At 35.4% G+C, this 72,089-nt stretch overlaps 3 protein-coding genes across 4 annotated transcripts in view; all 3 read left to right on the top strand.

Annotated features, from left to right (window-relative positions):
* Positions 1-6,019: 6,019 nt before the first annotated feature.
* On the top strand, positions 6,020-46,470 carry LOC127933549 (cysteine-rich motor neuron 1 protein). The gene is made up of 14 exons (XM_052530593.1): positions 6,020-6,567; positions 14,725-14,886; positions 16,203-16,364; positions 28,520-28,699; positions 29,512-29,715; positions 31,762-31,890; positions 32,861-33,011; positions 37,219-37,340; positions 39,583-39,807; positions 40,734-40,949; positions 41,828-42,034; positions 43,417-43,506; positions 44,188-44,366; positions 45,486-46,470. The coding sequence occupies exons 1-14, from the start codon at positions 6,267-6,269 to the stop codon at positions 45,636-45,638; spliced, it is 2,481 nt and encodes an 826-aa protein (XP_052386553.1). The 5' UTR covers positions 6,020-6,266; the 3' UTR covers positions 45,639-46,470.
* A 17,734-nt stretch (positions 46,471-64,204) lies between these two features.
* actc1b (actin alpha cardiac muscle 1b) lies at positions 64,205-68,583 on the top strand. The gene is made up of 9 exons (XM_052530144.1): positions 64,205-64,359; positions 65,588-65,735; positions 65,815-65,943; positions 66,020-66,130; positions 66,209-66,293; positions 67,182-67,343; positions 67,425-67,616; positions 67,689-67,870; positions 68,347-68,583. Exons 2-9 carry the CDS (start codon positions 65,607-65,609, stop codon positions 68,488-68,490), a joined length of 1,134 nt encoding a protein of 377 aa, XP_052386104.1. The 5' UTR covers positions 64,205-64,359; positions 65,588-65,606; the 3' UTR covers positions 68,491-68,583.
* A 792-nt stretch (positions 68,584-69,375) lies between these two features.
* Positions 69,376-72,089, top strand: part of arhgap11a (Rho GTPase activating protein 11A) — an 8,979-nt gene continuing 6,265 nt past the window's right edge. For both annotated transcript variants that reach the window (XM_052530535.1, XM_052530536.1), the window contains exons 1-4: positions 69,376-69,849; positions 70,530-70,600; positions 71,636-71,732; positions 71,816-72,072. In XM_052530535.1, coding sequence (XP_052386495.1) covers positions 69,730-69,849; positions 70,530-70,600; positions 71,636-71,732; positions 71,816-72,072 — 545 coding nt within the window. In that variant the 5' untranslated portion in view covers positions 69,376-69,729. The remainder of the gene's footprint in view (positions 69,850-70,529; positions 70,601-71,635; positions 71,733-71,815; positions 72,073-72,089) is intronic.

Here is a 72,089-nt window from a genome sequence, read left to right on the forward strand (position 1 = left end):
AATAAAATAATATAAAATAAAATAAAATAAAAAAATAAAATTTAGAAATATTGACTTGGCAACTAACAGAAATAATAAAATAAAATAAAATAAAATTAGAAATGTTAACTTTGCAAATAACTGAAACAAAAAAATAATAATTAAAGTTATAAGTTAAAGTAAATGAAAATGAGAGATCTTGTCTTTGCAAAAGCTGTTTTTTTTTATTAAAAACTAAAATAAATTAAAAAAAGTTATAAGTGAAACTAAATAAAGATGAGAACATTTGTATGGGCAACTAGCTGAAATAAAACGAATTGAAATTGTGTGTGTGTTAATTAATTAAAATAATTAAAATAATAATAATTATAATAATAATATGTTTTACTTTTTTACGTCCCTTATACAGAGCAGTATACAATATCCATTAAGTTTTCTTCATTTTAAACTCATGTGAAATGCAGTCATGTCTGATTATTGTTATCTTTGTCACTTGAGCTGCATATGAAGCTATTTTGAAAAAAGGAGATCAGAAAGTGGAAATAAAACACTTGAGCACAAGATATTTACAAATCTGATCAAATTGAGAGTCATAATTCTCACGGGAGCTGCTGTTTTCGTGCGATTGGGCTTGTGTCTTCCTGTTGTGGTGAACCAGGACGGGTCATTTTCACAGCCGAGGCATCATGTGATGATATCTATCAGCCTCCGAAGCAAGATTAGACAACCCAGAGCCAGACGAGCCGCCCGCAGCCTGATAGACGGACGTCTAGACACTGAACCGGCTCTTTTTCCGAGCATTGTTTGCTGGCATTTAACAGGACTGAAAACAGGAAACCTGCCACACACACACACACACACACACACACACAATAATGCACGTGATGGAGAACCAGAGGGATTGTGTGAAAGTGTTTTCACAATAACTGACATATCTAGGTCAGATTTAACATTTGTTTGCACTGTTTTTAATTAATTTAATTTCCTATTGTGTCTTTGTTTTATTTTATTATTTACCTGTAATGCAGGCATTTATAAACTTTTGATGTTTTTATAAAACCTCTTCTTTCACCTTCAAGTAACCCCTTGAGATTTTACGGTAACATGTTAATAATTAAGTAGCATTTTCAAAAGTAATCTAAAATGTGTTATGGATAAATAACTAATTTATTTTATTAATAAGCAATTTGGAATCAGTGACAGACAGCACAATCTTCCAGCTCTGATCATCACACTTTATTAGATTCATAACAGTTTGGGATAAAAAATAAACGTGAGTGTGCTGCAATCTGTGCATAAAACATCCACGAACTTGAGTCAGGGATGTTTTTGATTGAAACACACTTGATGAGCACCAGGGGGCGACACAGACACACTTACTTTACAATCTGACCTTTACTATGCTAATTCTTCACACTGTGGGATCAGTTTCATGCTGTTTCTGGTAGTTTGCATTGATTTAATTACTAGTTTAAAGCTTCTTTTGCTAGTTTTATCTATAATTGGCTTTCCGTTCGTACAAAAACGTTTCTTAAAGGTCTACACATTTTATTTTAAGCACAAATTCGAATGTAATTCAAACTTAAAACGTATTGTCACGAGTATAAAGGTTGCAAAAAATATTTCAGATGTAAGGAGAATGAATATCAAAATGTAATCAGATTGTGAGAACGCTCCATAATCATTAGGATGTTTTAGTCCTAACATTTAGAAACGGTGAGAGAACGTTCCCAGTTCGGCCGCTGGTTTAAAAGGGTTTTAGGGAGTCTTACTCAATAGTTTTTCAGGTTGTTTGCACATAAAAGCATCCTAAATCTCATGCTTTTGAACCTGGCTTCATGAATGAAGTGAGTTTGGCGCAGGTTTATCTGCAGACGCGGGATCATCAGCTGGTAAAGTGCTGGGTTCACCTGAAGACACTAATTACAGAAGGTTTTCACTGTCCTCAAACGAGCCGGATGGCATTCCTGGAGCAGATGGGAGTTACCTGAGGCTGATTCCTGAGCTGATCCTCACACATTCCCTCATCTGTTCACAGCCTTGAGAGATGTTGAGATACTGAGAGCACCACTTAACGTTCCTCGAGTGTGAGGCCAAGGACGAGGACAGACGCTTCAAAACGTCAAACAGGCCGAGTTCAGGCAAAACATGAGGCTCAGTTTGATCTCTTACTTTCCTTCTACTGCGGTAAATCATGCAAAGAGTTCAATCTGAGCTCTACAGTCTGCAGTCGTGGATTTTTAACATTCAATGGCTCTGACTTTCCCACATTCCACTGCAAATGTTTATAAAGCTGCAAGAAAGCTGTATGTTGTGTGTGTTTATAGTAGAGCATCTACATTCTCATTCTCAGATACTAACATGTATTAAGAACGTTTCTTCTTGGTTATGTGGACGTTAAAGGAACGTTTCATTCTATCGTTTTGAAAACTTTCTGACAACGTTACATTTGAATGTTCTCTCAATGTTCCAAACACCCTTTTCTTTTTTCTTTTCTTTTTTTTCTTGTTTGTTGCGAACGTTAGAACATTCAATTTTTTAAATAAAAAAAAAACGTTACAAAATGTTTATTAAATGTACCTTTTTTAATGCATTAAGAATATTTCTTGTTGCTTATACAAAGTTAGAGGATCATTTTTGAAAATGTTATAAGAATGTTACATTTCAGCATTCTCTTAATGTTTAAAACACTTTTTAAATTACCTATTTAAATAACTTTTTTTTCCTTGGTTATGCAAACGTTAGCGAAACACTCCATTTTTACATTTTGAAACCGTCAAGAAAATATATATTTCTGAATGTTTTCGAAATGCATTCAAAATGTTCAATTTATTTTATTTTATTTATTTATTTATTTTTTTTATGCCTTAAGAAAGTTTCTTCTTGGTTAAATGAACTATTCTTCTGTTATTGTTCTATTATTCAAATCTAATGATTTTACTGAAAAACACTATTTATCATAGTTCTGATATCATACAAATTAAGGAAGATCTGAGAACATTGTGCTAAGAATTTAAAAGAATATACAGTATTTTTACAGTAATTTTTATCCAAAGCAGCTTATAAAAGAAGAGCATTTTTTTTAATATACAATGCCAGATTTATAAGACAAATAGATTAGGAAGCAAGATAAAGAAGATGCAAAGCGCAATTGTGTTGTTGTTTTGCATGCACTGCAAGTTTATTTGATTTCACCAGCATCTTTTTCCAGTTTTTGCAACTTCAAGACCAGTCAAGAGCTCTGATGCATCGTGGTCTCTGAGTCCCAGTGTGTGGATCAAATCTCTCTGAACTGTGAAGTGTTTATAGAGAAACCAGCAACAGATTGACTTCCATACAGCGACGTGAAGCAGCTCAGAGTCCCGCCGGAGACAGGAAAACAGCAGCACTCTTTCCCATGAAGAGAGTGATTGATGTGATGTTTGTCGTGTGAATGTTTAGCCTTCAGAGAGAGATTTTACAAGAGAAATGAAGATCACTATCAGGGTTCGGTCTACTCTTCAGCTGACTGAGTTCTTCACATAATCTTCCGTTCTCCTTCAGCCCCCGAAACACAAGAAGACGGCGGTTGTTTTTCTCGGAGTGAGAGCGGAGTTATTTCTGTGTTCAGGAGTTTTTCCGCTTGCACAATCTCCTGGCACACATGGCCCTGCGCTGGGGGTAAACGCCTGAGATTTATGGGTGAATGTTTCAATTAAAACTCTGCTTGACAATGAGAAACCACATCACTGCACGGCTTTCCTTCCCAGACCAAATAACAATAATTCACCTGAAGAAATCATGATAAATGGAGCTTGCATTGCATTTGGATTTGTTCACAATAGCACACAGCTGCCTATGTTTGAAGTATGAGTACAGTATGTGCAGAAGATAACAAGATGACTCCAAGTGTGCAATATAACATGCAATTAGTGACTTTTGCATTCGTCTTCTAAATGCATAAACGTAAATGTTAATAATCAGAGCTAACTGCATGGAATACTGTATCCCATCATGCAATGTCTATAAAGACAAGTCTCTGTTTTGTTAGTAATTTTTGCATATTTTTAGGCCTATTTAGTGCATGATAATATTAATAGATTTAAATTATAACATTTTGTTTACTGTAACATCATTGATGTCCTATTATGATTTTTGCTTATGGGTCTTATTTTTATATTTTCTATTTGTTTTCATTTTAATTTAGTTTATTGTTTGTTTCTTATTTTGTCTAAATAGTTTTTAATCCGTTTTAGTTTATTTTGTTTTCCATTTTTAGTAACAAGAATGAGAAATGTAGTTTAAAAAATAAAATTTGCATAAATAAAATAATGTAATGTAAATTGTATTCATTTTATGCTTTACATAAATAAATACAAAATAAATTTAACTTATTTTATACTAATTTTATTTCAGAGAAACATTTCTCATTTTTTAGCTTAAATAAAAAGTATATAAAATAAAATGTCAAATTTTCATTTTCATTTAAATTTTATTTATTTTATGCTGTACATAAATATCACTTATTCTCCAATCATTTTATTTCAGCTACATTGCTCATTTTTGCTGAACTCAGTGATGTCATCAGCTCAGATCAGTTATAGTACTTTTGCAATCATTTGCAATCAAGTCGACAATTTCGGTGGATATTAAGTGTCCCTAACTAATCAAGCCAGAGGAACCAAACTCCATCGGTGACAGAATGGAGAAAAAAACCTTGGGAGAAACCAGGCTCAGGGGTCAGGGGTCAGGGGTCAGGGGTCAGTTCTCCTCTGACCAGACGAAACCAGCAGTTGCTGCAGCAAAGTCAGATTGTGCAGAGGACTCAACTGAGAAGACATTGTCCTCTGTTATTCCTCCACAACAGGCTCCTGTGCTCTCTGACCCCATGACCTCTGACACAGAGATGGAAACTTGACCCTTGTCATCATCAGCGCAGAGGTCAGAGGTTGTTTGTGTGTGTGAGACGGATGTCTCTATCTGTGCCCTAACACGCTTGATAACCGGCCGTCTGTCAGGAGCAGGTGATGTGTCCGTGAGACGAGCTGATGGACGCTGGGACAGTGTGTGTGCGAGTGTGTGTGTGTGTGTGTGTGTGTGTGCAGAAGCGTCTCCTCTCGATGTGAAGTGCTGTTGGACTCGCACTCAAATAGCTCACATCCTCAACTTATCTCAGTACAAGAGCTACAAAACTTCTGATGGAAACTCTAGGTTAAAAATTCTCTTCCTCTAGATCAGGTGATATGTACACCTGATCGTTACGTATATATAATAAATGTTTCTTGAGCAGTAAATCATCATATTATTCTGATTTCTGAAGATCATGTGACACTGAAGACTGGAGGAATGATGCTGAAAATACAGCGGAGCATCACAGAAATACATTACACAGATTCACAACAGCTATTTCAAATAGTAAAGATACTTCACAATATGACTGCGTTATTTTTCTGATCTTATCTGATTGATCTGAGCTCATGCACCTCAGTTTTTAAGTGATTAAGACATTATGTGTGGATAATTTTAGCAATGATCACTCAAAAACTGAGACTTCAAAGATGCCTATGATCAATCAGTTTCTAAAAGCAAGCTGCAATTTCAGAGCAACAAAAAAAGCATTGTGTGACGAGGACAAGACCTGAAAACCTGTCATGATCAGACAGATCCTACAGGAATGAATGAACACACGAGTGAATGTCCAAGTGTGCGCTTCAGGGAATCTGACCTGAACTTCTTCTGAAAAAAAAAAAGTTTAGAAAACCCACTTCATGATGTTCATGTCATCATTCATCACTGCTGATGTTCACACCTAAACCAGAGACTCTCTGAGAACGCTCCAAAGTGACTTAAAAGTGATTTAAATAACAAAGATAATTAAAAAAAAAAAAAGAATAAATCCAACACGGTGTTTCTGAAGATAAAGGAAATGAAAAACAATTATCTACTGATAAAGAGACATATATTTCTGCTGCGCTTTCGCTGCTTGTGATTGGCCGAGCTCCGCGTCAATCATCGGCGGGGGGCGTGGCTCTGACGTCTCTCTCCCTGTAACGCGTGTTTGAGACTCAGTTTGAGTGTCAGTGATTCAGAGCCACGGACAGAGTCATCACAGTCACTGTAACAGCTTCACGAGCGCATTTCGCTCACTGGAATCCTGTGTCATTCCCAGCGAGGACCGTACAACTGAAAGTCTGTGGGAAGTTTGTTGAACACTGTATTTTTCAAGAGTCTCGTTTTGGATTTATTTGGATTTGCGCGTCCGCACCTTTACGTTTGAGACTCTGTGAACTTCATCAAAGCGCGTCACAATGTGTCACCAGAGTTTGTTGTGGCTCTTCAGTGTGTTGGGCTTCTGCGCTCGGGCGCTCTTGGCTCGTGAGTGCGCACCGTGCGCGCTGCGCTCGTGCCCGGTCGTCAGCGCGCTCGAGTGTGGTTCGGCCCGGGTTCTGGCCCGTGACCCGTGCGGCTGCTGCGAGCAGTGCTCTCGGCTGGAGCTCGAGCTGTGCGGCGGACCGGACTGGACCCTGGGCTCCTGCGGATCCGGACTCACCTGCGCGGCGCTCAGCGGGACCGGACCGGCGCGCGCACCTGAGGCAGGTGTCTGCAGAGGTCAGTGACTCCATGACACTGAATGCATGTTTCCAAAGCATATACGACCACCCGTGACGATGAGGATGGTCGTGGGTCTTTTGCAGTGTTTGGAAATATTTCTAAAGTTTGACTTCTAGTTGGCGCATCGCCTCGTGATTGAGTGATGTGGTCAGATGATTCTGGACGGAGTTGGTCACTGGGACAGCACCATGGTTGAGCATAATGTACCATCATATTGATTGATATGTACTATAGCAAATCATACTACAAGAATGCAAGGCTAAAACCTTGGCATTCCCTTAATCACGTGTCCAAAATACTTTTGTTTTCCCATTGTATAGGTCCAAAAAATAAAAGCAAGTTATTTGCCATAGTATATATTCGAAATGCTATAATATTCCAATGGTACATGTCCCAAAAAACATGCTATTTGCTATAGTATGTCCAAAATGCAATGGTGCATGTCTAAAAACATGATATTGCCATAATTCATTGTTCAAAATACTAAAGGTGCATGTCCAGAAAACTTGGTATTTTCCATCGTATGTCTAAAACACTATAGTAGTGCCATAATATATGTCGGAAAACATGGTATTGCCATAGTTACTTTTCCAAAATACAAAAAAAATAAAATAATAATTAGTGGCATTGCCATATCCAGAAAATAATACCACGGTACTTTTGGTACTTTTTAGTTATTTTACATTCATTTTGATTCCCTTTTTTTTTTTACCATGAGGTTTGTAATCGAGAATCATCCAGTTTCTGATCTGATTAGCTCAGTTAATGTGAATCTAGGTTTAGCATTCGAGTCTAAACTCAGTGATTTAGTAATGATGCTGATGTAACTGCACGAGATGATTTGGCTCACGACTGACCGCAGTGTCCTGTGATTTGATCTCTGATGTGATGTTAGGCTCCGGTCCAAGAGTTTAGTCAGGAGAAGGTCATAACGGCAGGCTGGAGCTGGACTTTCTCCAGGTCTAAACACTTGGATTGAGAGAAAACAGAAGTCGGTCTGTGGGAAGGTTCCGGAGCTCAATTAGCCCTCGTCTTCATCTTCCTCTTCCTCCTGTGGGGTCTGTGATTCATCCTTGATTGGCTTTTATTTACTGTGCAGTGTTGGGGTTAATTCCTGCACAAATGATCCAGCTTAATGGATGCTGTGATTGAGTTTGTCTACGGGTGAACATGCCTCGATCCTGAAATCAAGATCTGAGAGACAGAAATATAAAGTGATTTTATTGCTGGTGCTTTTCAGACTGTGGTAAATTTTCAGAGCGTGATCTTGGGAAATAATTGCAGATGTCGTTTGAGCATCTCCAAAAATCTGAAGTTAAGTAATGATTGTCATGTTCCACTGATTAACCAGCATCTCTTTAGCATAGTAATACATAATTCATGATTGTCATCACGTTAATTACCTCTCCCCACCATTAGCAAAGAAATAAATGAGGCTATTTATATTCAGGCATGGCTGAAGGCAACTGGAAGACAAAATGAAAAGAGCTTGTTGAATATTGTATATCGGTCTTTTTTGGGGTACATCCATTTGTCATATGCTCTTGAAAATAGTTCTGGTCACTTATGGTTGCGTGAAGAACCTTTAACATCCATACAACGTTTCCACTGCAAAAGCCGTTCATTACATTATTAAAATGTTCTTTAAACAGTTCTTCAACACTCTTAAAAATAAAGGTCCCATTTGAGGTTTTCACAATAATGCCATAGAACAACCATCTTTTGTGAAAGAGGTTTTCTTATTAAAAACATTTTAATAATATATATATATATATATATATATATATATATATATATATATATATATATATATATATATATATATATATATATATATATATATTCATAATATATATAATAAGTTTTTTTTCAACTAAAAATAACCTTTTTTTATTTCATTTTATTTTAGAATAGAAAGGTTCTATGGATGTTATTTTTGCCTTTTTTTTTAAGAGAGTTGATTTTATTGGTATACTGTCAATATTTTTGGATTTGTTGGACAAAAAAATAATTATAATTTTCTGCAGTTTATTCTGTTTTATAAACAAAGCCTTTAAATATGCTAATTAACTATCTCTACATCACCAATACTGCGTATTTAAAGCCACAGTGTGTTATTTCAACACGACTGGAGTCTCCAAACAGAATAATGACTGTTCACGAACAGGTTTCCCAAACACTGGTCCAGTGTGAATGCATCTTAACAGTTCAATCACTGTCAAACCAAACTCCGTTTAGTCTTCCTGACTTCTAGACGTCTCAGAGACTTCCTCTGAGCTCAGTCCCTGATGTCAGGACGCCAAGAAAAACTGTCTCTGTTTGCCTTTTTATACAGATAAAATATCAGCTTCCCACATTTGACCTGTAACTAGCAAAAGAGAAACCAAACTAGTCCGAAGGATGCTAAATGTTTACCATCAAGCCCCCTGAAAGTGATTAAACTAGTTATCTTTGGTTGACTTTAGATAGCGACACCAGACCAGACTGTTTTTATTACAGACTAATCTGCATTCAACAAGTACGTTTCTGGGGGAAATCATAGTACTGGCATAGTACCATGTCCAGAAGACCTTTGATAATACCATGGTACTTTTTTATTAGTGAAAAAACCTTGACACTTATTTGGATTCTCATTTTGTTATTTTAATTTCCATTTTGTATAAAAAAAAAAAAACTTTTTCAAAATACTCTTGTATTGCCCTCAAAAATACTCCTGTGTTGTCATGGTACAACTCCAAAAAAGATGGTATCGCCCCCAAAATACTATAGTGTTGCCATGGTGCATGTCCAAAAACATGGTATATGTCCCAAAAATATGTATATATGTATATAGTATATGTTTGGTAAACCTGTGCAGATAAACACAAACCATCAGTAGGCGTCGTGAACAGATGTGTCTCGTGGACGCCAGTGTTCAGGGTCGTGTGAAAATATGAAAATATCCTCGCAGGAAGTATTCAAATGGAAAAGACGTTGGCTGAGCGGATCATTCTGAGGTGACAGGAAATAATAGGGAAAGTTTTGGCAGGGTGTCCAACGGCTGGTTTGAAAAGCCTGTTTGTGATGGAGCTGTCTGTGTGAGAAGAACCGCGACACGGGCTTCCCCAAACGGGACGTTTCTGTGCCAAGTGCACCAATATTTGGCTGCTTTGGTTTCAGTGCTCAGTCATGTCTAAGAATGAGGTTACTGTACTTGCCGTTTTGGGCCTCATAATAAATAAAAAATTGTTATACCTCAATTGACAGTGAGCTCAGTCGACGACAGTGAGATCAATAGGAAAGTTGATTTCCACATCTACTCTCTCTGTAGGTCTGTTTTTATTTCTCCTCAATACTAGATAGAAATCTCTACCCCAAAATACTATAGTGTCTCCACGGTGCATGTCCAAAAGCATGGCATTGCCCCCAAAATACTATAGCGTCTCCACGGTGCATGTCCAAAAGCATTGCATTGCCCCCAAAATACTATAGCGTCGTCACGGTGCATGTCCGAAAGCATCGCATTGCCCCCAAAATACTATAGCGTCGCCACGGTGCATGTCCAAAAGCATCGCATTGCCCCCAAAATACTATAGCGTCGCCACGGTGCATGTCCAAAAGCATCGCATTGCCCCCAAAATACTATAGCGTCGCCACGGTGCATGTCCAAAAGCATCGCATTGCCCCCAAAATACTATAGCGTCTCCACGGTGCATGTCCAAAAGCATGGCATTGCCCCCAAAATACTATAGTGTCTCCACGGTGCATGTCCAAAAGCATGGCATTGACCCCAAAATACTATAGCGTCTCCACGGTGCATGTCCAAAAGCATGGCATTGCCCCCAAAATACTATAGTGTCTCCACGGTGCATGTCCAAAAGCATGGCATTGCCCCCAAAATACTATAGCGTCTTCACGGTGCATGTCCAAAAGCATCGCATTGCCCCCAAAATACTATAGCGTCTTCACGGTGCATGTCCAAAAGCATGGCATTGCCCCCAAAATACTATAGCGTCGCCACGGTGCATGTCCAAAAGCATGGCATTGCCCCCAAAATACTATAGCGTCGTCATGGTGCATGTCCAAAAGCATGGCATTGACCCCAAAATACTATAGCGTCTCCACGGTGCATGTCCAAAAGCATCGCATTGCCCCCAAAATACTATAGCGTCTCCACGGTGCATGTCCAAAAGCATGGCATTGCCCCCAGAATACTATAGCGTCTCCACGGTGCATGTCCGAAAGCATCGCATTGCCCCCAAAATACTATAGCGTCGTCATGGTGCATGTCTGAAAGCATGGCATTGCCCCCAAAATACTATAGCGTCGTCATGGTGCATGTCCAAAAGCATGGCATTGACCCCAAAATACTATAGCGTCTCCACGGTGCATGTCCAAAAGCATCGCATTGCCCCCAAAATACTATAGCGTCTCCACGGTGCATGTCCAAAAGCATGGCATTGCCCCCAGAATACTATAGCGTCTCCACGGTGCATGTCCAAAAGCATGGCATTGCCCCCAAAATACTATAGCGTCGTCATGGTGCATGTCCAAAAGCATGGCATTGCCCCCAAAATACTATAGCGTCGCCACGGTGCATGTCCAAAAGCATGGCATTGCCCCCAAAATACTATAGCGTCGTCATGGTGCATGTCCAAAAGCATGGCATTGACCCCAAAATACTATAGCGTCTCCACGGTGCATGTCCAAAAGCATCTCATTGCCCCCAAAATACTATAGCGTCTCCACGGTGCATGTCCAAAAGCATGGCATTGCCCCCAGAATACTATAGCGTCTCCACGGTGCATGTCCGAAAGCATCGCATTGCCCCCAAAATACTATAGCGTCTCCACGGTGCATGTCCGAAAGCATCGCATTGCCCCCAAAATACTATAGCGTCGTCATGGTGCATGTCTGAAAGCATCGCATTGCCCCCAAAATACTATAGCGTCGCCACGGTGCATGTCCAAAAGCATGGCATTGCCCCCAAAATACTATAGCGTCTTCACGGTGCATGTCCAAAAGCATGGCATTGCCCCCAAAATACTATAGCGTCGCCACGGTGCATGTCCAAAAGCATGGCATTGCCCCCAAAATACTATAGCGTCGTCATGGTGCATGTCCAAAAGCATGGCATTGCCCCCAAAATACTATAGCGTCTCCACGGTGCATGTCCAAAAGCATCGCATTGCCCCCAAAATACTATAGCGTCTCCACGGTGCATGTCCAAAAGCATCGCATTGCCCCCAGAATACTATAGCGTCTCCACGGTGCATGTCCAAAAGCATGGCATTGCCCCCAAAATACTATAGCGTCGCCACGGTGCATGTCCGAAAGCATCGCATTGCCCCCAAAATACTATAGCGTCGTCATGGTGCATGTCTGAAAGCATCGCATTGCCCCCAAAATACTATAGCGTCGCCACGGTGCATGTCCAAAAGCATGGCATTGCCCCCAAAATACTATAGCGTCGTCATGGTGCATGTCCAAAAGCATGGCATTGCCCCCAAAATACTATAGCGTCTCCACGGTGCATGTCCAAAAGCATCGCATTGCCCCCAAAATACTATAGCGTCGTCACGGTGCATGTCCAAAAGCATCGCATTGCCCCCAAAATACTATAGCGTCTCCACGGTGCATGTCCAAAAGCATCGCATTGCCCCCAAAATACTATAGCGTCGCCACGGTGCATGTCCAAAAGCATCGCATTGCCCCCAAAATACTATAGCGTCGTCATGGTGCATGTCCAAAAGCATCGCATTGCCCCCAAAATACTATAGCGTCGCCACGGTGCATGTCCAAAAGCATGGCATTGCCCCCAAAATACTATAGCGTCTCCACGGTGCATGTCCAAAAGCATCGCATTGCCCCCAAAATACTATAGCGTCTCCACGGTGCATGTCCAAAAGCATGGCATTGCCCCCAAAATACTATAGCGTCGCCACGGTGCATGTCCAAAAGCATCGCATTGCCCCCAAAATACTATAGCGTCTCCACGGTGCATGTCCAAAAGCATCACATTGCCCCCAAAATACTATAGCGTCGCCACGGTGCATGTCCAAAAGCATGGCATTGCCCCCAAAATACTATAGTATTGCTGTGGTACATGTCCAAAAAAACATGGTATTCCTATAGTACCTTGTTCGAAAATTCTTATTTTGTTACAGTGAGGTTTATAATGTCCAAATTGTCAAACAATCCCAAATTATACTTTCGATAGCAGTACAGTTTCATTAGAGACTAAGAATGTCTAAGACTGTGGTTACTGTACTAACCAGAACAGTTGAGTTTGGGTCTCATAATAAAAAATAGAAATAAACATATTACACCTCAATTGTTTCTCTTAGACTACAGTGAGGTCAGTGGGAGAGTTGAGTTAATTTCCACATCTACTCTCACTGTAGGTCTGTTTTTATTTCGCCTCAGGACTTTTTGAGTAAAAACACATCTCTATTGCATTTCCTGAACCGTTTTCTTCTGGTTCGTGATCGTTTCTGAGCCAAGCCCCAGGAGAGCATCATGGGGGACCATAGGAGCTCCTGAAGCTGCTTTGTCTTTGTTTATTCACATGTGGCCGGCTGGGGGGTCTACAGCCAGAACCTGCAGGAGCCGGAGGGGTTCTGTGTCTGACGTGGATACTCTAGACTTATTTAACACACATGCGAATGGCAGAGGGAAAACACAGAGATTCATGTGAAGGACATGGAGAACTCCAGGAGAGCTCCCGAGAAACCTGAGACAGTGAAAGTGAGAAAGACTGGAGCTGTTTCTAGTGTAGGACAGTTCGGTTACTCTGAGGTTTCTCTTTACGGCCTTGTTTACGTTTCAAGAGTCCGTTTTGTCTCAGATGTTCTCAATGGGATTTTTTTCTCATTGGGGTTTTATCGTCAGAATAGATTATTTTACAAAACGTGGTTATTATGATAAACGGTTACTTGAAACAAAATAATTATTAACAATTTTTTACCTATTTTACCACAACTTTTTTTATTTTGTTTAACTTGAAGTACTAAAATAACACACACAAAAAAAAAATATATATATATATTTTTTTTTGTGTGTGTTATTTTAGTGTGTATATATATATATATATATATATATATATATATATATATATATATATATATATATATATATATATATATATATATATATATATATATATATATATAGACATAAAAAAATTGAAAAAATAAAAAACGTTGAATAAAATTACTTAAATTCAAGTGAAAACAGAAAAATTAAAAAAGCCTAATTGAAAATATTAACAAACTATAACCGTGCTAAAATAACACTGTAAGGTACCTAATAGTGTTATTTTTGTTTATTTATTTATATATGATTTTATTATTTCTTAATATTTTGCTATAAATATTTGTCTATTATTTTTTTTGTTTAAGTTTTAGTAATTTTTTGTGCTTTTATAGAATTATTTCTATTTAGCTTTAATTTAATATAAAAATAATTATTTTATTTGTTTAATTTTAGAAATATTAGTACTTCAACTTAAATATACATTTTATTTTAACTAGTTGCCATGATAACATTTCTCGTTTTGGATAAGTTTAACTTGTCTTGAAGTACTAAAAATAACTAAAACTAGCTAAATAAATAACTGTAACCAAAATGTAAAAAAATATGAATGTTACTACATGTATTGTTTACTAAGGCTTTATTTTAGCATTATTTATGTACTATGATAGTATGTATTAATATTTTTAAATTGATTTCAGTTTTAATTTAAATTAGTTTTAATAAAATGATGTGCTTTTTAAAAATAACTTATATTTAGCTTTACATAATTTTTTATTGCAGTTTAGTTGTAGTTATTTTAGTACTTCAACTTTTTTATATTATTTTATCATATTTTCTTTCAGTTATTTGCCAAGGCAATATTTGACCTACATCAGAGGAGATACATGTGAAGCTTTTTAATGAAGGTAAATCTGTTAACAACAGGCGAAAGTCTCCGCTTTCTCCTCATCTCACTGCTGTCTAGAAGAAGCAATTCAGACATTAAAGAGATCTTTCAAGGATCAATGTTTAAAGCGTCTCTGTTTGGCACCATTCTGTGGAACCAAAGCAAACCAATCTCAGTGACAGCCGAGACTGAGACCAAACATCCCTGACTGATGAGTCTGTGTTACCATGGTAACGCTGTCTTCTTCTCCGCAGTGGTACCCGACGCGATGGATGCAAGCGATGAGGACGAGAGCTGTCCGCTGGTGAGCGGCTGTGAAAGTGTGGACGGACAGTGTGTGTGTGAATCCAAACACTCCTGCATCGAGACCTACAGCTTTCCCAACAGAGACGCATGCGTGCATGCTGGGAAAACAGGTGCGTACAGTATGTCACCCTCAAAACAACAGGCTTCCATGGGTCCTTTGTGGATTTGATCAAATTTAAGGCCTTAACAAGTCTTAAATAGTATAACAAAAGTTAAAATATACAAAAAACACGCTCAAACAAATTTGCTAAAATAATATGCATTTACATAATTATATATTTTCTACCAATATATATATTTATTGGATCTTTAAAAACAAAAAAAATTATTGAAAAAACCATTTAAAAATGAATTTTGACCTCCATACATTTTTATCCGAAAAAATATATTCACACTTGTCACATTTGAAGAGAAACTTTATTTGTTGTCTGTAACACATATAACACATTTTTTATAAAAATAAATTATGAAGTCTACATGTAGGCTTTTTAATTATATTTTGGTATATGAAGGTTGAAACGAAATATATGTGTATATATATAATATCCATATAGGTAAATTTGGGGTGAAAAACAGCATTGTGATATTTTAATTTTCAAATAGCTATGTTTCAGTTAAATAAATGTGAACGCTGCACATTTCAGAGTAAAAACATGGCGTTTTGTATGTTTTTAGAGCAGTTTTCAGTCAGTGAATCCTGCACATTTATGTCTAATGATTGCTTATGATGCACCTTTGATGAATTTACTTTTTACTGTTTTTTTGACTGTTTACTCTATGGTTTTTATGTTATAATATGCTTTAGATGGTTGTAAGATGCATATTTAATGTGTCTCATGTTTTTATTGTGTAACTTGAGTAGAAAAGCATAGACATTTCAAAATAAGAGTCTTACTGTATTTCAGGTTTGTTAATGATTAAAAGTCCCTTAAAAAGGTTTTTTTCTTTGTTTGTTTGCTTTTTTTATTTTGTTTCTGGTGGCTGGTATTATTGGTATTTTGGTTCCCATATTTGTCTATTTTTGAATGAGCAGTCAAATGGTTACACAAAAAACTGGCAAAATCTGGCATTTAAATCAACATGTACTCTGAACCTAAGAACATTATTTAATACATTGAACATATAGATTTAATTAGTATTGGCACTATCGTTTTTTTATTTCCTTTCTTTTCATTGCATTCAGATTGGAACACGTCCCAAAAAAGCTCTTCTGAGACATTTTTCATGCATGATATATCGTTACATAAACCATCATGTCACATTGTTTATGTTCAGCATAAAGTTATTTGAACCTACATTTATTTAAATGAATTGAACCAGAAATGTGTCCAAGTTTACATTAAGTCATGATTTATATACTGCATTAATCATGGTCTGTTAATCATCACTAGGCTCTGTGTGATCTGTACTTCTCTGTGTTTCTCAGGTTCTCACCGTCACGATCACAGACACAAGTTTGTGGGTCCCGTGAACCCAGCGTGTGTGTTTTCTGGCTGTAATCTGACGGCCGACGGCTGTGTTTGCTCGTCTCAGAGCTGTGATGATCACTTCACGTACGCCAACCGCAGTCAGTGCCAGCGAGCCGCAGGTAACACAGCGTTTCCAGCGCATTCCCACTGAAACACATCTGATACAGTGGAGATCAAAATCAGCTTGACAATCACTCTAAATCATTCAAGTCCCCTAAAAAGATTGGTTATCTACGTAGGACAAAGGCATGAGAAGTCAGGATATTGTAGAGGCTCTCATTAGGGAATGGGTTCAGCACTGCAGATGGGATTGCTCATCAGTTCAGCACTGATCCGGGTCTGGATCTGTCTCGGCACATTTAAGAGTGATGGTTTGAGGGATGTTTTCTGCAGCAGGAGTTGTGTCTCTTATACAGATACATGGCAAGTGAATGCAAATATTCATCTGAACCTCCTTCAGCAACATGTGGTTCCTTCCCTGCGTTCATCTCCTAATCGGCCTGCAATTTTCATGCAAGACAAAGCTCCCATCACCCTGCAAAATGGTTAAACCAGTTTCTTCAAGACACAAACACTGAAATAATGAAATGGCCAGCCCAGATTCCTGATCTAAACCTGACTGAAAATCTCTGGAAAATCCTTGGTGACAAAGTTCTGTCTAAGAAAGCCGCAACAGTCTATAGAAGAGACTGAAGAAGAATGGAGTGAGATCACAGTAGCTCAGTGTGAATCAAAGCTGTAATCATTTGGAGATAAGGCTAGATAGATCTGGGTATCATCAGCATAGCTGTGGTAGGCAATTTGGTTCTTTCTCATTATTTGACTTAGTGGAAGCATATACAGGCTGAACAAGAGCGGTGCTAGAACCGAGCCTTGTGGGACTCCACATGTCATGGATGTCCACTTAGACTTATGCTCTCCTAGACTCACATAATAGCCTCTCCCTTCTAAGTATGACCTGAACCATTTGAGTACCATCCCAGAAAGCCCGAACCAGTTTTCCAGTCTCTCTAGTAGTATGTTATGATCGACAGTGTCAAACGCAGCACTGTGATCTAGAAATACCAGCACCGATATTTTGCAAAAGTCACAATTTAATCGAATATCATTTAGTATCTTAATAAGTGCTGTCTCTGTTCTGTGATACGGTCGAAAAGCAGATTGAAAATTGTCCAGGTATCCATTTGAGTTAAAGTATTTGTTCAGCTGATTTAAATCTACCCTTTCTATAATTTGGCCTATAAAAGGAAGATTTGACATTGATCTGTAATTGCTCATTATGGTGTTATCAAGATTGCTCTTTTTCATGTGGAGCTCAACAACTGCAGTTTTCTGAAAAGTCTGAAAAGTCCCAGAAAGAAGTGAGGTGTTTAAGAGATCTGTTTCTAAACAGATTAGCACACTTTTGAAAAAAGATGTGGGAAATGTGCCAAGATAGCAGGTTGACGATTTTAGGTGCTGCACTATTTCTTCCAAAATTTCATGATCAATTGCTCTGAATAACTCTGAATAACTTGAGGATTTGCCAATTGCCTTCCTGATATCAATGATCTTCTCCGAAAAAAAAGGAAGCAAACTCAGCTTACTACTATATTAGTAACTAAAAGCATCACCAAATCAGACGGAATATTTAATAAACAAACAAATATAAATTGCAGAAGATGGATCTTTGAATTCTGTTCAGGTTCTTTGCAAAACAACAAATTATATTATGGATAATTGTAATTTTATGTCGCTGTTGCCACTATTTTATGTTTACATTTACATATATTCATTTAGCAGATGCTTTTATCCAAAGCGACTTACAGATGAAGACAGTGGAAGCAATCAAAAAGAGCAAAGATATATATGTGCTATAACAAGTCTCTGTTAGGTTAACACAGTACACGTACCATGCGCTTTTAAATAATATAATAAATAAAAAGACAACCGATAGAATAAAAAAAGAATAGATCAAGCTAGTGTTAGAGGTCACACGCACACACACACGATTAATAATAAATGAAAAGAAAATAGAATACAAAAAGATTAGAAAGGTAGTTATATTTTTTTGTTAAGAATAGAATTAGAATAATGAGTGTTAAAGTTAGAGGGTCAAATAAAGATGGAAGAGATGTGTTTTAAGCCGATTCTTGAAGATGGCTAAGGACTCAGCTGCTCGGCTTGAGTTGGGGAGGTCATTCCACCAGAAGGGAACATTTAATTTAAAAGTCCGTAAAAGTGACTATGTGCTTCTTTGAGATGAACAATCAAGCGACGTTCACTTGCAGAACGCAAGCTTCTAGAGGCACATAAGTCTGAAGTAACAAATTAAGGGTAAATGGGTGCAGAGCCAGTGGTAGTTTTGTAGGCAAACATCAATGCCTTGAATTTTATGCGAGCAGCTATTGGAAGCCAGTGCAAATTGATAAACAGAGGTGTGACGTGTATTCTTTTTGGCTCATTAAAAATTAATCTTGCTGCCGCGTCCTGGATTAATTGTAAAGGTTTGATAGAATTGGCTGGAAGACCTGCCAAGAGAGCATTGCAATAGTCCAGCCACAGAACAAGAGCTTGAACAAGGAGTTGTGCAGCATGTTCCCAAAGAAAGGGCTTGATCTTCTTGATGTTGAATAAAGCGGACAGTTTTAGTAATGTGGTCTGAGAAAAGTCAGCTGATCATCAATCATAACTCCAAGGCTTCTAGCTGTTTTTGAAGGAGTTGTGGTTGATGTGCCTAACTTGATGGTGAAATTGTGATGAGACGATGGGTTTGCTGGAATCACAAGCAGTTCTGTCTTGGCAAGGTTGAGTTGAAGGTGATGGTCCATCATCCAGGAAGAAATGTCTGTTAGACAAGCTGAGATGCGAAGAGCTACCGTCGGATCATCAGGATGGAATGAGAGGTAGAGTTGAGTGTCATCAGTATAGCGGTGGTATGAAAAGCCATGTTTCTGAATGACAGAACCTAATGATGCCATGTAGACAGAGAAGAGAAGTGGTCCAAGAACTGAGCCCTGGGGTACCCCAGTAGTTAGATGTTGAGACTATTTTATAGTAGCAAAACGCCACTGTGGGTCATTGTACCTGATGTAAACTTTTACCATGGTAAAATCATTATAATCTTAATCCATCTAATAATCCTTCTCAACCAGACATACACTACCAATTAAAAATGTATGATTAAAACAAAGTGTATTAAATAAATACTTTTATTGATCAAGGATGCATTAAATTGATGAAAAGTCACAGTAAATGCATTCAGAATGTAACAGAAGATTTCTATTTCTAATAAATGCTGCTCTTTTGAACTTTTTTATTCATCTGTGAATCCTTAAAATCAAAATGTATCAAGGTTTCCACAAAAATATTGTGCAGCACAACTGTTTTGAACATTAATAATAATCAGAAATGTTTCTTGAGCAGTAATTAATCATATTTTCATGATTTCTGAAGATCATGTGACACTGAAGACTGGAGGAATGATGCTGAAAATACAGCGGAGCATCACAGAAATCTATTACACTTTAACACAGATTCACACAGAAAACAGCCGTTTTAAACTGAAATAATTTCTCACATTTTTGCCGTATTTTTGTTTCAATGAAAGTAGGCTCAGTAAGCAGAAGAGTCCTGAGACAGATCTGCGACTCATACAGTAAAGTGGGTTTCTCAGCGTTCTTCTCCTTGTGTTCAGTGACGCCCCTTCAGCAGCCAAACACTGAGCGCCGCTTGTGTGTGATTACTCAAGCACACATCTGTTGATCATTAGCTTGTTTGCGCGACTGTCCGAGTGGGATGTGAGTGTCTGTTTGTTATCAATGCACAAGTGTGTAGCTTATATAACAGACTCGTCCCTGAAAACCAGGTTTCAGCCACCTACTGCGCACATGTGATCAGGTATCTGGTTTTCCCCTCGACTAAAGGAGATTTGCACATGTTCTCAGTCAGACATGCCCCATACAGCATATCTGGACAAATATATAAATAGAAAAAATATATATTTTTGTATTTGTAAAACATAATTATTTATTTTTAAGCATTTAAAGTATTTTTTAAAGCATATATATATATTTCTTTCTCTATTTAATTTAAAGACATTAGTTGTGGTGGACAGGTTAATTGTAAGTCTCTTTAGTAGTCAATATTATGTTTGTTTTCTCTCTGTAAGTCCATAGAATTTGCGAGAACTACAAAACATTTACAAGAGAACAAAAAAAGCATTGAAAAAGAATAAAGTATTGTATTTTATTTTGCATTCCCCCTATAAACTTTGCATCATCACACACACAACTCAAAGGCTTTTCAAGCAATCGCTAAGTTTTGTGAAACATTTGTAAAAAAAAAAATGCAACGTTTCTCAAAGAAACAAAACTTTTTTGGGAGAACCGAAAAGCATTGTTATATATACAGTAATTTCATACTGCTTGATCATCATGTCCTTTTAGTTGGCCATGTTTGGATGATCGATCCCTTTAAAAGTCATTTGTTTTATTAAATAAAATGAGCTCAGTTCAGGTCACTGAAAACTTAGCTTTTTCACATCTCACCGGACATCTGACTCACTCGTGGAAGTACAAAATGCCATTTGCAACCTATTTGTTTCTCTTTCACTCCAATGCTGTGCTGAAGTCGCTGGAGCTCGACTCATTGTTTCTCCTCACATGAAATATACTGAAAATCGATGTTAAACCAGAGGGCTTACCCCCAAAAAAAGCCACACATGGGCGGTGGGACTGAGCTGGCTTTGTTCTGCGCTGACTAGCATCCAAAGTCAGTCTCTGAACAGAGTGTGCATTGTACGCTTTTTCCATGAGTAAACCCTGCTTGTCAACACAGCCTCCTCTGCCTGCGAGCGCGCACGACGGAGGAAGACTGCCGCCCTTGTGCCCTTGGTGCAAAGAAAAACACGTTCACAAAGAGCCGCTTCACTTTCATGAAAGAGTGTCTGAGATCTCAGATATATGCATTGTTTACAAAGGGCCCTTCTGCGCTTATAAAACCAATTTCCGCTTACTCTGGAGTGTGTGTGTGTGTGTGTGTGTGTGTGTGTGTGTGTGTGTGTGTGTGTGTGTGCTGCACAGACGTGATGTTAGTGTTGCCAGGCACTTTATACTATTACACCATTCTGCCCGTGACACATTTGAACCATTTTCACAAGCAAATATATCACCTTAAATGAAGCCTTTGTGCTTTTGTGTGCCGAACGCGAGAGACGACATTGTGGTGGTGATTTTCCCATCGCTAGCGAATAGCTAATTATCTCCGACTGAGGATGTAAATAATGGCGTATGCATTAGCCGCTGAATGCGTGCACGTTGTTGTGATTGGGCTTTGGAGAGGGTTAGGGTTAGGGTTAGACCTCTGAAGCATAATGCACACAATGATGCGTTACATAATGCCATTAATGGAGTTTGCAGAAGCAAAGATAAATAAACTATTGCTCAGTAACACCTCTGATTCTGCTTTAACATCTTTACAGAGGCGATTTGTATTGCTCAGAAGTTGCTCTTTTAAACCTCATGAGATTTAATGTTCTTGATGGTTGTTTCATTGACGGATCAGATGTTTCTGACCCTAAAAACAGACCCTAGACATCATCCAGTAAAAAAATTAATGTGGAGAGCAGCTAAGATCGTTTGATGAGAAGTTCGTATTGAGACTTTTGATCGAAGGCTTTGGTTTCTGAGGACTCTTTGAGATGTAGTTGAGATTTCTTCTGAGGTTCTAGAGGAAATGTGTGAGATTATTGGAGTTTTTTCTTGGGAGAAATATTAATATATATATAAATACAGACCCAAATGGGCCACCAGTCATCATCCAGTAAGAGTCTAGAGCTCTGTATTAAATGCAAAGCAACTCCGATTGTTTGGTGAGAAAAGACCGAGCTCAAATTGAGATCTCTGGCTTTTGATTGGAGTCTTTGGTATTTTGCCAAGTCTGAGCCCTGCTCGAGACGTTATTGAAATCTTTTCTGAAGTTCTAGAGGAAATGTGTGAGATTATTGGAGTTTTTTCTTGGGAGTCTCAGTTCGCTCTCCATTTAATTAAAATTTCTTCCGAGAAATAAACACAGACCCAGATTAATCTTGACAAATCTGAGTACGCTTTGAGACGTTATTGAAACTCTGTGTGTTAGATATTGGGGTCTTTCTTGGGAGAAAGTCTCCAGTTGATCTCATTGCTGTTTAGATTAATATTTAGAGTCTCAAAATATTGTAATTGAGGAAAACTTGCTCTTATTTCAATGACAGAAACACTCGTCGGAGAACATTGTGGTATTTTTATCACGATAGCCTCTGGAAAACCTCAGTATTCCCATAGCACATGATGATAAAGTGGTACTATGATATATTACGGTACAGTATGATTGATATATTTATATAGCATGGTATTTACATGGTACTTCATAGGATGCTTTATGGCAGCGTACCAGAAACCACACTATTACTGTAGGACTTGTGTAAGAGTCTTAATAGATTCATTCAGCTACAGGACAGAGATGAATTCAGAGCCTTTCTGCCGTTAACGTGAGTGTAATTTTCCTCCGTGACAATATTAAGAGAGGAAGTTGATCAATGTGAGCTTTGTGTGGAGCGGAGCTAAAGCAAACACCGCAGTACAGATACTGTATTTATTCAGCAGTTTCTGCGGCTCGATCGGAGCCTCCACATTTCCTATGAGCCGCATACACACTGGCTCTATTCTCCGTCTGGATTGGGCTTTAAATCACTTAATTTACTGTCTGTGTGACCCTGAAACCTCTTTGGGACCATCCCATTGTACGATTGTCGTCTTGTAAATAGTTATTTGGGATTCAGACGGCGAGATTTGAGACGTGCGAGGGGTGAAGAAGCTCTTCTTTCGTCCTCGGCTCGCATCAGGTTGCACGTGGGTCGGACGGGGAAGGAAATGGCTGGAAACTCCATCAGTAAACCACTGACTTCTGGAAGATATCGCTGTGTGATATGCAATGTCATTATTTCATGCTGGTTTATTTTTCCCCTCAGCTGTAGATGGATGAGTCTCCGCTTAAATACGGGTTTAGCTTGTAAACAAATGCTTCTGAGGCTTTTATTAGGGGCGTTCACTCCCCACGAGAGGCCTTGTGTTCAGAAACAAGCAGACTGATTAGAAAGAAACGTGCTTGAGAAGATTATCAAAAGTTGAAACTGATGTGTGTCTCATTGCAGTGCAACAAGCAATAATTAGAAAGTATAGACAATAAAAACAGAAATGCATTAAAAAAAATTGCAATAAAGGCCTAGTATTACCTCATCTGACCTTAAAAAAAACATCAAAAGAAACATTCATTTACAGATGTTTTTAAATAAAATAAGAATAATATATATTAGGTTTTAATTGACAATTTTTTTGACAAGTTTATTTATTTACAATTTTATATAGTGCCTTTTAAGCAAACTTCTCAAGGTGCTACACAGAGAACATTAAACCTATAAAAAAAAATAATAATATGAAAATTAAAATTAAACATGCAGAATATATTTTATATTATTTTGCTGTCTTTGGAATAATAATAATAATAATTATTATTATTATTATTATTATTATTATTATTTTATATTATGTTCCTTTCTTGGGAATAATAATAATATTAATGTATTAACATCATAATAAAAATATATTATTTATTTTCCTATTTGACACTGTAAAGCTGCTTTGACACAACCAGCATTGGATAAATCGCTACACATAATAATAATAATAATAATAATAATAATAATAATTATTATTATTATTATTATTATTATTATTATTATTATTATATATTTTTGTATTGTTGCTGTGCATTCAAGACATTTAAAGCATGAACAGAAAAGTGAATATCATTGTTCACATTCATCCATTATCCTCTTCTTTTGATAAGAACTGCTAAATAAAGTAAATGACCTGTGAGCTCATGATGCATCATTCATTAGTGATCCTAAGCAGTAGATTTGATCAGCTGTCGTTGCATTTGTCACATAACTTGTGTTTGTCCCGCACGTCTGTTTCCACACAGCTGGTGTGTTTTATTTCCACAACATCCTGAAGTAAACCTTGTTTCGATGCCAGTAGTAGCTGCTGCTCCTGTAATAGCAGCACAACAGAGAAACTCAATCTCTCACTCTTCTTTTCCTGAACCACGGCCAAAATAGACCCTGGAGGATCACAGCGTCTCCACAGCCGTATCAGAGCATCATATTCCCGACCGCACACAATGAGGGAATTACAAACACAATGCAGTCAATGAGGAGAGTGATCACGAGAGGCTGAATGAATGAATGAATGAATGAATGAATCGCATGGATTAGTGATCAGATGAATAGAATTGTTCAGTGTTTCCCACAGGATTTTGAGAAACTAATGTGGGAGAACTTCTGTCCATCTAAGATTTACTATTTTACATAACAGTAGTAAAGTTACAACACTTATCTCTTAATTTCTTCAATTGCAAGAGTTAAACCCTTTTATCTTGGAAGGAACCTGCAGGGAGACCTTTAAGTTTTGGTCAACAATTCTCCTTGCAATTCCAGTGATATGCTGTAATCTTTGTGCAGCACAACAGACAATATCTACTTATTTATTTATATTTAAATAGCATTTTGTGACTTGGTAAATGCACTAAGCCATATCATGATTTCCATTTTGGTTCAATTGACGGATGCTTTGGCAAAACGCCATGGTGGAAATCTTGAGTACAAGAATATTTTAAGTTAATTTTGAAACCAAATTCTAGATAATTAATGGGAAACGCTGATGTTTATGGGTTTACACGGAGATGTGTGTTTAGGAAGGTGTAAAACTGTCATTGAGTGAAAGTTAATGACAGAATGAACATCTTCCAGACCTGAAACACGAGCGTCCTTGCTCTCGCTCCATCTCTGAACAAAGTTTACATTCTTTCTTCCCAAAATTTCTTCCCAAGATTTTGCATTGCCCCTAAAAAAAGACTATTCGCAAACTCTTCCATTCCCATATACATTCGGTCGCAAAACTTTACATTCCCCTAAAAAAATGCACATTTGTTCACAAAATTTTGTTCCCTCAAAGTTTACGATTGTTTGCAAAACTTTGCGTTCCCTTAAAAAAAAGTTTTTTAATTGGAAAAGGTTTTGCATTAAACTAGTTTGGAAGACTTTGCTTTCCCCCAAAATGTAGAATGTTCGCAAAACTTTGCGTTACCCTAAAAAAGTTTGTTCTTAAAAGTTTTACAATACAAAACCCTTTACAATAGTTCCTCTAAAAAAAAGTTTACTATTGTTCACAAAACTTTTTGTTTCCATAAAAAGTTAGTTCTTATGCAAAAAGTTTGCATTCCCCTTTAAATTAGTTCCCAAAATTTTGCGTTCCCCTAAATAAGTTAATTCGCAAAATGTTGTTTTCCTGAAAATGTTATGTTGTGTAATCTTTTGCATTCCCCTTAAATGTTTCTGTGCCTTCACAAAACTTTGGCTTCCTCTTTACATTAGTTCACAAAATATTGCGTTCTTTCACAATACTTTTGCGTACCTCTTTACGTTTTTTCACAAAAACAAATTTGTGTTCCCCATTGTTAGTTCACAAACTTTGTTCTCTCATAATAATTATACATTTGTTCACGAAACTTTTTGTTCACTCACAATTCTTTTCTTTTCCATTTTACGTTTGTACACAATACTTTATTTGCTCTCAAAACATTTGCATTCGTACAAATTTTTACGTGCATTTCCACAACTTCTTTCCCCATTTACGTTTGTTAGTAAAACTTTTTATTTGCTTGCAATACTTTTTTGTTTCCTCAAAAAAGTTTCTCGCATTTGTTCAAATAACTTTGTGTTCGCTCATAAAACTTTTGCATTCCCTCAAAATAATGTCTGTTCATTCGCAAAACTTTGGCATTCTCCTTTATGTAATTTAGCAAAACTTTGTTTGCTTCCAATTTGTTTTGTACAACTTTACATTTATTCGCAAAACTTTACGTTCACTCACAAAACTTTTGCATTCCCCCAAAAAGATTTACAATACTTCTACATTCCTATGTTTTTTTTTGCAAAACTTTATTCACATGCATTACTCTTGCGTTCCCCTTTACGTTTGTTCACACAATTTTGCATTTGCTCACAATACTTTTGTGTTTCCCAGAGTAACTTTGTGTTTGCTAGCAAAACTTTCCTGTGTCACTTTCTTCAGTCTGCAAACATTTTCGTTTCGCAGAGAAACTTTGCATTCGCTCACCAAACGTTTGCGATGGAAATAATAAAGGAAAAACGTTTTCATGCTTTTGCTTGTGAATGCAACGTTTATTTGGGCGACTCAATTCTCATGATAGAATGCAAATGTTTTACGAGTGAATGCAAAGTTTCTCTGGGAACGTGGAAGTTTTGTGAGTGAACGCAAAAGCATTAAAGTATCATTTGTCGTCTCATATCATATTTAATCCATCATCAGTTGCCCTTAGGTGCTCCGAAGTGATTGTTGGGTGTCAGACGTGTTATTTGGCTGGTCAGGACATGCTGATAATTACATGAAACAGATTCTCATGTGAGAGCTGGACAGACAGGAAGTGATGAGGTGTGAAAAGGGGGCGGGGTCAGTGAGACAGGGCCTCTGTGTTTACTCTTTGTAGGCGTCAAATATTCCTTGTTTTACCAACAATCCAAATTCCTGTGTCGGGCTGTTGGCCCTGCGCTAAATGTGTGCTACCTCCTGGAACTAATGGACTTAAATAGAAGCGCAGCAGGCGGAGAAAAAAACTGCTTACGCATCAGTCAGAAGGGTTCAACAAGTCACTGATGGGAATATGTGTGTGTGTCTTGAGTCAGGATGAGTCGGAGTATATTCTGTATAAATATTTTCCTTTAATTTCATAGATTGGTACCTGACATGCAAATTCAAAACCTTCAAGATGTTTTTTTTTTAAATACTGAAAAAAACACAGTCCATAAAGCGATGAAAATACCATGGTACCATGTCCAGAACCCTCCGTAATGTGATGTTGAGCTGCTGTGTGTCTTTGTGTCTGGGTCCGCTGATGTTCCTGAGTGCAGGGGTTTATGGGTCTCTAATGAGCCGTACTGGAGCTATTGTTCATATTGTTGATGTGTCGAGGGCTCTGGAGACACTGAGGGTTTCCGGCTCTGACCGCAGGGTCGTCTCTCTGGTTTTCTTTGACCTCACATGTGTAAGTGTGCATTTGTGCGTGAGTGAACGTCGATTACATGGCTTCACACGCCACATCTGAGAATCACAGCTCACCGGAGACGCCGCAGAAGTGCTGAGCTCGGCCATGTCCAGCGCAGTCGTGTGTGATTGCTGGGTTTATGTAGATTTAGTTTAATGAAAGTTTAAAACCACCCCACTATCACAATGAACAGCAGTCGATTCACAGTGAACTAAGAAAGAAACATGGAAATTGATTTCTGTGATATATTCTATTAGATTCCTCTTTGAGTTCGATAACTTTGACTTCGACTTTCAGTTTAAAATACTTTGTGCATGATTGTGTTTACGTACTGTACAGTATTGCCAAAGCATTATTACACAAAACTGACAAGTAATAAGGTAATACGATTATATAAAGAAAATGTTATCTATCTATCTATCTATCTATCTATCTATCTATCTATCTATATATATATATAATATTTTATAGTGAAAATGTTTCATGTATAATTGTAATACTCATTATATTTAGTAATATTTTATTTACAACAATATTGTGCAAAATTTGTGCTTTCCTTCAAATAAATGTAAAATATAAATATTTTATACATACTATTAATATATATATATATATATATATATATATATATATATTTGTAAATAATCATATATTCATTTATTTGTACATAATTTTATGTTTAAATTATTTTAAATAATTACATGTATATAATAAAAGTATAATAATTATAATTATTTATGAAAAAAATACATTATTTTTTTTTATTTTTCATAATTTTAAATTTAATATATTTTAAATTATATTAAATAATTATATATTATTGATTTAAAAAATTATTATAATATTATACAATTTTACATATAATAATTACATGTATATAACACGAGTATAATAATTATAATTATTTATGAAAAAAATACATATTTTTTTTTATTTTTCATAATTTTAAATTTAATATATTTTTAAATTATATTAAATAATTATATATTATTGATTAAAAAAATTATTATAATATTATACAATTTTACATATTATATTATGTAATTACATACATATAAATATAAGTTGAAAAATTATTAATATATGAGAGATATCAAGACAGTCCGGACTAAAATGGTGTTTTGTTGTGTAGTTTCTCCCAGGTGTGTTCATGACAGGAAGGAGTTCACGGAGGGCGAGGTGTACCGTATGGACCCCTGCTGGTTGTGTCAGTGTCGAGGCGGAGTGTCGTTCTGCTCTAAAGCCGAATGTGCCGAAGTGGACTGCGAGAACTTCTACGTTCCTGAAGGGGAATGCTGTCCCGTCTGTATAGGTACTGAACATCTTCTTTATTACCAGTTCATCTTAGATCGGTCTGCTCTGCTGGACTGCATTTAAAGATCAACTGATGAAACCCACAAACCTGAAGCTCTTCAAACACACGGTTACTGACAGCTTTCTGTCCACACGTCTCTCCAGAGAGACTCAGATCTGTTTGCTTACAGATGTGACCTTCTGCTCCTAAGGGTCAAAGGTCAAACAGTTTCAGTGGGACAAACAGTTGTCAACAGATCTTATTTGCGTTCTTTGAACTTGAATATATTCTGGTTTATAATTTCTAGTCTTTCTTGTCATGCACAGTGATGTTTTAGTGCTCTGTATATACTAGTATGAGTTTATTTGAAGTTGTGCTTTTTTTTTTTTGGTTTTTATTTAAGATATTTCTATTTAACATTTATATGTTTTTACTATTATTTTTATATATACTTCAATTTGAGTAAATTTGATTTCCTGTTTTTTCATCTAGTATTTATAGTTTATTGTATTTTAAGTTTCTTTAAATTAATGAATATTACTTTTATTTTTAGTTAATATCAACACTGATGATTCAAAGATGATTCATGTTACAAATGAGACTGTTTCAATTAAATGCTTTTCTTTTGTTCTTTCTGAATCCTGAAAAATAAAATGCATCACAACAGTTTCGAGCACTGAAAATAAATCTTAATAATAGAATATTTCTGAAGATCATGTGACACTGAAGACTGGAGGAATGATGCTGAAAATACAGCGGAGCATCACAGAAATACATTACACTTTAACAGAGATTCGTGTGTGTGTGTGTGTGTGTGTGTGTGTGTGTAGATGTGGAGCTGCTGGCGGTGGAGAGCACTAAAGCGAGCTGCTGGGTGGATCACAGGCTGCGTGCGCACGAGGAGCAGTGGAAGGAGGACGACTGCACCTTCTGTCAGTGTGTGGACGGAGAGCCGCACTGCACAGCCATGGCCTGCAAACAGAGCTGCCAGAACCCTGTGAAGATCCCTGGAGAGTGCTGCCCCTTCTGTGAGGGTACGAGCACACACACACACACACACACGCACACACACACACGCACACACTGATGTTTGAACATAAACACTTGAGAAACTCACTGATTCACACGTCGTCTCGACACTTCACTGTTATGATGATCAAAACATTCCATCTATTTAAAACAAAGTCTCCAAGGTCACGACCCTTCAGTGGGGGTTCTGAGCCAGCGGCAAACAGGAAATGACCTCACAGTAGATGGAGGGAGCAAGAGAGATATCTGTAGTATCAGTAATTGGGGGCGTTTAACTGGATTAATTAGCAGCTCAAGTCTTTTCACAAAAAAAAAAAATAACGCACACACAGACATCTATATATATTGTGCTAGAGTTAGAGGGTCAAAGAGATGTTTTCAGCCGATTCTTGAAGAAACGCTGCGTTCCTGTTGTTCCTGCAATCTGTCTCTGTTTAGCAGTAGCTGAAGATATTGCCAAAGGTTTATTGTATCTCGAGCTCTTGAAGCACACACACACACACACACACGCCCATTAAAGCTCAGACTTGCGTGTGCTCAACAGCGTTGCGCAGCAGGCGTCTGCAGACTACAGAAGCTTTGCCTTTTACCGCTCCGAGCTGCCAAATGAAAGCCACCTGCTGTCCTTAATTATACATCATTATTTTCTGGCAGAATAATTAGTCACACCTCTTTAGCTCTGGACATGCCAATATTGTCGCAATTGATGCTCGTGGCACATGTGGCATCCCAGCGTGTTGCTCCTGACAAAAGCTTTGACGGCTGGGTTTGATTTCAACGTAGAAATCAGAAAAGCTGTGTTTTGTAGTTTGTTCATGCTACTTTGCTTCATAAGGCCTTTTTAAACACAAACGGTTCGTCACGGCCGTCAGATGAGGAGGATCGCAGCACGGTAATTGCAGCTGTGTTTATGTGTAATCGATGCAAACCGGACGCTTCTGTTCGCAGTTAAACTGCACTGTACTGATGCGTTTGGAGCGAAAGACCCCAGGAGCGGCTCACATGATCCGAGCCAAAGAACAGATGACTCTGAAGTTTCACTTCAACACGCAGATCTTGCAACACGCACCACATGAGCACATGAGGATGCATTTACCAGACACTTCTGAGTTTGCATCACAGCTATAAATCTGAGAAAAGTCTCTTTAAATACGTAATTCAATGTTCCTTTTTGTGAATCTGTTCAGAGCATGCTGTTCTGAAGAAAGATTTCTGTATAGTTCAGATATAGGAGTTATTAGATAATGAACAAAATATTGTTTCCCAGTATGAGTTGCTTAAATTTCAGAAACTATTCCCAGCTATCTTGGAATGTTCTGGAAAAGTTCTTTTAAAGTTTTAAAGGTTCTTTTAAAATAAACAAGCATTCTTCCAGAAGCATTAATAGAACGTTTGTTCAGATTTATTGAGTTTTTAATAATGTTCTCACAATTTTATATATATACATCGTTCATGGAAACATTGTAGCTGACCGTTCATGTAACATTTTTAAATGTAACAACTTGTTTCAGAACGTTCTGAGAACATTCTAAAGTAACGTTCCCATAATGTTTGCCAAATAATAAAATGATAAATATTCCATTAATGAAGTGTTAAGAAATAAGTTTTCATAATATAATTGACATAACTTTTTTTTTTTTAACTGGGATCATGATACAGTTATTTTTGTGAAGAATTCAATTCAAAAACATTTTGTATAATACACAACCATGTGAAAATGCCTGTTTTTTTATCATTTTAATAATTCTAAGAATCCTGAAAAATAAAGTGTGTATCACGATTTCCCAAAAAATATGAAAAAGACTTGAGTAATGATGCTGAAAATTCAGCTTTGCATCACAGGAATAAATTACAATTTACAATATTCGACTATAGAAAATGGTTATTTTAAATTGTAATAATATTTCACAATATTTACTGTATTTTTGATCAAATAAATGCTTTGTAAACCGTAAACCAACTGCAGATCTTTCATTCACTTCATTCTGCATATTTTAGCTTTCTGAGACATTTAAAAAGAAAAACAGGAACTAACTGAGTTTCTCTTCTAGAGCCGTCATATGAGACTGTGAGTCCACTGCTCTGTCCACCGTTGGAAAACTGCTCTCTCTCTGGGCACGACTGCCCATTCGGCTTCCAGCAAGACCCCAGCGGCTGTCTGCTGTGCCAGTGTGTCAGCAGTGAGTGCAAACACACACACACACACACACACACACACAAACCCATGAGAACTGCGTTGCGTGCAAACCGCTCCAAAAATCTCCCAAGTCTGTGTTTGAGAAAGTGCCAACGGCCCGCAACACAAGTAAACACTGACTCTGGACATACAGAGCGTGTCCAGGAAATAATGATCTCAGACACAAATCCAACTCACAAATCTGCACCATCATGACTGAAATGACATGGCACTGAAAGTTTTTCCCTTGTGAATTGAAGTCGGTATCAGAGGTCAGTAGTGCGTTTGGGCATCATGGTGCTCATGGGATTGTGAACCGCTCCTAGTTCGAAGTAAACATGCAAGAGTCTGGGGTTTCTTCACCACTAGCAGCATCGAAAAGTTTGGCAAAAATAACTAAATTTGAATTTAGCAAGTTATATGCATGAAACTAAATGTTTCACATGTTTAACAGCTTTCATTTTAGCTGACCTTCTGTGCTCTCTAATGAAAGGGTTAAAATAATGTTAACCTAGGGTTAAATATGACATCAGCCCATGGTTTATATAGTGTTAAACCAGGGTTAAATGTAGTGCTGATCTCTGTCTTAATAGACGTGTGAGATGTTTTAACCCAGGGTTAAAATTGATGTCATCATGGGGTTAAAATAATGTTGACCCAGGATTAAGATAACATTGACCCAGGGTTAAACCTCTGTCTAAATAGAAGGGTGAAATACAAATTAGTTTGATACAAGTTATAAGGCCCTATCATACACCCGGCGCAAGGCACAGCACAAGTGTGTTTGCTAGTTTCAATCTGGCGCTGTTCGCATAGTGCCGTCCATTTTCCCATCGTTAAAATAGCAAAACTGGATTTGGACATCCCTTGAGTGGACCTGCATCGTGCGCTTTACACTTTGTGTTTATATCATTAAAATAGGGCCCTTGCTGTTTACTCGTCATCTTTTGTATATAATTGACTGTGTTTTTCAGATGAAACCTGTCCTGATGTGTCCACGTACTGCTCTCTGGAGTGTCCCCTGGGTTATGAGAAAGACAACTATGGCTGTGAAGTGTGTGAATGTGTATCTGCACCAAAATGCCGCCCCATGACCTGCAGCAAGACATGCCCGTATGGATACATGTAAGTTTATATCTCTGCTCATGACCAGTAACAATAAGTATCTAAGAACCAAATGTCATGAATTATTAAAATATATATATATATTTCTGCATGTATTCATAAACTTGTCACATGCTGTTAGGTTATAATAAGTTAGGTGTTGCTAATTAACTCGGAAATTGTAAGGTTAAATAACTCTCAGAAATAAAGTCTGTGTTAGCTCTTTCAGTATGAAATTTTAAACAAAAAAATTTAACCCAGGGTTAAAGTGATATTAGGGATAAAATACTGTTAACCTAGGGTTAAATGTGGTTCTTACATCTATGTGTAAAAAAGTGATGTCAGTGGAGGGCTAAAATAGTTAACCCAGAGTTAAACGTGTCCTCCTCACTGAATTAAAATATGGTTAAGGCAGTGCTAACCTCTGACTAAATACAAGTGTAAAACTTTGTTTAACCCGGAGTTAAAAGTAAGTTCAAATTGTTTTAACCCGGGATTAAATTTACCTCATCACAGGGTTAAATTAGTTTACAAGTAACCACATCAGTGCGTTAAAGTAATGTCATCTCAGGAGAAAAATTGACCTCATCAAAGGGCTAAAATAATTTTAACCCAGGGTTGAAAGTGACCTCAGTACTGAGTAAAAATAGTGTTAACCCAGGGTTAAAAATGACAACAGCAAAAGGTTACAATAGTGTAAATCAAGGGTTAAATATAGTGCTAACCTTTGTCTAAATACTAGTGTGAAATGCTGTTTATCTCCGGGTTAAAAGTGACGTCATCATGGCGTTAAAATAATGTTGACACAGGGTTAAAATTAATGCAAACCTTTGTCTAAATAGTAGTGTGAAACATTGTTTAACCCATGGTGGAAAGTGACCTCATCACAGGGTTAAGATGATGCTGACCTAGGGTTAAAAGTGACGTTACCATGGGGTTAAAACCATGGGTTGACCCATGTTTAAACACAGTGCGAACCTCTGCCTAAATGGAAGTGATAAATTGTTTAACCCATTGTTAAAAGTAATTATAGTAGTAATTAAATAATCATAACCGAATTACAATGCTACGTCCTGTCTAAATACAAAAGTGAAATGTTGTTTAAACCAGGGTTAAAAGTGACCTTATCACAGGGTTAAATTAATGTTTGACCCCCAGTAATATGTGACCCTGGTCAAATATCTTGGTGCTTTGCTCTCCAAATAAGGAGCAGTGCTTTTTATTTCAGAACCATCTTTCCGTTTCAACACAACAATCAAATGCAGATCGTGTCTGTATGTGAGTGTGCGGTGTGATTTCAATGGTATCTTGCCTCCAGTGGAGGATGGAGCAGATAGATTTTCTCTGTAAACCCGGTGTCTGAGCTCCCTCAGGGGAGACGGAGGGTTTACTGGATCACTTCTGAAGCTGTTTGAGTCATCTGAGCCCTCTCTCTTCAGCTCACTCTGGAGGAAATCCCTGTTTATAGTGGCTCATGTTGAGATCATCTTCTGCTCAGAGTGTGTTTGATTCTAGCATTTATTGCTAGTAAGATAAACAAATGCAACAAAGATCTGGAAACAAACCCAAAGATCATGAGCATTTAAATGAAGATGACCCTCCTCTGTTGCTAAATTATCTGCAGCCAGTTATAGTTTTTGTTGTTTTTTGTTATCTTAGTAGATCAAGTTAAACTAAATTAAAACAAGGAATGTTGCTTTGGCAACTAGTGGATAAAATAATATTTACCCAGGGGTTAAATTAAAAAAGTTAACCCAGCGTTAAAATGTACTTAATCTCATGTTCAAAGTATTGTTAATCCAGGGTTAAATGTGGCCTTGTCACAGGGTTAAACTATTGTTAACCCAATTAAGTGACATCATGTTAACAAGGGGTAAAATTAACCCCATCAAAGTGTTAAAATAATGTAAACCCAGCATTAGAATTTACTCAACTTTAGGGTCAAAATATTGTTAACCCAGGGTTAAATGTGGCCTTGTCACAGGGTTTAACTAATGTTAAGCCAGTTAAGTGACATCAGCACAGGGTTCATGTTAAAAGGGGGTAAAATTAACCCCATCAAAGTTTTAAAATAATGTAAACCCAGCGTTAAAATTGACTTAATCTCAGGGTCAAAATATTGTTAACCCAGGGTTAAATGTGGCCTTGTTACAGGGTTAAACTAATGTTAACTCAGCTAAAAGTGACATCAGCACAGGGTTCATGTTAACAGGGTGTAAAATTAACCCCATCAAAGTTTTAAAATAATGTAAACCCAGCGTTAAAATTGACTTAATCTCAGGGTCAAAATATTGTTAACCCAGGGTTAAATGTGGCCTTGTCACAAGGTTAAACTTATGTTAACCCAGTTAAAAATGACATCAGCACAGGGTTCATGTTAACAGGGGGTAAAATTAACCCCATGAAAGTGTTAACCTAATGTAAACCCGTGGTTAAAATTTCATGATAGACTTCACAGGTTCAAATTAATGTTAACCCAGGGTTAAATGGGTTAAAACCTTAAGAAATGTTCTTTAACCCACGGTTGAAATTGACAAAATCATGGTGTTAAAATAATGTTAACAAAGGGTTAAACGCAATAAGATCGATACAAATATATTTTATCTCAACTGCTAGCGCATCATGTTAGCATTCCGTTAGCCTGTTAGCTTGTCATTCGTGCCTACAGCCTTAGATACGGCTTTGGAGGCTACTAAGTTCGGTTCTGGTTGCAGAGGAATTTGAAAGTGTTGGCTAATGTTAAACGTAAATTTAGTAAGATTATTATTCACGTCGGCACTAATGATGTTTGACGGAGGTGTGAATGATGAAGCAGTCGAACGGGTCGACTCTACACAAAAGGGGTCTTAAATCGCTTCCCTGTTGGATTTGACAGGACGTAAAGAAGTATGTGTGGAGTCAGCAGTCGTCCTGACTCAAAACTTTACACAAAGACCCGGCTCTGTGTTAGTGTGCTGCATGCTGTCTCAGCAGTGAACACTACTGTACTGCTGCCCGGCAAGGGGACGTGTTTAATTCATGAACAACAGACACACTGACAGACAGTATAGTGACCTCTGACTGGTTCATTAATGATCTATGACAACGACTCTATAATTACTCGTGCATTAATGATTCATTAGCAGCCATAATGATGATCATTCATGAATAGATACCAGTGGAAATAGTAGTTTCCTCTTCCTGTGAATAATAAATACTTGTTTGTAATTTTTTGTGTGATAATTTTAAATAACTGTGTAGTAGAAAATATAAGTTTTTTTTTTATAATAACAAATTGAAAATATATTTTTATTATGTTAGAATATATTTTTGTGTAATAAAATATTAAATATATTATTTTCAACTTTTGTCATTTTAACTTAAACCTAGTATTTTGTACCCTAAATTTAATATTAAATATAATATAAATTATTTTATATTATATTTATGTATTTATTTCTTATTTAATAATATTGTAGTAAATAATAATAAATATAATTAATTTAATATTTATATAAATACAATTAATAAATATAAAAAATTATATATAAAAAGTGTATTTAATATTTTAGATAAATAATAATAAAATAATACATTTAATTAATTTTATAGAGAAATAATAAAATAAAATAATACATTTAATTAATTTTATAGAGAAATAATTTTAATGCAGTAAAATAATTATTTGTCATTTAAGGATAAATAAACTAGACATTTTTTACCTAAATATATAATATTAATTATTATTATACAATTTAATGTTATGTTTACTTATTATTTATTTAAAATTTTAAATTGCTATAATATTAAATATGATTAATATTAATATTAAATAAAACCAGCACCGTGCTGGCTCTAGTTAGTGAGCTCATATACTGGCGGTGCACTACTGAGGGCACTAGACATGATGTTCAGCGCTGAAGTGAGCGTGTTTTACAGTGATCTGGTTCTGCTTATATCTGGACTCTTGAAGCTCATGTTCTAAAGAGGAAAACAGAACCAGATGTCCGTTAGACCGGTTTGAGCATCTGGATCCGGTGCCCAAACACCAGAAACTTGAATGAATCACGACGTTCTACGTATAAAAGTGTCCTGCGTTATTACGAGGTATCGTGAGACGTGCTTTCATCCGTCTTCAGAAGTTGAAGTGCATCAGAGCGTTAAGAGCTGTGCTTTAGTAGCTTGATCAGCAGGTTTATGCGGGTCAGTGCCGGTTGACTGATGGTTTATGTGTTGTTTCTCGTCGCAGGAGGAACAAGCACGGCTGTGAGATGTGCCGCTGCGTCCGCTGTCCGCCGTTCACCTGCGACAAACACTGCAGCGACGGCTTCAGGAAGAGCAGGAAGGGCTGCAGCGTCTGTCAGTGTAGAGGTGAGTGTTTGAGCAGAGGTCAGAGGTCATGAGAACTCATCTGAGGCCTCGCTGTACAGAGTGTTCCTACAAGCAATTTATAAATGTCTATAGATGTCAAAATGCGAGGAAATACATGTGCGCTCTCAGAAAAGATATGCATAGTGAGTCTGGTTTATGTCATATGTGTTTATACAGTATATGCATATCATCAGGGTTATTCTAGTTATCTAAAACCATAAAAACACAGAAATAGTTTAACTTCATGCACTAAAATAATTAATCTAATTAAATGCAAAATTATTAAAAAAATATAAAAATGTATAAAATGCACAACAAAACTGTTAAAACAAACTAAAATCGAAATTATGCAACACTGACACTTATAAATCATAAAGAATATTACAGTAATCTATTCATATTCAGGCTGGTTATTTTAACTCTGTCAACTCATTTTCATGCCATCGTTGTGTAAATCTGGTGTGTTTGTGGAGAGTATTTCAGTTCGGTCGCACACATATAAACACAGCAGCTATTTTCACACATCTGGATCAGTTTTCAGCAAACAGCTTAAATATATTTAGAGATGAAACCTTCACTAAAACACTTTTAAACAAAGCAAACACACGCAGATGCAGAAGCTGGAAAAAAACACTGCCTTTGGTTTTTCTAGCAGTTGTGTGTTGCTTTAACTTTCATTCAGTTCAGTTCATCCACAGAATAATTATAAACTCATGATTGGCAGAATATCAGACGTTCAGAGGATGTTATTTCAGCTGGAGACTGAAATCAGGGATTATAATAGGATATCATATTCACATTACACTAATACTCTTATCATATTAGACTGATGTTATCATTATGATAATACATTTTAGATTAGTAGTTTTATTCTTTATGCTGAGTTTCCTTGAAAAAAAATCAGTTATTATCATTAACTAAACCATAAACAACATTTCCATAACTTGAAATAAAATAAATGAAATAAAATGTATAAAAAAAGGCCAAATTTATCATTTTTGTTAATTTTTTTTTTCTTGAATTAAAACTGAAAATGAACATGAATAATAAAATCTGATAATAAAAATTACAACAAAATTACTAAAATGTTAAATAAAATTTAAACGGAAATGGAAATATCCAGATATTTATAAAACAATAATAATAAAAAAGGAATTAGAAAAATTATAGACAATTAAAAAAACTAATTCAAATGATGAAAATGTTAACTAAAATTAATTTTAAAATATTATTATATTATTTATATATATATATATATATATATATATATATATATATATATATATATATATATATATCTATATATCATTAAAATAAAAACTAATAAAAATGAGGGGAAATAACAACAAAATTACTAAAACTTAAAAATTTTATTGAAAATGGAAAATAAAAACACAATAATTATGTTAAAAAAAACCTCTGATTCTATTGCTTAATTGTTTTGTTTTGCGGTATTGTTTTATTTTAAATTATTTACATTTTACATTCTTATGATTTTAACTGTTTTAGTAAGCATTTTGTCATGTTTTTATTTTAAATTACATTCTTATTTTATTAAATTATTTATTATTTATTGAAATAAATAAAACAAAGTAAAACAGTTTTAGTTAATTTTTATTTTTGTTTTGTTTTTTAAAATATTTATTTTAATTTTGCATCTTTATGATGCTTTTTGTTTTATCCGTTTATTTTTATTTAATTTGAAAAGCATTTTATTCTTTTTAATTTTTATTTAGTTTTCACTAACTACAAAAATTAAATAAATTATAAAACTTGTCAAATTAACAAATAATTAAAAAGACAAAACATACAAAAATTTGTATTAATTAAAGTGTAATAAAAAATTTAAAAATAAAAACAAAATAGTAAATGACAAAATAATATTTTATCAGTGATATTAAAATACCACTGATTATATTGCCGTATTTTGTCAAAAATTACAGAAATGAAAATCTAATCAGTCTCAACATTGAGAATTACAAATAAATAAGAAATAAAATTAAACTATTCAGATGCATTTCAGTAATGTGAAAAATGTTACAAAGATGTGATAAAAATCCTCAAAGGTGCATGGATTTATTTATACAAAATATATTATATTTCTTTCTCTCTTTTGGGGGAAGCATGACCTGGACATGTTTTTTGGGAGGTTTACTTATCAGCTGACTGGTTTTGTAATTTGTCACCATGTGAACTGTCATTTTGTGAATCTCTTCATGACTGTGATGATGTTGATGTTCAGAATCAGACAGACGTGTGTCCAGCACCAGTGTCTCCGTCACCGTCTCCTCCAGCTTCTGTCTGACGGCCAGCGGCCAGCGTTTCGAGGATGGAGACGGCTGGCACGATGGCTGTCGGGACTGTTTCTGTCACGCCGGGAGAGAGATGTGTGTGCTCATAACCTGCCCTGTGCCCAGCTGTGCCCACCCTGTGCTCCGGCTGGATCAGTGCTGCCCCGGCTGTGAGGGTACGACACTGACAAGAGCCTCTGATGCTTACAGAGCCTGTCTTTACTTGATCAAAACCACAGTAAAAATAGTGAAATATTATTATAGTTTAAAACAGCGGTTTTCTATGTGATGGTTTAGGTCCTACCTGTCTGACTGTTACCACTTTGTTTATTTAAACTAGGGAATCATCTCAGTTAACACCAGAAACGTATGGTGTGCCACAAGGATCTGTCTTAGGCCCACTGCTATTTTCAATATACATTAACATTAAACATACAAAACACACAATTTTCATAAAAATACACCTGAATAAAATTAAAATTATGCATTCTTGTATGTTTTTTTTTCATGATTTTACTTTTATAATGTTTTTTTAAGTACATTTATCTTTTTGATTGTTTTTAAAGAACTAGAATTGATTTAAAAAAACGTATATCGCTGAAGAAAAGTAAAGTAAAATATTATTATAGTTTAAAACAGCTGTTTTCTATGTGAATCTCTGTTAAAGTTTAATTTATTTCTGTGATGCTCCGCTGTATTATCAGCATCATTCCTCCAGTCTTCAGTGTCACATGATCTTCAGAAATCAAGAAAATATGATGATTTACTGCTCAAGAGACATTTCTGATTATTAGCAATGTTGAAAACAGTTGTGCTGCAGAATATTTTTGTGTGAAAGTGTGATACAAGATTTCAAAAACAAAGAAATCAATACTTTTATTAATCTAGGATGCATTAAATTGATCAAATGCGAGAGTAAAAGCATTTATAAGGTTACAGAAGATTTCTATTTCAGACAGATGCTTCTCTAAAATGTATTCTGTGTGTATAAAGACAGACTGGATTATTTAGTCAGTTTTTCATCAAATTAAATGTAAATTTAAATGTAAATGAGCTCAGTCTCAGGATGAAGCCTCACTCTGTGTGTGTCTCTGTGTGTCAGACGAGGCGGGCAGCGGGCAGCCGGAGGGTCTGGATCTGGTGGTGTGTCGTGCTCCCGGCGGAGAGCTGTTTGTGGAGGGAGAGACGTGGCGTCTGGACGAGTGCAGCAGCTGTACATGTCGACAGGGAAGAGTTCTGTGTGACTCTGAAGTGTGTCCTCCAGTTTTGTGTCACGAGCCGATCAGGAGCAAAGACGGCTGCTGCTACGTCTGTCCAGGTATCACACACTCACTCACACTGTCTCTCTCTCACACACACACTCACACTCTCTCTCCCTCACACACACACTCACACTGTCTCTCTCTCTCTCTCTCTCACACACACACACACAAACATATAGAAACTGTACTTGTTAAAATTATAAATGACTTGCTTCCTGTGTCAGACCGAGGCTGCCTCTCATCACTAGTTTTACTTGGCTTTAGAGCTGCATTAGAGCATTATGTACTCACAGATCGATTAAAAAACTATACTGGTATAAAAGGAAAGGCTTTAAGATGGTTTAGATCCTACCTGTCTGACTGTTACCACTTTGTTTATTTAAACTGGGGAATCATCTCAGTTAACACCAGAAACGTATGGTGTGCCACAAGGCTCTGTCTTAAGCCCTCTGCTATTTTCGATATACATTAACATTAAACATACAAAACAGAAAACATTTTCATTTTCCGTGAAAGTGCTTTGCAACGCTTTTTTGTATTGTGAAAATAAAAATAAGTAAAAATAAATGGATCTTTAAATGGACAAATGGAATTTTTTATTGTTTTTAAAGAACTAGAATCGAAAGACCTATATCGCTGAAGAAAAGTAAACGTCATAAAAGAGCTCAGAAGTTGATTCCTCACCTGTCACTGGTTAGTTTTGAGTCCAGATGAAGGTTGTTTTATGAACATGTGCTTCTTCAGACACACAAAGCTTCTCCGGAGGCCAGTTCCAATCAATAAACCCACTGGACACTTTTACACGTGACCCGCGGGCCACGAAACACATGTGGTGTCCCTCCGTCGGCTCATTAAATGCACATTGGCCTGTGGTTAATGCAGTGAAAGCAGGATGACGTACAGTAATGTCATATTTCTGTGTTTTTGTCCACAGAGGTCAAACCGGAGCCGCTGCGTCCCGAGTTCTGCGTCTCCAGCTCTGGAGAAGTCCTGCAGGCCGGTGATTCGTGGAAGCCGAACGCCTGCAGCAGCTGTGTCTGTCGTAACGGGAGCGTCCAGTGCTTCTCACAGCAGTGTCCAGCCGCGGACTGCAGGGTCCCTGTGCTGCGGAAGGGCCAGTGCTGCCCGCAGTGCATGCTGGGTATGTGTGTCTACATACACAAACACACTAATGACTGCTGTGCTTTTACACTGATTCTACCATGGGAAAAAGGGATTGAACAGGTGAAGTAGAATCACTAATGCACAGACTCTGCAATGTAAAATGCATTAGTGATTCTACTTCACTTGTTAATAATCTAAATAAATAATTCTGGTTAGCATTTATTAAATATATATATATATATATATATATATATATATATATATATATATATATATATATATATATATATATATATATATATATATATATATATATATATATATATATATATATATATATTTGTTATTAATTCAACTTTGAATTTTTATAATTTAATTCAATCATTTAGGAAGGGTTTAATTGTGATTGATTTATTGATTGTTTATTCATTTATTTTAGTTTTACATTTTTGTGATGCAATCAGTTTTTTGGTAATTTTAATTTACATTTAAAAATTATTTAAATTGTCCTTTTATTTTTATATTTTTTTAATACATTTAGTTTATTTTAACACAATGTATAGTTTAATATATATATATATATATATATTATATTTATTATATTATACTATATTATATAGTATGTTATGTTATATTATATTATATTATATTATATAGCATTTTTATTATAAAGTCTTTTGTCAGTTTTATTTATTAAACTGCACTTGATGATTTATTTATTGTTTGTAATGTTTATTCATTTAATTTTAAATTGTAATAATTTTGTAAGTGTTTTATTAAACCATTATATTATTAACATAATACATTTTAATTTTTACATATGTAATTTATTTGCTTTTATTTTACAATTATTTTCTTTTTGTTATTCATTTTTGAGTGTTAACATTTTTATTACATTTATTATATTTTTATTATATACACAGTATTTTGTTAGAATTTTTAGTGTTTTGATTCCTGGTATCTTTTAAATGATTTATTAATCTTTTTTTACTAATTAATAATTATTTTTTTATTAATTAAAAATATTTTTCTTTTTAATTTATTTCAATTTTACATTCAACTTTATAAGCTGATGTTTGTAAATCGGCTACGTTAGATGAAGCATCACGCTAATCGAAGTCAAGCGCTGATGTTGATCTGTGCTGTTCGAGTCTCGATGGCAAACATCCCAGCGATATCGACACGTTCACATGTTTCCTGAGCCGCGGCTCTCAATGTGAGGAAAGAACAAGCGAACATCCCTCCGTCAGCTTTTCCTTCACAGGGAAAAATCCTGCCATTGTTGGCCTCCGTGTTTCCTCTGTGCTTTGTTTTGATTTTGAAGCTTGATTTCCTCCACGAGGAATGAGCTGAATGAATGCCACGTTTAGAGTGTGTTTCAGAGATCGATGAGCTCAAGATGATTCCGTGTGTTTGCAGAGATCACGAGCACGTCGGGGCCGGTAATACTGTCGACGGCTGTCACCGAGAGCCGAATCACCGCCGCTCCTCCGGTCCTCTCCATCACAGGTGATTAACCCCAGCTGATTTCATTTTAAATCTAATTTAATATATATATATTTTATTGATTTTTAATTTTTATTTAGCTGTTTAATCTTTTTACAAGCTTTATTTATTTATATTTATATTTCATTTATTTTCATTTTTATTATTTATTGTTCTATTATTATTATTATTATTATTATTTGTTTTGATTTTATTTTTAGATCGAAAATCTATTTTTTGCACTCCTCCCCAATAAATAATTTTTCTTGAATTGATTTTTTTGCACTCCCCAAATTTTTTTTTTATATTTTATTTTTTGCACGTCACAACAAAAAATGTTTTTATATATATATTTTTTGTTTTTGTTTTACAATTATATATTTATTTTAGTTTTTTTATTAAGTTGTTTTTCAAAATTTAGTTTTATTTGAATTGCTTTTATTTTAAAGTTGTTTATTTATGTTTTTATTTAGTTTAGTTACATGTGTATGATACATTTTTTGTACGTGTTTTATTTTTTGTTTTTTTAATATTACTTATATTCATTTAACATTTTTATGATTAATTTTTTAGACACTTTTTTTTTTTTTCATTTTTAAGATTCGTTTTTATTATAATTTTTTGAATCTGAGCTGATTAGACGAGGGAATACATCACTGCAGCTTCAGGATCGATGGTTTCTGATGTCAGTGTTCTCTCGTGTAGATGGAGAAGGTCTCTCGCGGGACGTCCCGAGTCAGACGGAGATGACGCTCATCTACCAATCAGCGGCCTGGATTCTGGCGGGGATCCTGCTGGCTGTGGTCATCTTCCTCCTGACGGCCGTCCTGGTGAACCGGAGGAAGAACTGGGTTCAGATGTCCTGCTACGGCGCGCCCAAGAAGGTGAGCGACTCTGAACCGCGACCCGAGAACGAACGATGTCACAAGAGTGAAGCAACGAGGCGTCTGCCAAGAGTCTCAGAAGAAGAGAATGCGTCAGCAAATTAATTATTGCAGCATATGAGTATCATATATCATCATAATTACAAAAACACTCCAGCAAAACAAGAGCTTTCGATGTCGACATGAACTTCATTTGCAGCCCTTTAAAACGTTCATGTGACGCATTTCTGAGCAAAACAATATTTAATGAAAAAAAATAATAATAAATTTTTTTCTTTAGTGTAACATCAGTGATACAGTTAGAGCAGGAATATCAGTTTGTTTTGATTTCATGTTGACTTTTTAATGTTAATATATTTTATAAATATACATTATATTAATATTAAATTTATTTGTACATTTTTTACTCTCCTCAACAAATCGTTTTATTTTTTATTTAGTTTTGCACAAACCAAAAATCTACATTTTTTGCACTCCTCCCCAATAAATCGTTTTTATTTTATTTTTAATTTTTTTGCACTTCCCCCAAAAAGTTGTGCACTCTCTAACAAATCGTTTTTTTAACTTTCCCACAAATAGTTTTTATTATTATTATTATTATTATTATTTCTGCTTTCCAAAAAAAAAAATATTTCATTTACTAGCACTCTACTAAATAATCATTTACTTGTTTATTTATTGCAAAACTACCCCAAAAATATGTTTTTTGGTCGTTTATTTTTAGTACTTTCCACAAAAAAAAATTTTTTTATTAAATTTTTGCACCCACCAAATCATTTATTTATTTATTTATTTATTGCACTGCCCCAGAACTTTTTTTTTTTTGTTCTTTTCAAAAAAAAAAAAAAAAGTTTTTTTCTCTCCTCAATAATCAATTACATTTTTATTTCTTTATTTTTGCATTCCTCCACAGATCTTTTTTTAGCACTTTCCCAATAAAAAAACTTTTTTTGCATTCTCCAACAAGTTCTTTATCTTTGTCATTTGCTAGTTATTGCTCTCCCCAACACAGTCATCCCAGAATGATTCTTTTTTAACTGCGCTATTCGAGTCATCTGGTGAAAACGATGTATTTCTGGGAATGATGTCAGCTGTATTTCTCTCCTGTTTGTCCGGCAGACGGTGATCCTGCAGAAACACGTGAATAAGAGTTCACTCGTCTACATGGAGCCGTCCAGAGAGAACCAGTTCCAGAGTGTGAAGAGCGAGACCAGCGCAGAGCAGATCTCCATCCCGCGCGCTAAACTCTCCAGCGGACGCGTCCAGCGCTAGCGTCCGTCTCACAGCTCGTCTTCAGAGGCCAGAGACTCCACCGAACGCTGGCGACTCCTGGAGCTTCGGCCTCCAGCGCAAGAGGAACCAAGTACTGTGAACCTGCTTTATTAGTGTTTGTGTGATGTTCGGAGTGTCCCAGCGGCTCAACGGGGCGACGCTTTGACAGACCTGGAGCAGTTGGGCATCAAACCAAAGGAGACGTCGGTGGGATCCACACAGACCACAGTAAAGAGATCTGCATCGGGACACACGTGTTTCCTGACCTCTCACTCGGTTTATTTGTTTCTATACGTTAAAGTGTTTTACTTGTAGATTGTTGTTAGTCGCTTATAAACCGCAGCGGCCGGAAGAAACATTCCCCACGTTCAGAACCAACTGGACTTTTTATATCATTTATAGAATATTTATAATAAATTTACATAATATAAATATTGTGTTTATGGCCATGCATTTATATTTTAAATATTATATATATTAATAGAAATAAATAATTATATATATATGTCTGAGCCGCTCGCAGGGCAATTACAGCGAATGCAGTTGTTTGATAAATGTGCAACAAAAAAAACATAAAAATAGTAGAGGGATGTATCTTATTTATTTTTTCACCTGTATTTATTAATACTAAACTCCAGTAAGTGTCTGATTTCTGTCTGGTCTGTGATGTTTCAGAGAAACCCAAAGCTGCTGTACAGATTTTATAAACCGTCTGTCTGCTTTATATCAGCTCTTATTTATTTGACCTTCGTCACGACTCAATATGATCCAATAGATGTTCGGCTGTAACATGTACACTTGTTTTTGAAATAAAAATGAATTGTGTGACAAATGTTTGTTAACCTTAATTATTGTGTTCAAGTCATTTTGGTCTGGAGAGAATTTATTTTTCATGAAATGGTAATATTATCATATTGGACTAAAATGTATTAATTTAATCTCACATGCACAGGCCATAACAATTTATAGCTCATAATCTGATAATTTCTGTAATTCTGGTGTATTTATTAATATTGTGTATATGGCCATCAGTTTCATGCATTTATATATATATATATATATATATATATATATATATATATATATATATATATATATATATATACTGTATATATGATAAAAATTTTATTTTTTATTTTTTATAAATATATTTAAAATATTTAAAAGTATTAATCACAGTTTATGAACACTGATAAAATAATCCACAAAACATTTTGTTCACTCATAAACTGAGGCACATGAACTTGTTGGTTGAAATGAAACTAAAATAAAAAAATATATATTTTATTAATTATAAATCGTGAATTGATAAACCAACTGAAATAACTTAAAGTTGAAGCACTATAATTACTAATTGGGAATAAATAAATCTACAATAAACCTAAATAAAAGTCATGCTCCGAAATTGAGGTTGATGTCACCAAAAAAGGCTGCAGTACCAAACGCTTCCACTAGAGGAAATTCGTTACCAGTGCAGTCATTTTTATTTATTTTTTCAGTTTAATTTAACCTTTTTATATCATGTCTGTTTTTTTGTTTGTTTGTTTTTTGTTTTTTTCATATTTACACAAGAAGTGCCAAAAACTTCGCCATTCCATTAATATAATAAAATTAAAAAATTTAGTCAAAAATGACTGAGGAGCACCAGAGGGTTAAACTTATTTTATTTCAGCTAGTTTCGAAGACATTTCTTATTTAGTTTAACTTGATGTACTAAAACACCTGAAACCAAAATATAATGCATTAAAACTATAACAATATATTTTTTTAAATAGCAAAAACAATAAAAATGACGAACAAAATTGCTAAAACTAAAACCCTGACACAGTCCTTGTGGTTTAGTGGAGTGTTTTGGTCACACTTTTGAACTGCTGAATTACTGAAGCTCTGGATTAGTGTGAAATATCCCATCATCCTGTGTGAGCTCATGTTTGTTCCTGGTTAAACGGCACAAACGGGCTGTTCTTCCTGTAGCAGTGACTCATGTTGATGGAGAGGGTTTCCCTCATCACAAGGATTGTCGGCACATAGGGTCCCTCTCTCTTCCACTTTTCCACTGGAATGCCATTTATTTACTCAGAATAGCTCATAATAATAGCGGGTGGTACAAACCTTGAGAGACAGGAAGTTGATGAGGGTGTCCTTGGGCAGATCGACCTGCGGAGGAATGTGACAGGAGAGACTGTGAAGGTCTTGTTCTCAGACACAATGGAGGCTTATCTACAGAAACCCACAGACGGACGCAGTGCAATGTAAACACAGTGTACCAGTCAACAGGAAGCACTCCAAATGTGTCTAAACAGGGTAAAAGAGCCATGAGTGGTGACGAGCTGTGTGTGTGGCGTTAGTCTCTTTGTTTTCATATCAGTGCATCATTTTGTTTCTCTTATCGCTCTTTAGATGTTGATCAGACCATCTGGAAAGTTTAAGGTGGTTCTACTTCCTGAACTTGATGTTTCTGGCTCAGGGACAGAATCATAATTGAACCCATAACTCGGGGTTAGAGGGAGTTTTGTAAACTGTGTAATAACAGAAAGCAACACCAAACCACTAATTAACTAAATATGCAAACGATGTAAATCTTGATGACAAGCGATCCCCTCCTCTTGCTGTTTACGCTTCTCACATCAGTTTATCATTTCACTGGGAGAATCTAAATGCAATGAGAAAGCTAAATAAATCTAGTACAGCACATTGCTTGGGACTTCAAGGTCATGGGTTCGATTCCCAGGAATCATGCACAAACTGATCACCGAGCAACCGATGCTGATACCGATATCTTGGAGAGTCGATGCCGACATAATGCCTATATATATGGTATAACACGATTTAATTTAATTAAGATGCATAAAAATTGCTGCATAGACAATTTGATTATTGTTTATTAAATTTCAAATAATGAATTGTAAAATATATAAAATGCATATAAATAAATACTTTTTAAAAAAATAAACAGATTAGCACTTTAATATCTTCAATCTGTAATTGTATCGCAGTGTTTTGCACAAATAAAGAAATAGTAAAAAAGACAAATAATAAAAGAGAATGCATGAAGGAATTAAAGGTACACTAGTCGTTGACCGATATAGATTTTTTTTTAATGAGCAATGCCGATATTTTAAAGAACTGATGACCGATATAACACTGATATATATTATTTAACATTCTTTAATTTAAATGAGATCCATAACAATTGCTGTACTGAAATTTTGATTTTGATTATACTATTAATTAACAAGAAAAATGTATAAAGATTTGTAAAATAAACAGATTTGCAGTTAACCATCTTCATTCGGTAACCATAGCATTTTTTTCACAATTAAAGAAGTAGTTGAAAACACAAAGAAAAAGGAATGCATGAACTCATCAAATGTACAGTAGGGGTCGACTGATCACGATATCTTAAAGAGCCGATAGCTGATAGAAAGCCATTTTATATGGCATAACTGATTTTTTAAAATAAGAATTATATATTTTAAAGAGCTGTTTGTCTATAAAAAGCATATATATATATATATATATGGCATTATACTATATAATTTAAACAAGACACATGACAATTGCTGCAATTAATTTATTTGACACAGTTTCTAAATTAGGAATAATTCATTGTAAAATGAATGTGAAATAAGTTAACTTTATTGGATTTATGCTTTAACAAGTGCTTGCATCTGTAATCCTATTATAGCTTTTATCATAAATAAAGAAAGAAAGTAAACATGCACTCCATAATCATATCTTCTCATATAAAGTCCAGGAAAATTATAATTAAATTAATTAATTTAATTATCGGTGCCGATAATTAAAAATGTTCAAATATCAGCCTTGGCAATATATTGGCCATCCACTAAATTATACCTTGGATTTAATGTAAGTTGTGTTATCTTGTCGTGTTCAAAGAAGCTGCTTACCACACTCAGTCATACAGATGCCGATAATTTAAAAACATCAAATATCGGGCTTTATATCGGATGACCACTAATGTTTACATTGAATTCAATGTAAGTTTCAGCATTCTGGACATCATTTCAAAATGCCAAATATCATTGAATGCAATGCAATTAACTTTTGATAAAAGTGTCTGCCAAATGCATCAATAATGCAATGATCTGAGAGCAGGAAGTGACATCATGTACTCATGGCTAGTACTTCGATGTCGTTGTTCTTGTTTTATAAATTGCTGCTCAGATTCTGCAGTCTTGTCTGAATCTGAAAGACAGAATTTCTCTCATGTTTATAACGTAAAGGGACAGAAAGCAAAAGCTTTTCATCGTCTGTTATAAAGCGGAGCACAGAGCGGCAGGGGTTCAGACAGGGCTGAATCATTATTTCAGAAGGGCGTCGCCGTTGTCCTGAGGACTCATGCATGCTGAATTAAACGCCAACTGAGCTGAATCAAACACTGGATGCTTCTCATGGGGTCACAGACTTAAGACTTCCTCCATGTTTGATTGCGATGAAGTGTGAAAACATCAAGGGGGAAATTTGGCCAAAAGCAACACTGAGATTTATTGTGGGTTAATGGGAAATTCTTAAAACAAACAAGTGTGTGTGAGATTGTGAGGGGAGGGACATTCTCTACAGGCCTTGAAGGTACAAGATGAGGAAGAAAGTGTGTTTCCCATGATGTCAGATGTGAGATCATTGTGCGGACCTTCGTCTCGTATCTCCGTTGGGAGCTGGCTGAGATGTTCTCAGGCGTTGTGAGGTCCACATTCATGGACATGATGGTGATGCTGCCGTGAGACTCAGACCTGATCAAGATAAAAACATGATGCTTCATTCAAACCTTCATTTCATTTCTTTCAAGGTTTTAAATGCAATATCTGCCAAACAGTGCGAAGTACTACACAACACCGAATCACTGTTTGCCTCAATAATGATTTTTAACAAATTAACAAAGCAGTAGGCCATGATATTAGATTGAAATTGTGATCCAGAAGAGCTTCCTGTGACTGTTTCTCATTACAGAAAAAGATTTACACACTCATCTGACCGAATTCATAAGAGTGGATCAGGAGTCATTAGTCTCGTGCTGTCAGATATTGACGATCAATAGAAGCTTATTCTGCCTGAGATCCACCCAGGAATTTAACGTCTGTGGTCGGAAGTTGAACATAATAAAAATAATGACTTGTGGTTCAGTAGACGAGGAATCAATCTGATAGATTCACTCAGGCTTAGAGTTTTGAGTCTGACTGCTGATAAGTTTCCATGTTTGTTTCACATCCATTAGTGAGAGCACCACAATAGAAAGACTGTCTTTCTCTCTCATTTCAACTGATTTGGTTGATGAATGTGGAACTAGCTCTCAGTTCTGAACCCTTAATTCACCACAACTGCATAAAAATGATGTTCTCTACATCATGAATGATTCACTGAATCATTGACTTCATCGATTTGTTCAAACAGCCGATTCATTCAGAAACGATGCAAGTGACTCTTCATGGATGATTCACTGAATTATTGACCATTTCTGAAACAGAAGGCTGCATCCGTCATAAAGATGATCTTATTTAAAAACGTTACAAACATTCGTAGTTATTAAGCATAATTTGTAGTAAGATGCTTATGACTTGTGAATGTAATGCTTGGTTTACTGAAATAAACCAGGCTTGATTAATTATACAGCCTGCAAATGCGACCTCCAGAGGATGCAGACTTCTGTTTGAGAAACGGCCACTGTTTATTTACCGGCATTTTACAGTACTTCTTAATTTAATAATATAATATACACAGGTGCAGCTTATCTATTTTTTTTCTCAATAATAGAATTTTGACCCGACTTAGTGATGTGCAACTTATTTTAAATACTGTACTAATATGTATTAAAATCATAATAATATCAAATTAAAATCAATAAAAAAAAAAATTATAATCAAAATGAAAATGAAAATTACTAAAATCATAATATAAAATGAAAATAAATAAATAATTTAAAAATAAAACAAATCTAAAAAATGTGTAAAATAACATGCAAAATTACAACAAATAAAATCATTTTAAAATTAATCAAATCAAAATGAAACACAAACAAATTTATAATTGTATTTTTTTCCCCACAACTAAATCTACAACCATAAAAATGCGATATTTTAAATAAATGTTATGTAAAATAAAATAAAATATAAAAAAGTTAACTTGTTTTATTTCAGCTAAAAAATAAAAACTAATAAATAAACTAAATAACTAATAAATGAGATTTAATAAAAACAAACTATACAGACGTCAAATAACAGCTAAAACTTTAAGCAAATATTTTAGCTCAATGGGGTTTGGCTGATTAAAAAGCTTGTGAATCAGTGCATCTAAAAGCAGACAGACTTCAGGTTCATTTATTATATTTTACTGGCTTAATTATTTTATTATTATCTTCTTATCATTTACAAATTTGTGTGTTTGCTGCATAAAAACATTGGTTGATATACGCTTTGTTCTGAACAAAAACAGCAGACGGGCTGATTGAAAATGCACATTCATTCTCTGCCAGCAGATGGCGCTGTCCCTGTGTTTAACAATTACTTGATATAATATACTACACAAGTATTTTTTCAAGTATTAGTTTTCTTTTTAAATAAATAATTACATTTTAGTTTTTTAGATTTATAATAATTTATTAAAAATAAATGTATACATACATTTGTAAATGTATTTGATATTACAAAAGGCATATTATATTATGCCTGGTAATGCACCTTATAATGCATTGTATGATCTCAATAACACTTTACAAAACATATCAATTTAATAATATAAAAGCTAAAAAGATTACATTCCACAAATATGAATATGTCTTTATAATGCATTTAAATGCTAAAAGCTGGTGTGGAGTGAAAATCAAGATTTAGGCTGTTGTTAGACAAGGACAGGTTACAGAATTTGGCTTCCAGCGGGTGCTTCGTCAGTTTCTCACTGTGTGTGTGTGTGAAGGTGAAGGAGAGACAGACAGAGATATGTTCCAGGTTACGTAAGAGCAGAGTGAACCCGCTGAACCTCAACAGATTCTAGAGCTGCGTTCAAACATCATCACATCCAGCGTTTCTCACACTCTTGTTTAGTTTAGTGTAGGGTTTTGATTTTGTCAGCTAGTCTAGGTTTTAGTCCTGGTGTCAAATGTGCTTTTTAGCTATTAGCATATTTAGCCAAGCTTGGTTTTTAGGGTTAGGGTTCGGGTTAGGGTTAGGGTTGCTTTTTGTTTTGTTGTTGTTATGTTTAAGACGACTAACCCGTTTTTACAGACAAGGCTTAGGCCTAGTTATTGTATTCACCAGTGCAACAAGAGTTTGCCAGAAACTGGATAATTCAGAATCAAGTTTTAAATAACTGATTCACAGATTCATTTGATTCACTCAGTCTTTCAGATAATAACATTTGCAGCCAAATATTTAGTTAAAAACTGGTGTTTATCTTTCATGTGCATGTGTAACTAAATTTGACAAAGTCACCCTCAATTAAATCATCATATAAATCCATAATATTTCTTAAATTTGTTCTGTATTGTTCCTTTAAATAACATCAGTGCCATTTCTTGTAACAAAGCCAGCTATTCTTCCCAAAACGGTCGTTCAATTAACAGTAGCTTGGCAAGAGGTTTAGTCTCCTCCAGCACAGATGTCTGATGTTTACAGCCACACTTCATTGCACAATCAAAAAAAACAAAAAAAACATGCTGCAAATACGGTTCGTCTTTACAGGATATGTGAAAGAACATGAATAAAGTAAACAAAAATACAAATGAAAGAACAGTGCTTTAATTTGTCCATGAAGATCTAACATTACTGGTTAGGTAAGTAATAGCCTACAAAATAAATCTAAGTAGAGTAATGAAATGAACACTGAAGAGTTTTCACTGTATGGACTGACAGATGAATGCTCATTAAAGCTGGCATTATTCGGTAACCATCCCTATTGATAAGAGCCTAAAATTTAAAATTACCCTCTTTTGTTTATATAATATATACCACATCATAGGTGAAATATTGTCTGTTTTGCATAATTTCACAAATAAAAGTCATTGCAATCAAAGTCACAGCAGAGTCGATGAGTCTCTGATTGACACACAGTGGTGATTCCTTACTGAATCAGCTGTTTGAACAAATCAAGTGAGTCAATGAATCAGTGACTCATTCATAAAGAAAGTATTTTGCCTAGTATCTGAATGATTCAACAGTTTGAACAAATCAAGTGAGTCAATTATCCAATGAATCATTTGTAAAGAAAGTCCTTTGCCTCGTTTCTGAATGATTCAACAGTTTGAACAAATCAAGTGAGTCAATGATTCAGTGACTCATTCGTAAAGAAAGTCCTTTGCCTCATATCTGAATGATTCAACTGTTTGAACAAATCAAGTGAGTCAATGATTCAGTGACTCATTCATAAAGAATGTCCTTTGACTCGTTTCTGAATGATTCAACTGTTTGAACAAATCAAGTGAGTCAATGATTCAGTGACTCATTCATAAAGAAAGTCCTTTGCCTCGTTTCTGAATGATTCAACTGTTTGAACAAATTGGTTGAATGAATGACTCACTAATTATGACCGTGGCGATTTTAGCCTAATATTTATAGTATTTTTTTTAATCATCTCCTATTTCAAAATTACATAAAAAAAAACATTAATACCAATTTATTATCATTATTTATGCAAAACAATTTTTTTTCTCTAGAGCTACTTTTTTATAAAGTCTATTCAATGGTGTTTTGTCAAACATAATGACTTTAATTTATTTTTTTTTTTTGGGAGGAGGGGGGGGGGTAATTTCCAAAACTGATGTGTAGTTAATAAAATCATCAGCATATCACATAATTGATTAAATAAATAAATAACTGTCATCACATGACAGACTACAATGAGCAGGTTTCACTGACATTGTACAAAATGCAAACTTCTGTTCTTTGCATCCAGTTTTAAGGGTCTTTTGGATTACAGACTGATTTCCTGACTGTGTTTAGTAGAGAGGTGAAACACCAGAGGTCTTCAGACAAACACAGGAAACAGAGTCAGTGATGGAGTGATAAATAACAGCGCAGCGCCGCCTGCTGGTGTGAACAGACTCCTGCATCTACAACATACACGGCCTTTCAGGATATTCATACAGAATTGTATTATATTATTAATGTAGACATGTTAAATATATTAAAGTAGTAGCCTTATGAAATATCATTATATAATCTATAATATTTGTGCATTTAAACTAAATGTATGGTTATCATTATCTAAATGGTTAATTGTAATATAACTCAAACAGTCAGAATATTTAAATTTTACTATAAAAAGGTAGTTTATATATATATATATATATATATATATATATATATATATATATATATATATATATATATATATTTTATTTATTTTTTTACAAATTTTACTATTTTTGTTGATTAACATAAACTTCCATCTGCAATCTAACTCAAACTACATCCCACTGTAATATTATTATCATATTATTAATATCGCAGCCTGCCCTTCAAACTGTGCCAAAGATTTGTGCCAGTTGTTTTAAAGTGCAATTGCACTCCATAAATCGTGTTTGTGCTATTGGAAACACTTGGACAGAGAGAAAGAGTGAGACACGAGTAATCACTCACTCACCCTTCATCGTGAGCTCTCTCTCTCTCTCTCTCTCTCTCTCTCTCTCTCTCTCTCTCTCTCTCTCTCTCTCTCTCCCCCTGTTGGAGTGGATGTTGGGAAGGGTTTGTGTTTGAGAGCGGTTTGCTGTCGTGCGTGTTTTCTATCTTCTTTTTTCTGTGTGTGTTTTTTCTTTTTTCTTTTTTCTTTTTGCTTTGTACATTTAGCTGTGTGTAAAATTTAATATTGGGTTAAATTTAGTAGCGTGCCGTGCTTTTGCACGGTCCGCCTAGGAATGGCGTCCACAGGTGGAAGAACGCCATTATCTCTGCGTCATGGTTTCAGGTGTGTGCCAGAGTCTAACGCTACAGTTGAGGATGTACTGTTGGCGGTCGGTGAGCAGATAGGTTATGAAAATATAGTTTCGGCTTCGAGAATGAATAAAGCCGTAGTTGTGTTTCTTAAAACGGAATCGTTGGTAAATAAGGTAATTGAAAATGGTCTGTGGGTGAAAGAAATTTTTATTACCGTCACTCCGCTGTTTGCACCAGCAACAAAAGTGATTATATCAAACGTCCCTCCGTTCATTGAAAACGAAGTCATAGTGAGAGAACTTGCGAGATTCGGAAAAGTTGTAAGTGAGGTCAAAGCGGTTTCTTTAGGATGTAAAAATATTGCGCTCAAACATGTAATATCTTTTAGGAGACACGTGTTCATGTTTCTGAATTCTCCGGATAAATTATTGGATGTATCGTTTAGGGTGAAAGATGGTGATAGCTCGTACATGATTTTTGCAAGTACGGAGAGTTTACGCTGTTTTGAGTGCCGGGAATACGGCCACAAAAGAGACTCGTGTCCTCAAAAGAAAATTTTGGACCAAGCTAGGACAAGTGAGACGGAAGAAACATTGGTGTGTAAAGATGTGGAGGTGAATCAGAAGCCAGGAGAGGAAACATCAGGCTCGGAAGAAGGTCCTGTGGCTGTGGCTGAGACGAATAAAGACAATGGATTGGAGGTGAGTGAGAGCGTTGTGAGTAACCTAAAGCACGCTGACAATGAAAAGCCGAGTTGTAGCAGTGTAAATGGTACTGCACATGTAAAAGAGAAGTTCGTAGATAGTGATGTAGGCTTACACGTCAGTGGGCAGCTGTCCGCGAGTATAGAGGAGGAGGAGGAGGATGTTGAAGTCATGATGCAGAGTCAGGATGATATGAAGGATGATGAGAGCTTGTCAGATTTGTTAGATCTCTATAAAGCTGATGATGATTTGTACTCTGTGGAACAGATAAATGCTTTCTTGGATGAGACTAAAGGGAAAAGGGTAGAGATAGGAGATTTCTTCCCTGATAAGGAAAAGTTTGTTGCTTCTGTAGTGTGGGCACGTAAAACGTACAATCATACTGTGTTATCCCAACAGAAACGCTATAGGCTTAAGAAGTACATAACGACGATTAGACAGGATAGAAAGAATGTGAATGAAAGAAGAGTTCGAGGTAAAGCTAAATAGACAGTATGGCTTTATACATGCTTTTGTGTGTGTTTTTTCTTCTTTCCTGCTTTTCTTTCTATTCTTTCTTTTTCATGGAGTATCTCAAAATAGGTTCTCTTAATGTGAATGGTTTGAGGGATAGGAAAAAGCAGGCTTTAGTTTCAGAATACTTTAATATTAAGAATATTGCAGTAGGTTTTCTTCAAGAAACCCATAGTAATGTGAGTAACGAGTCTGAATGGGGTTTGTGGTGGAAGGGAGAATATGTTTTAAGTCACGGCTCTAATGTTAGTGCAGGAGTTGCGATTCTTTTTAATCCAACTTTAAAAATAAAAATTGTATCTACATATGATATAGAACCTGGAAGACTACTTTTAGTAAGAGTTGAAATAAAAAATTTTCATTTTCTTTTTGTTAATATATATGCTCCTAATGGGGGAACAGAAAGGGTTCTTTTATTCGAGAAATTAGGTCGTGTTTTAAAAACTCTTAGTTTAGGAGATATAATTATAATGGCAGGAGACTGGAACTGCACCTTGAATTTTAATATAGATAGAAATGCTGAAGAACCTCACCAGAAATCAGCCTGTGTATTATCTAATATGGTCAAAAATTTAAATCTTGAAGATATTTGGAGAATAAAAAACCCAATGCTTAAACAATACACTTGGGTAAAAGTCACAGATGGTAGAGTTCATGCTGCTAGATTGGATCGTTTTTATATTTCTCGCGATTCAAGAAACCGAGTGGGTAATGTTAATATTATTCCAAATATAATTTCAGATCACAAAATGATAACAATGGACTTTGTCATGTTGAAAGAAAGTAAAAGGAGTTTGTATTGGTATTTTAATAATAAGCTTTTACAAGATAATGTTTTTTGTGAGAATTTTAAATTGTTTTGGGAAATATGGCGAAAGCAAAAAGGAAATTATGGTGATATTAAACAATGGTGGGACATTGGAAAAGTGCAAATTAGAGTTTTCTGTCAGCAATATTCATCTTATTCAAAAAGGACATTAAAGATCAGAATACAAGACTTGGAGAATGAGATTTCTGACATAGAAGAAAAAATGATGGCGAGGAATGGACTTCAATTGGAAACTGCCCTTTCTGAGAAAAAGCTTCAGTTGAATAATTTATTGTATGATAAAGTGAAAGCTGCCCTTGTTAGGGCACGTTTTATCCAAAAGAAGGACATTGATGGACCTACAAAATACTTCTTCAATTTAGAACGAAAGAATAATCAAGGAAAATTGATGGTTGGTTTAAAAAAAGATGATGGTGTTGTTACTTATGATTCTTATGAAATGAGAAGAATTGCTGTTGATTTCTACTCTGATTTATATGCCGATAATGTCACAGATTCTAATTGTAGAGATGAATTATTTTCATACCTTAAAAAGTTGACGCCTGAACAACAGGAGGTTATTGATTTACCAGTTACTTTTCAAGAAGTGACAAAAGCTGTACATGATTTATCATCTGAGAAAGCTCCAGGTCTTGATGGGTTTCCATCTGAATTTTATAAACATTTCTGGAATGTGATTGGAAAAGATTATTTTGAAATGCTTTTAAGTTCAATACAGACTGGGTCTTTACCTAAGAGTTGTAACAGGGCAGTGTTGTCTTTGTTACCGAAGAAAGGTGATTTGTATTGTTTGAAGAATTGGAGACCTGTTGCATTAATGTGTATAGATTATAAAATCTTTTCGAAATGTATTGCCAATAGATTAAATAATTATATGAGTGTATTAATCATGAAAGAACAATCATATTGTGTAAAGGGGCGATGTATTAAAGATAACCTTTTTTTAATGAGAGATGTAATAGATTATGCAATGTACAAGGATTATGATTTGGGTTTAATATCTCTTGATCAAGAGAAGGCGTTCGACAGAGTTGAACATGCTTATTTGTTTGATTTACTTAAGGCTTATGGTTTTGGAAATGGTTTTATCTCATGGGTTAATTTATTGTATAATGAAGCTGAATGTATGGTCAAAATTGATGGTGGATTGAGTGTTCCTATTAAAGTAAAAAGAGGAATAAGGCAAGGGTGCCCTCTTTCAGGGCAACTCTATAGCCTTGTAATTGAACCACTATTGTGTAAATTGAGAGAACAGTTGACAGGTTTACACATTGAGGGGTCAAATATTTTAAATAATGTGAAATTATCCGCTTATGCTGATGACATAACTGTAATAATTAGAAACAGTGAAGATATTAAAATAGTTTTAGAAAATCTTAAATGTTATGGAAGAGCATCATCGGCAAAAATAAATTGGACAAAAAGTGAAGCTTTATGGTGTGGTTCAGAAAGATCTAATGTCCCACAGCTGCCAAATAATGTCACTTGGGGAAAAGATGGTTTTAAGTTTTTAGGAGTGTTTTTAGGTTCTAAGGTTTATAAGGAAAAGAACTGGGAAGGATTACTGGAAAAAGTGCGTCTCCGGTTATCCAATTGGAAATGGTTAATTCCTCAGCTCTCCTACAGGGGAAGGGTCCTGATAGTCAATAATCTTGTTGCATCAACATTGTGGCATAAAATGGCTGTATTGGACCCCCCTGCTGCTGTCATAAAGGACATTCAGAAATGTCTTGTTGACTTCTTTTGGACCGGTCAGCACTGGCTGAGACCTGCTGTACTCTACCTACCTCTGAATGAAGGGGGGCAAGGATTAATTGATATTGGCTGTAGGATTGCTGCTTTTAGACTACAAGCTGCCCAGAGACTTCTGTATGGGAAAGACGTTAGCTGGGCTCATGTGGCTTGTGGTCTTTTGAGGAGAGGAGGACAACTGGGTTTAGACCGACAATTGTTTTTAATAAATTTAAATGATACTGTATTAGTTGAAATAACTCCTTTTTATAAGTCCGTTCTAAAATCATGGAATGCTTTGAAAGTTGTACGAGAAGAAGGAATTGTAAGAGGATCATGGATTAAAGAAGAACCTCTTCTTTATAATCCTGCTTTACCTATAAACATCTTGAACTCTCATTCAATGCAAGCTGCTATGGTGAAGGCCCAGTTCATAAAAGTTTCTCATCTGTGGACTAAGAGTGAATGGATGTGTTCAAAGGATATGGCAGCAAAGCTTGGCATTAAATCACTTCGTGTTGCTGAAAGATTAAGGACTGAATTCTTATCTGTAATACCATCAACATTTACAGAGTTATTGAAAGACGAGGAAACAAAACCACAATATATTAATGAGATGGTTGAATTTCCAAATTTAGGGGTAAGTGCAGCTGTGGAGACAAGGGCAGGAGATGAAGGAAAGCTGTTGAGTTTTAAAACTCCAGAGCTTAATTTGTTTGCTGATATAGGAAAGAGAGCGATGTATTATACTTGTGTAAAAGTAATGCATTATGAGTCTTTAAAAGATGTTTTAGACTCTAAATGGCAAGGGATAGATGGGTTAGATGGATCACCTAAAGGTAGTTGGAGGACTCTATATAAACGTCCTATTGATAAGAGAACCGGTGATCTACAGTGGCGTATAATACACGGGATAATAGCTACTAATAGACACAGGGCACATATTGATCCAACTGTAAGGGATGAATGTCCTTTTTGTTTTGAACATGAAGATATGTATCATTTATTTTTGCAGTGTGAAAGATTGAAGCCAATGTTTTTATTGTTGGAAGATTGGAGTAAGAATTTGAATTTTGAATTTACTTTAAACGGGTTTATTTATGGCCCGAAGTATAAATATCAAAATAGAAAAACTGATGTCTTAATTAATTTTTTATATGGTCAAGCAAAGTTAGCTATATGGCTAACAAGGAAAGAAAGGATGAATGGGGGTGTTTCTACTGATGTTAACATGACTTTAAAAGGACTGATATCTGCCCGGCTTACTGTTGAGTTCACATACTATAAAATGGTTGGAGATCTTGATGCTTTTAAACAAACTTGGGCTTTGAATGCTGTTTTATGTGATTTAGAAGATGGAAATTTACACATGAATGTATGAGATTTTTTGTATATTGATGTAAATTTATGTATTTTGTAAATACTGTTTTATTGGTAATGTTATAATTGTTAAAATAAAGAAAAACTAAAAGTCAAAAAAAAAGTCTCTCTCTCTCTCTCTCTCTCTCTCTCTCTCTCTCTCTCTCTCTCTCTCTCTCTCTCTCTCTCTCTCTCTCTCTCTCTCTCTCTCTCTCTCTCTCTCTCTCTCTCTCTCTCTCTCTCTCTCTCTCTCTCTCTCTCTCTCTCTCTCTCTCTCTCTCTCTCTCCGGAGAAAATCAAACCATACAGTCACACTGTCGCAGCGTCACGCTCTGGTGACGCGGCCCGCGTTACGTCATGACGCCGCTAGAGGCGCTGCTGCTCGTCACTCTGTTTAATAAAAATTTGATCAATTTAATTTAGTTTTAAAATTAATTTCCTTTTACGTTATCATTTTATAGTAATTAAATAAAAATAATAATTAATAAATGCATTATGAATTAATAAATCAATAAAACTGGCATTCATTTATTAAATTAACACAAACACACACACACACACACACACACATATATATATATATATATATATATATATATATATATATATATATATATATATATATGTGTGTGTGTGTGTGTGTGTGTGTGTGTGTGTAGTTGACAAACAAACAAAAAAAATCCTTATATTTATGTGTGAAGTCTAATCTTTGAGAAAGGGTCACTAACTTCATCAATTCCTTCACTGCATTTTTTACAAATATTTTTACTTAACTGTACAATACATTTTGTCATAATTTGTGACATGACAAAAACTGAGAAAAAAAAATCTTAATAATACATAAATAGCCTGAGAGAGATTTATCTGCATTGTTAGTAAATAAATATAAATAAAAACACTATTTATTTAATATTATTTAATATTTTATAATATATATTCAAAAGTCATTTTATTAAAATTAATTAATTAATTATGAAAAATTTCCATTCATTTTAAAAATGAAATCAGGTTATGTTTCTATTTGATCTCTTTCTTTATGTAATAAAAAAAAATCTTTTTTTGTAGTCAGTTTTATTAAATCACTGGCTTGTTAACAGAGTTTTGTGTGTGGCGTGAGGAACTGATTTCCCATCACTGCTGATCTAAACGTCTGCTGTTGGTGTGTAATATGATGCACATATTAACTGGTGAACAGTAAAAACAGATGTGAACTTCTTTAATGCTCTTCAGATGATAATGGCATGGATTGGTTCCTTCATTAGATCACACACGTGTCTCGGTTCATCAGTGAAACGCTCCTTCGCTCTCCACACAGAGCGAAACAGCTATTAATAGTGAGCTCTGAAGCTGTGGCCTCATCAATCTCTGCTTCTGAACCGACACATGTACAGCTCAGTAACACACGTTCAGTCTCAGACAGACACAGATATCAAGAACTATTTACTCTGCACACAATTCAACCATTCTTACACTCTTGAACATGGCGATCGAAGTGATCAAAAAGTGAAGTGGTTTTAATCACATTAAAAGAGAGATTAACATTTGAATAATAAATACAAATCATTTTATTTTATATTTTTATGAAATTAAAAATATTTGCATTTTATATATATATATATATATATATATATATATATATATATATATATATATATATATATATATATATATATTATCCTATTTTATGTAATTAAAAATATATAATTAGCATTTGAATAATAAATACAAATAATTGTATTTTATATTTTTATGAAATTAAAAATATTTGCATTTTATATATATATATATATATATATATATATATATATATATATATTATCCTATTTTATGTAATTAAAAATATATAATTAGCATTTGAATAATAAATACAAATAATTGTATTTTATATTTTTATGAAATTAAAAATATTTGCATTTTATATATATATATATATATATATATATATATATATATATATATATATATATAAAAAAAATCCTATTTTATGTAATTAAAAATATATAATTAGCTTTTGTTAGAATTCACACTTTGAATTTAAATTATCTATAATTTATTAATTATAAATTAATAAAAAATTAAAATAGACTTTAACTTCAACAAAGAAATGGTTTTAAATATATGTAAAATATATCAAAATACATCTATTTTATCTTTCTATGTAATTAAAAAATATTTCTATAATTTTTGTTTTACATATCCATCACATTTTCAGATTTTGTAATGCATTTCATTTTTTATTGAATTATATTATAGTGATTTTTTTTTTTATCCAGATGGATGGATGAATGGTTCACACTCTTCTATTTCGGTTCTCAGTTCTTCTTCATGCTCTAGTTTGGAGATGTGTGTAAGAAAGAGCCACAAACCCGGCTCCAGACGTCCATGTGTTGTCATTGTAAGGTTGTATTTCCTAATGAGGTGCTCTTATGAATCACACCAATGGGACAAACGCTCGGCTCATAACACCTGATGAGAACTGTGACCCTAAAAGGAGAGAGCTAAGCCAATCAGAGCGCAGCTGCTACTACAGCCCGGCCAATCAGAGCGCGGCTCGGGGGAGCGGGCCGGCTGCTGTTACCCCTCAGCTGTTCACCACATTTAGGGTTCGAGCCCACATGCCAGCTCACTGGCCCATTGACATATACAGTATTCCTCCTGGAGAGAGCGAGGAGCCTCTAAGACGTTACTAAAACGAGATGGTTATGGACATCTTCAGGCCGCCTGTGTTCGTAAAACGCTGAATAATCAGAATTATATCAAGAGATCGCTGACTATAGCCTCGAAAACCTCTCTCTGTTTCCCACAGAAGCCTGACATTACTGTGACAAAAACCAGACATGAAGAAGATTTGCTGAAAACTGGGAGGAGAGATTAATACATGATTATCCGCCGTATCTTAATTATACAGATGATACAACAGTGATAAAGCATGCAAAAAAACTAAAAAAAAAAAACTAAAAAGCAAAAATATAAAAGATAAAATTTGTATTTAAAAAAAAGAAAAATATTAAATAAAACCACTATTTATTTATTTTTTTAAATAAAAAATATACTTTATAAAAACAACTACAAACAAGTATATTTTAGTATAATAAAAATCTTTAAAATATATGTATAAAAAGCACATTTTTAATTACATACATAAAAAACACTGCACGTGCACACTAGATATATATATATAAAGTATATTTTTAGTATAACAAAAATGATTTTACAATATAATTTATAAAAAATAATATTTTAAATTACATAAAAATACAAATATTGAATAAAAGCAGATGAACATTAAATATAAAAGGTTTATTTTAGCATGATTAAAATACTTTATTATATAAACAAAAGATAAAAGAACATGAACCTAGGTGAAACTATTTATACACACACACAGATTACAATTTGTCATGAAAATAATACATTTGAAATATGTGAAAGTATAAACACTATTCAATGTTAAATACATCTTCAGATTAGTCAGATTTGATCTGGTGTTTAACTCAGGAAGCCTCTCTTAACTCTGGTGGGATCAGGTTCATGGGTGGAGAGGGTTATTTTCTGGTTTTTATTTTTTCTTGTGTGCTCTTATTTGGGCTTGTGTGAACCCCAGGCTCCGCCCCGGGCCCCGAGAGCCGCTCTTATTTAAAGGGGCTCCTCACCTTGTGTCTCTGTCCCAGTGGAAGCATCAGTCTTGTGATTACAACTTGGTGAGTCCTTCGATCGTCCGGAGAACCTTCTGCATCTGAAATCTCTTTAGGTCTTTAGTTTGATGAGTTTGTGAGAGACGGGACTTAGATCTTGCTTCTGGAGAACGTTTTAACAACTCAGATGTAATCTCAGAATAGATTTAAAGGCGTTTTTTGGTGAAGCATCAGCTTAGTTTGAATGAAGCGTGACAGCTGCGAGCAGAGACTCGTCGAGCCCTAAATAGGCGTCTGTCCTTCAGTTAAACCCTAGCCTTTCTTTGGCATTTGGAGGAGATATGATTTCACTGACCCTTCATGGACAGAGCCGCTGATCGCTGTAGGCTATTATTACTGAACTATTCTACTGTAAAAACCTGCGCTGCATGCAATTCATACCACATAGATATGTGATTTAGGTGAGTTTCTAACAAGAATGATTCGTACTTATTAGAAACATCATTAAATGTAGGTTACTAAAGCGTAAAAGTGTTTGGATAAGTGTATAAATGTAAATGCGGAACTGGATCAAGTTTTAGTAATTTTTGTAATATTTTTTTTAATTCCTTTTTTATGTTTTATGCTTTCAGTTTAGTGTCCATTAAAGTTTTTTTTTCTTTTTTTTTTATATATATTTTTTTATTCATTTTTTATGCTTTCGGTTTAGTGTCAGTTAGTTTTACTATTTTCTTTTTTTTTTTTCTTACATATTTTGAATCCTTTTTTATGTTTTCATTTTTGTTAAAGTTTTAATAATCTTGAGTTTTTTTCCATTTATATATATATATATATATATATATATATATATATATATATATATATATATATAAAATGTATATAAACACGTTTTTGTCATTTTTACTAGTTTTATTAGTTATCTTTAATTTGTTTGTATTTCTGTCTTCAATTTTAATTTTAAATGCATTTAAAATTTTAGTACTTTTGATGCTTTTGTCATTTTTATTAGTTTCTTTATATTTTCGAATTCAGTTTTTTGTTTTCCATTTTCATTTTAGTTCAAATGTTACATTTTGCTGTGTGTTTATCAATTGCTTTTTTTAATGTCTATATAGTTTTTATTAATTTCCATTTCAGTTTTAGTCATTTTGGTACTTTAAAACACACATGCATACTTTATCTCAAATAGCTAAAGTAAGACCTTTGTCCAATTAGCGTCTGTCTTACTTTTTGGATTCGACGTCTGTGTGGTTAATGCACTCGTCCTCAGATGTAAACTCCGTTTCCTTCACAGACCAACCAGAAAACCAACCATGTGCGACGACGAAGAGGTCACCGCCCTCGTGTGCGACAACGGCTCTGGCTTGGTCAAGGCTGGATTTGCCGGAGATGACGCTCCCCGTGCTGTCTTCCCCTCCATCGTCGGCAGACCCCGTCACCAGGTGCGAACACATCTGCCGAACATCACGAGAGAGGAACCGCTCCGCTGCATGCTCTCTAACCACGCTTCTCTCTCCTCAGGGTGTGATGGTGGGTATGGGTCAGAAGGACAGCTATGTAGGTGATGAGGCTCAGAGCAAGAGAGGTATCTTGACCCTGAAGTACCCCATCGAGCACGGCATCATCACTAACTGGGACGACATGGAGAAGGTGCGCGTCTAGTCTCTTCTGGTTGAATGCATGCATGTGGCGTTGTGACTGACACAGTGATGTGTGTGTGACACAGATCTGGCACCACACCTTCTACAATGAGCTGCGTGTGGCCCCCGAGGAGCACCCAACCCTGCTCACCGAGGCCCCTCTCAACCCCAAAGCCAACAGAGAGAAGATGACTCAGGTACAGAGGAAGATTCGGAGGGTTTCTCAGAGACAGAGTCAGACTGCTTCATGACGCTTGTCTGCTTTGCTCTTGCAGATCATGTTTGAGACCTTCAACGTCCCTGCCATGTATGTGGCCATCCAGGCTGTGCTGTCCCTGTACGCCTCTGGACGTACCACTGGTGAGGCCTTTAATAAAGACACTAATCAGTGTTAGAGTTAACATATACATGCATGTTTTAGATCGTAACAATTAGCTATTAAAATATCTGGTAGAATCTCTTATTTCACTCTTAAAATTTTAAAATGAAGTTTGCATTGGAGTAGTTTCTGCTTTAAGAGCTGAATTCCGTTTCAGTGTAATTCCCTCTGTTGTCCTGCAGGGGCATCATATCCGGATTATTATTATTTTTTAATTATTTAAGGATTAACAGATACTTTCATAGTTTTAGTAATATTTTGAATTTGTTATTTAATTTTTACCGTTATTATTATTATGTTTTGACATTTTTTATAGTTTTTTATTTATATATATATATATATATATATAGGCTATTTTGATTTTTTTTTTTTTTTTAACCATTATTTTAGCGAATGTTTTAGTGTTTGGTTCTTTTTATTAGTTTATATATATATATATATATATATATATATATATATATTATATATGTGTGTGTTTATTTCAGTTGTACTTAAAGCTTTAGTAATTTTTTTAATATTCGTTTTATTATTTTTTGTTTATTTTTGTTGTTATTATTATTATTATTTATTTTATTTTATTTTTTCAGATTTTTAAATTTTTTTTACTTCAAAATTAAAATGCTAAATGTTGACTTGGCAACTAGATTAATTAAGTTTACATATTTTATATCAACTATTTTTGTTATGGTTTTACTTTTAGTTAGCAATAATAACCCAGATTCCCAGTATGATATTTTAGTGATGTTTCCAAATCATTCATTTCATATTTATCACCAGCGCGGTATTGTTTATGACACAGTCTCGCGCGTGTATAACTGTAATGCTGTGTGAGATCAGTGTATGAGGTCGGTTCCCGGTGTGCTCCGCAGGTATCGTGCTGGACGCCGGTGACGGTGTGACCCACAATGTCCCCGTATACGAGGGTTACGCTCTGCCCCACGCCATCATGCGTCTGGATCTGGCCGGTCGCGATCTGACCGACTACCTGATGAAGATCCTGACAGAGAGAGGCTACTCCTTCGTCACCACCGGTGAGTGCGCTGCAGTCCGCGCGCGAGAACACGTGCGCCAGCAGCACGAGCTAATAACGGGTTAATCTCGCCTCTCCGCAGCTGAGCGTGAGATCGTGCGCGACATCAAGGAGAAGCTCTGCTATGTGGCTCTGGACTTCGAGAACGAGATGGCCACCGCCGCCTCCTCCTCCTCCCTGGAGAAGAGCTACGAGCTGCCCGACGGTCAGGTCATCACCATCGGTAACGAGCGCTTCCGCTGCCCCGAGACCCTCTTCCAGCCTTCCTTCATCGGTGAGTCTCGCGAGATCGCGGTTTGATTGACAGGCCCTGCTCAGTGCTGATGACTGAACGCTGTGCTCTCAGGTATGGAGTCCGCTGGGATCCACGAGACCGCCTACAACAGCATCATGAAGTGCGACATCGACATCCGTAAGGATCTGTACGCCAACAACGTGTTGTCCGGTGGCACCACCATGTACCCCGGTATTGCTGACCGCATGCAGAAGGAGATCACTGCTCTGGCCCCCAGCACCATGAAGATCAAGGTGAGAAGCTGCAACAATACATTAGAGACTGTGGGAGGTCATGGGTTCGATTCCCATTAATGCATGAACTGATCAAACCCACACTTTGAAATGCAATGCACGCCTTTTTTTTTTTACTTCTAATCGATTTTAATTTAATGTAGTTGCCTATATACATTATTAATTGCACTTTTGCATAGATAAATAAGTATTAAAACAAACTATTTATCAATGTTACATTTCTTAGTTACACTCTACAATAATTATGTTAGTTTATGCATTAACTAATCAAACATCTTTTTAAAAAATCAGTCTATTAGTAAATGTTGAAAGTAAGATTAATAAACACTTTAGAAGTATTTTCAATCTTAGTTAATGTTAACCAGTGAAACCTTATTATTGTTATTATAAAGTGTCACGAATCTCTTTTGAAGTGTAGTGAAAGTGTTTCAGATTATGAGTTTCAGACACTCAGTGTTTCTCCGGTCTCTCTGTAGATCATTGCTCCTCCCGAGCGTAAGTACTCCGTCTGGATCGGTGGCTCCATCCTGGCTTCCCTGTCCACCTTCCAGCAGATGTGGATCACCAAGCAGGAGTACGACGAGGCCGGTCCTTCCATCGTCCACAGGAAGTGCTTCTAAACCAACAACGACCTCAGTCTCAGCCGTACATTTGTACCGTCTCTTTTACTGTATATACATGTAATGTTGTAATAAAAACAGATTAACAGAGAACAGTGTGTGGAGTGATCATTAGCATGCTTTTTTGCATGCCTGCATCAAGCCAAAATGCTAGAATAAATAATGCAAAAAAATTAAATATAAAATAAATACAGAAGGATACAAAACAGTGGCAATGCTATGGTAGAGAGTTGGTAAAAGCATACAAAAGTACTGAATAAATATATACACCACTGCATTTACAAGGTACTCAAGGGTTCTTCAAAGAATACCATGATACTACCACGGATTGATTTCTAAACTAAAAATATATATAATGCATTGTGTGACATTAGCTATGGAAACCTATTTCTGCTACAAAAAAAAAAAAGATTACTTTTTTCTATTTTAATTTTTTTGGCAATTCTAAAATAAATAAATGAGATAATAAATAATATAATATAAATAATAAATAATAAATACAAGATATACAAGTCCGAATTGTGTCATAAATTAAATCAGAATTACCTCTTTTATTTTTTATTCATAATTTGTTTGGCAGTTCTGAAATAAATAAATGAGATAATAAATAATATAATATAAATACTAGAAAAATACAAGATATGAGTCCGAATTGTGTCATAAATTAAGTCGGAATTACCTTTTATTTTTTATTCTGTGATGGAAATTACAAAATATAAACTCAGATTTTTGAGGAATAAAACATGCAAGAGTTGCAAGAAAAGTTTAAATGTAGCAAAATATGTTGCAACGTTTGTAGCCCGCAGGACGTGTGTCGCGCTCAATGGGGCGTGTCCAGCCCTCACGTGACTGACCAGGAGCCTATCAGCGAGCAGGGAGCGCTTGAGTGACGTAGGCAGGGCGAAATTTGAACGTCTTTTTTCGAGCTGCCGTTGTGAAGCGGACAGACAGAAACAAACACAGTGTTTATACAACGATTTTAAGACTTTAAAAGCCGCGTTGTTTTATTATATAAGATGAGGTTTAGGCGCAGCAGAGTCGGGAAGTTAAATATGAGGGGAGTTTGGTGACTTTGAACGGTTGTTTTTATTGAAAAGCGTCAAGCGGAACTCTGAGGGAAAACAAGCTAAAGCTAACGTTAGCCGTCAGAGTTTGTGTTTAACACCCAAAGCGTTATTCCGCTTGTTTTTAACCCGAACGCACCTTCAAGCTCACATTTAGCTGTTTTTATCCGTAGTAATGAAGGTTTTGGAGCGAAATGTGGTTCGTCTGGCCGTTGTTCAGCATCTCCGATCGGTTTATGGAATAAAAATCAAAAACTGGAATAAAAACAGAAACAAACAGACATCGTCGAACACGGTAAGTTCATAAAACATCATTAAATATTGATTTTATAATGGAAAACTCCTTGTTTTGTCAATCCACGGCGGTGTCTCAAAAGGTAGCGAGCTTGTTACGTGACGTCACCAATTCGCAAAACACTAAATATGTCAGATTTAGTAATAAACAGAAATATACAAACCTCAGAATGCTGTCTAGATAGATCTCTAATTATTGAGACCGCCTGCAACCAGACCTGTGTTTTATTATTAATGCTCAGTATTCATTAGATGATATTGGTTGTCCTGTTTATCTGTGCAGAATCTGTCATAATGCGCCAAACTTTCTGTGCTTGTGGTTTATTGTAGTACAAAGATGAGTCAACACAATTCTAAAATGTTTCCTACATAAATATAAATTATCACAGAACGGTTCATTAATATATTGCTGTATTAACACATCACAGAAAGCCAAACCCTGTTTTTATAACAGGTTTGTGTATATGGTTGTTTATTGGCGGTAAAGTCACAGAAGGAGAAGTGATTTAATTACAGTACAGTCAGTTTGATTCTGGTCTTCTGAGAGTAATTTGTGCCCTTGAGCCGTTTCTTCTTTAGCTTCTGAAGGGAATGCTGTTGATTTTCGAGCACACAGAGCGTCTCTTGTTCCTGTTCTGGCTGGTCCTTCAGTAGCTGAACAGATCTCTCTTGTTTCTCCAGGTGAAGGTGTTTGGGGTTGCTCTTGAAGCTCTGCCACACTGTCATGTGTTAGACTACGGAGATGTACCCTGGTGAGACCGAGTCAGATGAGTTTTTATATATGTTTAATAACCAGAGCAGCACCCTAAAGCTGTTCCTCTGGTGTGTGTGAATGGGTTCAGTGTCAGAAACACTGCTGCTGTGTGATTGATCCTCGAAGTGATTAAGTAAAACTATCCCTGGAATGTGGTTAAGCATGTAATAAAAAAACATGAAATCAGCTTAAAGTAAATGGAAAAACATCTACCGTAGTTAATTCATTTACGTTTGTATGCATTTAGTTTAAGCATTTTATGCTTTTTACCAGTAGGTGTGTTCTCTGGGAATTGAACCTAAAACCTCTTGTGCTGCTAACACAATGCTCTACCACTGAGCCACAGGAGCATGAATTAATTAATTAATAACAAATTAATATAAATATTTTGCCTGATGCTATATAGACACATTTACCTTAAATGTTATTATTTACATTATTTTACATTTTATTTATTTTTTGCTATATATATATATATATATATATATATATATATATATATATATATATAGCAAAAAATAAATAAAATGTAAAATAATGTGAATAATAACATTTAAGGTAAATGTATATATATATATATATATCTCTCCCAGTATTTCATTTTACTATTTTATATTGCCCTTTATTTTTTTATATAACTGTATTTTACCTATGTCCCTAATTAAAAAAAAAATACTTCTTCATTATAGAGCAAATATATATAATTGTATTTATTTGCCCTATATTTCCTTATATTTTACTAATTTTGTTTTATATTTTTAATACTATTTTATGAATTTGACATATTTTTTATATATATGTTATTGGTTAATTATGTCCTGGTTTTGTTTTTTTATATTATAATTTTTAATTATTTTTACATTTTATGTATTTTTCTACTGATTGCCCTTTATTTATTTTATATTTATGATTTTTCATTGATTTTTAGAATTGATATATTTGCCAAATATTGACCTGTATTTAATTTTTATATTTTATTGTTGTTATTATTTGCCCTGCACGTGTATGTAGTGTTAATGCGTCTCCTTCTCAGTTTTATAGCAGATGTTTGTACGAGTCTCCTGGAGCATCTGGACACCGAGGGGCTCTTCAGGAAGTCTGGTTCTGTGGTGCGGGTCAAGAGCCTCAGGGTGAGTGTTCTCCGCTTCGGTTCACACGAGAGACTGGGACCGGTCGCGTTATTAAACAGCGACTGTATTGTTTGACCCTGTAGGCCCGACTGGAGCAGGGCGAGGACTGTCTGTCCACTGCTCTCCCGCTGGACGTCGCTGGACTTCTGAAGCAGTTTTTCCGGGAGCTTCCCGAACCGGTTCTGACCCCTGACCTCCACAGTGCTTTCCTGAAGGCCCAGGAGCTGCCCACGGATGAGGAGAGGACCTCGGCCACGGTCCTGCTGTCCTGCGTGCTGCCCGACAGGAATCTAAACACACTGCGGTACTTCTTCAGTTTCCTGAAGAGCGTCTCCCAGCGGTACGACCACATGCAGC

The sequence above is a fragment of the Carassius gibelio genome, chromosome A17 (genome assembly GCF_023724105.1).
Source record: "Carassius gibelio isolate Cgi1373 ecotype wild population from Czech Republic chromosome A17, carGib1.2-hapl.c, whole genome shotgun sequence".
NCBI classification, from domain to species: domain Eukaryota; kingdom Metazoa; phylum Chordata; class Actinopteri; order Cypriniformes; family Cyprinidae; genus Carassius; species Carassius gibelio.

What these genes read in the sequence shown, in the direction of transcription:
- LOC127933549 (XM_052530593.1), top strand. Translation starts at nt 6,267, where the DNA reads ATGTGTCACCAGAGTTTGTTGTGGCTCTTCAGTGTGTTGGGCTTCTGC. An exon ending in CTGCTGCTACGTCTGTCCAG is followed by an intron (nt 40,950 to 41,827) that starts GTATCACACACT and finishes TTTTGTCCACAG; the next exon opens with AGGTCAAACCGGAGCCGCTG. An exon ending in CTGCCCGCAGTGCATGCTGG is followed by an intron (nt 42,035 to 43,416) that starts GTATGTGTGTCT and finishes GTGTGTTTGCAG; the next exon opens with AGATCACGAGCACGTCGGGG.
- actc1b (XM_052530144.1), top strand. Translation starts at nt 65,607, where the DNA reads ATGTGCGACGACGAAGAGGTCACCGCCCTCGTGTGCGACAACGGCTCT. An exon ending in CGCCTCTGGACGTACCACTG is followed by an intron (nt 66,294 to 67,181) that starts GTGAGGCCTTTA and finishes TGTGCTCCGCAG; the next exon opens with GTATCGTGCTGGACGCCGGT. An exon ending in CTACTCCTTCGTCACCACCG is followed by an intron (nt 67,344 to 67,424) that starts GTGAGTGCGCTG and finishes GCCTCTCCGCAG; the next exon opens with CTGAGCGTGAGATCGTGCGC.